The 72089-nt window shown below is 40.8% G+C and overlaps 2 long non-coding RNA genes across 4 annotated transcripts; both read right to left on the bottom strand.

Moving 5' to 3' along the window:
* Positions 1-44127: 44127 nt before the first annotated feature.
* Positions 44128-49789, bottom strand: LOC140624952 (uncharacterized). Of its 3 annotated transcripts, XR_012024374.1 has the most exons (7): positions 49553-49789; positions 49146-49316; positions 48853-49009; positions 48537-48673; positions 47421-47750; positions 44524-44734; positions 44128-44318 (listed from the first exon to the last, which is right to left on the bottom strand). It is a non-coding gene; the product is annotated as an uncharacterized lncRNA (long non-coding RNA). The 3 variants fall into 3 exon arrangements; XR_012024375.1 differs by lacking the exon at positions 44524-44734; XR_012024376.1 differs by lacking the exon at positions 49146-49316.
* Positions 49790-62721: 12932 nt separating this feature from the next.
* On the bottom strand, positions 62722-71187 carry LOC140624948 (uncharacterized). Its single transcript, XR_012024372.1, has 2 exons — positions 71085-71187; positions 62722-63237 (listed from the first exon to the last, which is right to left on the bottom strand). It is a non-coding gene; the product is annotated as an uncharacterized lncRNA (long non-coding RNA).
* Positions 71188-72089: the final 902 nt, after the last annotated feature.

Here is a 72089-nt window from a genome sequence, read left to right as displayed (position 1 = left end):
CATGTCAATGGCAAGAAAAGCATTTAACAAAATCCAGTACCCACTCATGATACAAATTCTTGGCAGACAAGAAATAGAGGAGAACTTTGACTTCATAAAGAATATCTACCAAAAAACCTAAACCCAAAGCTCACATTATATTTAACAGTGAGAAATTCATGCTGTTTTTGTGTCATGACTATCTTTTGGATGTGGTCTGCTATCATTTATCTTGATCATTATATTATAGTCTTTTTATTCTGAAGGATTTTGTATTTTTTTTCATCTCTGAGTGTCTTTCATTCTATATTTGATCATTTTCTCTCCATTCTCTGATCTCTTTTCTAGTAACTTTCCGTGATAAGATGTTGAGCTGCATGGAATGGACTCAATCTATTTTCTTCATTCTATCTACGCCTGTCATTCTGATCTATGTCAGAGGACTGAAAGGTGGGAGGATCAAATAGGTGAAGTACAGGGGATTCTTTTAGGGTGGTGAAACTATTTTGTATGATACTGTAATTGTGGATACAAGATGGCATACATTTGTCAAAATCATAGAATATAACAATACAGAGTGAATTTCACATATGCAAAATAAAAAACAGTCCAACCAGAGGAAAAGGTGCTGATCTAAGGAACTCTGGGAATGAGTAGAATCTGAAATTCTTTTTTTTTTTTTTTTTCAAAAAAAGATTTTATTCATTCATTCATGAGAGACACAGAGAAAGAAGCAGGGACACAGGCAGAGGGAGAAGCAGGCTCCACGCAAGGACCCCGATGTGGAACTCGATCCCAGGACCCCAGGATCACACCCTGAGCCAAAGGCAGATGCTCAACCACTGAGCCACCCGGGTGCCCCAGAATCTGAAATTCTAAAGACAAAAGGAACTGCACATATGTGCCATACTACAGGTGACTAAGTTGTTTCCCATGGGTGTATGAGTGAACAAATCTGATACTGTATACATGTATCATGGAGTTGACCAATTATATAGATGGGCAGAAAATGGTGGGAACCAGGATTTTCATTGTGGACATGGTGATATACAGATAAGCAATGGAGGAGGTTATAATAATCCATGTGATAGTGGAGTATGGTTAGAGACATCAGTATGAAATCATGTTTAGCTTAATATGGATCCAGATGCTTACATAGAGAAATACTTTTAGGGATGCCTGGGTGGTTGAGGTCTGCATTTGGCTCAGGCTGTGATCCTGGAGTCCTGGGATCAAGTCCCTCATCGGGTTCCCTGCAGGGAGCCTGCTTCTCCCTCTGCCTGTGTCTCTTCCTCTCTATGTCTCTCATGAATAAATAAATAAAATCTCTTAAAAAAGGAAATACTTATAGATATTTGTACATTTGCATGTTCTATACACACATATATTTCCTTGTATTGTTAGCTTTGAGAGCCTAGAAGTGATGAACACCTCAGAAGCTATGAGCACACCTGGCACTTAGATCTTGGTTCCTAATACCATTTCCATAAAAGAGGCGAGGTTCTTTGGAGAAATGGCTGATTCTAAGACTGGGGCAGCAAATATGCAAGATGAGCTTAGAACATTGTGTAGCCACAGAGAGCTAAGAAGTGCTCCAAACAAAACCAAAACCAAAACAAAACCCCCCAGTACAGCCAATATGTATTGATAGGATTACGACAAAGGAGACAACCGAAAGAGCTAATTTAGCCAACACTGGAACCATTTGGGCCCAAAAATAAAGCAGCATTGGAGTACAACCCAAAGTATAAAATAAATCTAGGTGCCTGGCTGGCTTAGTGGGTAGAGGATGCAACTCTTGATCTCAGGGCTGTGAATTCAAGCCCCACGTTGGGCATGAAGCCTATTTTAAAAATGTGGCAAAGTATAAAATAAATGTCCATGAGTCTGTAATGATATAAATACATGATTGACTAATGGAGAGGAAGAGATTAAGGCCCCATATGGAAATATTTCACATAACTTATGTAGATACTCTATTTTTATGGAGGTGGATCATAAGTCTCTACTCCTTAAGTGTGAGCTGTGCACCATACAATATGGAAAGGGGAACAAAAAAGTTACTTTATGGTGGAAAAATATGACCTCCATCTACCCAAGCTATATGGTCAAGGGCAGCAACAGCAGTGATAAGTCATATTGATGGTATTTATTCCTGATGGGACAAGAATGGCACTTGACTTCTGTGGCCTTCCTGTCCCAAACCCATAACCTCAGTCTAACCATGAATACAACAGCAGACAGGTTCCACTAGAGGGACATTCTACAAAATATCTGACCAGTACTCTTCAAAAACTGTTCTGTTAAGATCATCAGAAATAAGGAAAGCCTGAGAAAGTGTCACTGTGAAAAGGAGCCTAAGGAGACATGACAAGTCAATGTGATGTTATACCCTGGATGGGATTCTGGAATAGCAAAAGGGTATTAGGTAGAAACTAAGGAAATCTGAGTAAGTGTGTATCAACACTGGTTCATTAAATGTAGTGAATATACCATGTTGATATAAGATTGTAAATTATGGGGCCCAAGGGTGGCTCAGTTGATGAAGCATCTGATTCTTGATTTCAGCTTAGGTCACGATCTCAGGGTCATGAGATCGAGCTCTGCCTTAGACTCTGCACTGAGTGTGAAGCCTGCTTAAGATTCTCTCTGTCTCCCTTTCGCCCTCCTGCCTGCATGCTCTCTCTTTCTCTAGAATTGTAAGATTGTAAGATTTGCTAATAATGGAGGAGGCAGGGTCCTCAGTTTATAGGGACTCTCTATACTATTTTCCCAAATTGTCTGTCAAAGTACAAGTGTTCTAAAGTAAAGACCATTTTTAAAAAGTGTCCTCAGAACTTTGAAGGCAATCCCTTCCCCCTCCTCCTCCTCCTCCCCTTCCTCCTTCCCTTCCTCCTCCTCCTTCTCCTCCCCCTCCTTCTTCTTCTTCCTCTTCCTCTTCTTCTTTTTCCTCTTCTATAAGTAGGTTCCATGCCCAGCATGGAGCCCAATGCAAGGCTCAGCTCAAGACCTTGAGATCAAGACCTGAGATGAAATCAAGAGTTGGATGCTTAAATGTCTGAGCCACCCTTGTAGGCAATTTCTTCTAATAGCCAGTGGGTCTTCATGAGAAATCAGATTGTTATTCCTTTTTGGAAGATAGAATTTCTCTTCCTCCTCTGGAAGCTTTCAGACTTTTTATTTTGTTAAATCCATGCTGTTCTTGTTTCATGATAGTCTCTTAGATGTGGTCTGCTATCATTTATCTTGATCATTACAGCCTTTTTATTCTGAAGACTTTTGTACTTTTTATTTGGGTTGCTTATGTTTCATATTTGATAATTTTCTCTCCATTCTCCGAGCTCCTTTCTGGTAATTTTCATTAGTAAGATGTTGAACTTCATGGAGCTGAGACTCAATGTGTTTTCTTCATTGTCTCCCTCTGCCATTCTGAGCTATCTTGTAGAAATATCCTACTCTGTCCTCCCAGTCCTCCCAGTCCTCCCACTGGCATTATATTTTGGCAATCTTATGTTTAATTTCTTTTTTTAAAGATCGTATTTATTTATTCATGAAAGACACAGATTGAGGCAGACACAGGCAGAGGGAGAAGCAGCTCCCTGCAGGGAGCCTAATGCAGGACTCAATCCCAGGATCCCAGGATCCCAGGATCCTGACCTGAGCCAAAGGCAGATGCTCAACCACTGAGCCACCCATGCGTCCCAATTGCCTTTATTTTCTGATTCATAGGTGGGAACCTCTTACGGATTGCATTTGATATTTCTTAGTCTTCTATTTTATTTTATTTTTTAAAAAGATTTCATTTATTTATTCATTCATGAGAGAGAGAGAGAGAGAGAGAGAGAGAGAGAGAGAGAGGCGGAGACACAGGCAGAGGGAGAAGAGCAGCAGGCTCCATGCAGGGAGCCCGATGTGGGACTCGATCCCAGGACTCCAGGATCACGCCCCGGGCAGAAGGCGATGCTAAACCGCTGAGCCACGGGGGCTGCCTGTCTTCTCCTATTTTAGGGAGACCATTTTGTTGAATTCCTTTCCTTTACATCCAAGGAGACCAGGTTTCTGAGCAGAGAGCTCTTGGCTGACTTGTGGAGAAGCACTAGAGTTTTGCAGTAAGATGGGTCAGGTTGGATGCCAGCTCTCCCACTAGCTGGGAGATTGAGAGCAAGCACTGAATTTCTCAGCACCCCATTCTCTCATCTTTAAAATGATCAATAGAACATGCTTAGTCCAGTTGTCATGAGACTAGAAAGAGATTATCTGTGTAAAGTGTTTAGCACAGTGCTGTAAATGGTCATAACCTAATAAATGTTGCTGTTACCACTAATCACATCATCCAGATTGAATTACTTGCACACCCAAAGAGTGTTTGTTTTTGTAGCTACTAATCGTTGAATCTGGCACCCTTTCGCTTTGTGACATCATGAGTGATACACGTTGTACAAGAGAAGGGAGAAAGGAGTTTAACGTTCTTAGGGATAAATAGTAAGAATAACAAATATGAGGATGAGACATAAAAATGAAAATGTGAGAAGGAGAGGCTCTGTGTGCAGCCCTTAGGCCCCATAAGTGCTTTGTTTGTTCTGCCTAATATGTTTATATGTAAATGACCTTGGCAAGTGACAATTACTAAGAACAACATTCAAATGTTTGGTTAGAGCAGAATCTGCATTAGAGGGGACTTAGACCAAAGCAGATACATGGGTTTTTGAAGCAGTTGGATGGGACAGAGAGAAGTGTTAGAGGTATTTTACTTTTCATTAAGGATCTCAATCATAGTGTAATTAACCAACAGCCTTCCAAGGTGAAACCAACAGAACAAACCAAACTTCCACATGGGGAACGGAGAGAAGCTTTCAGGAAAACACAAATGGAAGAACCCAATGGTTCGGGAGAAGAAGCCATCGGAACTAGTTCGGAGATGGGGTCTTGAGACAGGACTCATTTAGCCCCCAGATCCAAACCCAAAGATGAATTCTGTAGCTGCAATTCAGGGGTTGCAAGAGAGGTGTGGGAAAGAGACACCAGATTCCTTCCTCTCAGTGTTTTATTAATATTGCAGGCTCTTTCTCTCGAGTGTGTGCTTTTCTCATTTGTTTGACCAACACAAGCGGGAATGAGTAAGCTCCTCCTGGCATATATTTTCCCATTTACCAGGGTCAGTGTTTACATTAATAACACACCACCCTAGATGAAGGTGCTCTTTCTGTTAACCCCACACAGCTGCTAATTAGCAGGTCACTTGCGGGTTAGAGGTGCGCTTGTGTTGTGCTTCTTGGCTGGCTGTTGTGTTATTATAACAACTGTAAATGCCATATGCAGCTGCCATACGGGTTGTGCTCAGAAGGCTGTTTGTATAATTACAGGCATTAGCCAGAGATGGAGCCTGCCAGCTGACATTCAAGAGGCAATAATAACTTAATTTCCCTCACAACAAATTGGCTCTCTAATAGGGGATTTAGTTGTACTCCGAACTTCGGGATGGCTTGAGAATTCCAGCAAGCACATTTCTGTCCAGCTATTCTCGTAAGGGGGAGAGTAATCACACCCATACCCAAGACAGTTTCTACAGTTGCTTGAGGATCAATCAATAGGTGACAGTACTTCCTACCTTTTTATTCCAAAGAGAAGCTATATAGTCAGAGGAGTCCTCTAGCTTCCAAAGGGGCTTTGGACATCTCAAAGATGTCATGGAAGATTTTTGCCCAACTGGTGTCTCTTACCAAGTGCAACTCAGGAAATGCTTTGCTCTGGTGTAGCGTTTGGAATGAGCTAGAGAGTGTATATGGGGAGCCTGCTCCCTGGGAATCTGATTTCACTGTTATCTCCTGTTTACCCTCAGCCAAAATAACCACCCCCCCATCTCCACCCAGCAAATGTTGATGCAAAGCCATTTCCTCTGTGATAGCTTTCTTGATCTTTCTCTCTTACCTTCAGAAGTTATGATCTCTTTCTTCTTTTTGTGTTTTTCTGCATTGGGTGTCATAATTGTAAGTTTTATCACTCGTGTAATTATTTGTGCCCACACCTGTCTCTCTGAGTTGACTGGGAGAATCTGACAGCATCTGTTTCTTATTCATCTTGGTAACACCTATCATGCTTTTCACCCAGCAGGTGCCAAAAGCAGTTGTTAAATGGATTTAAAATATATTTTCAAAAGGCTACAGTCATTCTGTACTTTAAAATATGTGTAGGACGTGAATCACAGTGGCGAACAGAAAAGCTAGAAAAGATGAATGGATTTGATTATTTAAAGATAAAGTCTGTGTTTTACATACTATATATAAACTCATTTCTCTCCATACGTATATATTAGATAAGATTATATATTTGTACCTATATATTTATACATATATTTCTTTATATAGAGATCCATAACTGTATCTGTATTTAGATCTGCATCTAATATTTTGGTATTCTGTGCCATTTAAAGGAGATGTGAAAACTTTGAATGACCTAGAAAGACTTGCAATCCTCTGACATGATAAAAGAAAGTTACAAAACATTATAATCACTGTGGGTACGATTTGTATTCATATATTCTAGTGATAAATATTTATACACTTAAGGTCCAGAAAGATATGCATGAACAATAAGATTGAGTGTTTATTCATGATGGGATTTGGATTACTTTTGCTTTATTTTGCTAATTTGTGTTTTCTAAATGTTGGCAATGTATATACAATGCTTTTGAATTGAGGAAATTATTAGTAATGTAATTTTATTAATATATTTTCCAAGCATTATAAAAGGAAGGACCTTAGTACCTCCAAATTCCCTTTAAAATAACATCCTGGCCATAAGAGATGTTGGAAAATGCTATTATGTTTTAATACTTAATGAGTAGGCTTCACTTATTTTATAATGAAGTGCTTCAGGGTTGGGGTAGATAATGTGTTTTGGGGTTCGCAGGTGCAAAGGGGATGAGGCAGGGGATAAGACATTTTGTAGTGAAAAACACCAACTCTGGGGCTGGAGCAATATTGTTAGGCATGAACTTTGTCTAGTTGTTTTGCTCTTTTGGTTAAAAGTTCAAACAATTGGATTAGACAGTAGCAAAGGAACACTTAGCTAACATTTGTGGGCTTGTTTCATATCCAGGCAATATGCTCCACATATTGATATATGGTCCCTTTTAATCCTTGCTGCTATCCTATAAGATGGGCATTAGAAAACTTCTATATGTTTCACAGAAGAGAAAATTTAGTCTGAACTTGGATACTTCTATGTCATAGTAACTGAGCTGCAGCTTTAAAATTGTCTGTAGTCTGGACTCTGCCTGCCTTCCAGACAGCAAACATTTGTGAACCAAGTGTCTAAATGTTTTGGATTTATACTTCTTTTTTTTTTTTAAGATTTTATTTATTTATTCCTGAGAGACATACAGAGAGAGGCAGAGACACAGGCAGAGGGAGAAGCAGGCTCCTTGCGGGGAGCCCGATGTGGGATTTGATCCCAGAATCCCGGGATCATGCCCTGGGCTGAAGGCAGACGCTCAGCCTCTGAGTCACCCAGACGCCCCCTGGATTTATAGTTCTTTAATTGTTACTTGAATGTTTCATTTTATATATCATATGATGAGCAAAGGCTGGACTTAGTGTAGTGGATGCAGCTGGTGCCCTGCCCAGATCCCCTTCTCTAGACCGGCGGTCCCTCATCATTAGCCAGTGTGGGTGGTGACTCCTAATGGCTCACACCAGCCCTTTCTCCAGGGACCATACTCAGTGGAGGGGGCATCTTGATCAGGGGAAGGTGTCCTCCTTCCTTACCCTGGGGGGCAGAGAGGAGAGGCAGCCAGAAGTAAATGACTGATTAACATGGAATGTGAAGGATCACCTTCTTGCCTTGAGATGGGACCACACCTTTGGTGGGACTTGTGTTCCAGGCAGAAGCCAGTCTGGAGCTGAGACCACATCCTCACTCCGTTTTCTTCCTATAACCCATCCTCTCCCCTGACTCCCTTTCTCCTGAGAGCACCTCTTCCCCTAAATCACCATCATGAGAATCTCCTCACCTCAGGCTATGCTTCTAGATGCCCTATCTGAAACATTTAGATGTGTAAATAGAATGGAAATATTCTGCGATGTTTTAAATTTCACTTCAATGAATAAGGTGAACAGTTTTTCACATTTTAAGAATCATTTGTATTTCCTATTCTCTGAAGTTTATTCACAGACTTTGCTCATTTAAAAATACTGTTTTGGGGACACCTGGGTGGCTCAGTGGTTGAGCATCTGCCTTTGGCTCAGGTCGTGATCCCGCTGTCCCAGGATTGAGTCCCACATCGGGCTCCTTTCATGGAGCCTGCTTCTCCTTCTGCCTGTGTCTTGGCCTCTCTCTCTCTGTGTCTTTCATGAAAAAAATAAATAAAATCTTAAGAAAAATACCGTTTCAAATACTGAAGCTTATGTTTTAATATTTAGTGATTTAGTGAGGCAACAGCTCCCTCCTGTACTGCCTCTTGCCTGCAGCCTTAGTCTTCCTTTCCAGAATTTTCCTCACTACCCTTGCTTGTTTTTTTTGCCTATATATTAACTGTTGAAGCAAAGTGCCCAATTCCCTCATAAGATCCTGTTGATGTTTAATATCAGGACTTCGAGATCATGACCTGAACTGAAGGCAGATGCTTACTGACTGAGCCACCCAGGCGCCCCAAGAGAAATTGCATTTTCCTAGGTATATTCCTATGTATTTTATTTACTTATGTTTGCTTTTGAAAATTCATGGACTATTTTATTTCATTATATATTCTAATTGGTTTTCCACCTGTATGTTACTAATTTCTGTGTATTAATTTTTACTCTGTATACTTACTCTGTTCTCATATTGCAGTGTTTTAGGTTGATTCTCTGGTATGTTTCAGGAACTCAGTCATATCACTTACAAGTGACAATTTTATGTCCTATTTCTCAAAATTTATACCTCTGATTTTTCACTCTTGTTTAATGATATTGACCAGAACCTCCAGAATGAAGATAAATAAATGTTCATTTTCACCATCAATGGACTTTTTTTTTTAAATCATCTCTGATTTCGATACAAACTCTTTTAGTATTTTTTCATTAAGGAATGATGCTGGCTTTTGGATTGAGATATCTATCTCACGGATATTTTAGTATCTGTGAATCTCTCTATTTTACTAACTTATTATAAGACAGTTACATTTTCTTTTTAATTAGAAAAGAAAATAGGCAATCAATTCACCTCTAAAGTTGGCAAAGAAAGGGAAAGACTCAACCATTTACCTTAGCTCTCCTATTTGATCTGTACCATTAGGTCACCAAATAGTAGGTGAGAGGAGGCATCCCTCTTTATAATATCCCAGCTGACTAATGAAAAAAGAAATGAGAGAAATAGAATACCACTATTTTGCAATCTCCATTAAGTTAATGGATCTAGGCATTGGGAATCAGTGGGTGAACATCGCAAGAGGAGGACCAACCAGTTGTTACATGTCTTCTGATAAACAAACCAAAAACACAAACAAAAACCAACCAAACAAACAAACAAAAAACCCACAAAAAAAAAAAAAAAAAAAAAAACCCATGGTAGCACCTACCTCTTGTCAAAGCTATCAAACCTTCGTCGGACAGACTTTTTGTCATCTGTTAGTGTACAAGATGTACAGAAAGCAAAGGAGTAAGCCCATCTGTGCCATGAGGATGCAATCTATACAATCAGGGCTTGGGGGGAAATCTACGTATCAAAGCCTTAGGTTCCTCAATAGAGCAGTTTTAGGGAAAATAGAGGAAGAAATATGGGGTAGATTAGAAAAAACAGGCATATCAGTTTTATAAAACTTAGCAAGTACAGTGCAATGTATACATGGGAGTGCAATGTATACATGGGAGATAATACAATAAAGAAATGCAGGGAGGAGTTCCTGTACAAGTCAGGATGGTGGTTACTTTTGAGGGGAGCACAGGCTTGAAATTGGGATGAGACACAATGGAACGGCTTCAGGGATCATTGGCAAAATTCTAGTTCTTGACTCAGATGATGGTCACCAAAGTTTGCTTCCTTTTATTAATTTTTGTTATGGTTTTCTGCATTTATGCTTTCCAACAAATGGGTCAAATTAAGACAAAATGAGGCGGTGACGATTGGAGTATTTGTGGAAGAGTAGGTCTGTGAGTCTTCAAAGCCCCAGCTTTCTGACTCTGAAGGTTGCCACACAAGAGTTATTAAGAGGTCAAGCAGATGATACTGGAAGGTTTGTGTGGTGATGTGATGGTAAACCAGCTTTCTGAATCAAGAAGTCCTGGTCTGTAGCATTTTGCTCATCTTCATAATGTAAGTATTTCTTCAAGCTCCAAGGTGATGTCCCTGAACACTGATGTTGGAAGATGTACAGAGCTGGCTTTCATGAGCCAGTGAGAGTAGGTCCTAAGATACTGCTGGGTAGATGAGCACCAAAATACATTCTACCATCTTCCACTTTGTTTGGGGTACACCAGCTTGTGGGGTCTATTGTAAGGTGCCTCTATGAACAGAAACATTGGTCTGTTTAGGTTAAGGTTTCAAATAAAATAGAGGGTGTTTGGGAGAACCAGGTATGAGGACCTGCTTCCTTTCCCCTTTGAAAAGATGCCAGATTTTATACTAAAGGAAGGATGAGAGTGTCTCTGACTCTGAGCCTAGGTTTCTTTCATTTCCTTTTTTTTAAAGGTTTTATTTATTTATTCATGAGAGACACACAGAGAGAGACAGAGACATAGGCAGAGGGAGAAGCAGGCTCTCTGTGGGGAGCCTGATGCAGAACTCGATCCCAGGACCCTGGGGTCATGCCCTGAGCTGAAGACAGACGTTCAACCACTGAGCCTCTCAGGTGCCCCTGAGCCTAGGTTTATAAGGTGTGAGATTGAGAAGAAAGTTTAGAAGATGAGGCTGAACTAGTAGATCATTTAGGGTGGCTGGATGATTTAAAAATATGACCAGGGAAGCCCAGGAAGCTGGATAGTCTGGGTGGTTAAATAATATCTTTGCTTTTCAGGTGGCAGGAAGATGACAGATGGAAGGAATGCAGCAAAACCCAGGCTCTAGTGCACCTAGGTGCCACCCTGTGCAGTAGGCCAATATATATATTTTATGTCTTTTGGAAACTGATTTAAGAGAGATAAAACATTAACAAGGACTCTCCACTGATGCTTCTGGGGCCCTGCGAGGGGACTGAAGCAGGTTCTCTAGCACTGCTCTTTGCAAGGTCACCCAAGGCTGCAAAGCTGGTACTGCCTCAGCATCATTCAGGAGAATTATTGACAACCCAGCTTCCAGGGCCCATCCAGAGCCACCGGATGGAAGGATTTGGGGGCAGGGTGCACAAATGTATATTTCTCCAAAAATCTCCCGCAAGGGGCCCTTCCATACCCAGTCTGCAAACTGGCACTTCAGAATACTAACTTACTTTTTAGGAGTATATTTGGGGGCCGAGAACTTGGCAGTAGGGAGGAGGTCTGGAACGAATGAGAATGGACAATTCTCTCCCTGGGACCAGAAACAGACCATGTGGCAGAGTGATTCAGCATCTTTGCAGGCATCCCTGGTACCTCAGTCGTGGCCTGGCATAGTCTCTGGTCTGCACCCAGACTTCATGATGGGTTCTTCTAGCGTCACACATTCTGATCTCAGAAAAATATTTCTAAGATTACTCTGCTGTCCTCCGGGGTGTTGATACTTTATCAGCAGATAGGAACTTTAAAGCAAAGACTCTATTCTGCAATTATGGATCTTCAGATGGAGCATACAGGTGAGGACAGAGGGTGTGGACTTAGTTCAGGGACCTCCTCTGAGATGTGAGACATTTTATAAATGAGCTTCTGTCAATAAAACATGCCTTTCTTATTTCTAAGGAAAATCAGGTGAAGAGTGTGAATAAGGCAGCGAAGAAGCTTTTTCTCTTTGTTCTTATCAGATCAGTATTTCCACTCATTCTTTTCTCATTGAAGGAGACACAGCATGTTACATATTCAGCTCTGTTCCTTGTACATAGTAAACTCTCAGTATGGGAGCATTCTTATTCCTCATTATTCCTTCCCATTCCCTATGACTCCAAGGAACACTCAGATGGTGTAAACAGTTTGTGGTGGCTTCGAGAACAGAATTCATCTGGGCATAAAACCATGAAGTGTAATTCACAATTAGATCATGCTCTAATTCAAAGGAGTTGGGCCACTGTATTTAAAAACTGTGGAGGAACCCATCAAATTACTTGGAGTGAGCTGGGGCTTGTCCACACGTGGCCTCACTTTTTAACATCGGAAAATGATGCAGAGAATTGTGGTTGGAGAGTGCAGGGTTTGGAGGTGGGGAGTGCTTGGATTGAGTCCGGACTTGATGCTTTGTGGTGTTAATCAAGTTATTTAACCTCTCTGAGGTTTACTTGCAAGATTGGTTTCTGTGCACATGTGCACATGCACACACACACAAACATGTGTAACCTTACCTGCTCTTCAAAGAGTTCTTGTAAGCAGTCACAGCATAATTCAAGAAGAGTCCTTAGTATTGTTTCTAGATAGAAACAATTGCTGTTTATATATTATTGCTTTCTGAGAGTATAATGTCTCCCATATGTAGACTAGAAAGAAGATGGAGAGATCCTTATGATCTTATTTTAAACTCCCAGTGATTGGAGGCTGTCAACCAAAAACTAATGGTATCTTTCTCTGCAGTATCATACACTATTACCCTATTATTTTTTTAAAAAAAATAGGTGCTTATAATATTTATGTATTTAATCAATTTGCATATGTGTGCATGCGCACGTGTGCCTACATGCACATGCAAACACTATTGCATGTAAAGCTCAGAGGCTTGAATTTCCCATGTCTGTGCCCCTTATCTGTAAGGGAAAGCACTGCAGAGACTAATTTTAGCGAGCCTCCTTGGTGATTTTTTACATGATGTTTCAAGATCATTCTGAATCCTCTTCCTTTATGCATTCATTCACTTGACAAGTATTTATTGAGTGCCAACTCTGTCCCCAAAGCCAAAAGACTTAAATATCACAGAGTGGGTCCAAGTTCATGGAGACTATTCTTTGACCCTCACGCACCTTTACTTTATTGCTCAGGAGATAAATCCTGGGTCCAGTGCACATTCTCTGCAACAGGCATGGGGGAAGTCATGGAGGCATGAAGGGATCTAATGTCTGCTGGGAACAATGACCGTTTCAATGCCGAGAGACAGTAAGGTGTGCTGGGCTGGGCCTTCGGGGAGGAACAGGGTCTTGAGAAATGAGCCTGGAAAAATTGGGTAGGGGGCAGGTTGTAAATAATGGTATGATTTAGAGAGTGCCCACTGTGTGTCTGGCACTTTGCTTTACAAATGTTATTTTATTTAATCAGCATAACAGATAGGTATTATTATAACCTGACATTAGCACATCAAGCGTCTCCTTTTAATTCCAGCTGGGCAAAGAAACTGGGAAAACAGAAGCGTTCCCAGCAGGCAGCCGCGCTGGGCAGCAGAAAACTGTACAAAGCAAAATGCAGGTCCCACGTCTGAAGTGTCAATTATATTTCTAACAATTGCATATGGACTTCATTAGCCAGCTAAATGGTACCTATTTTAGCATCCCACCAGCTGGAGGGATTTCCAGTAGGAAATATGAGAAGGCAAAAAGTCTAGGAATCTCAGGTTCCCCAGAGCCTTCTGGAATTCATACAGATTAAGCAAGATAAGGTCAGCTCTAAAGTCCCCTCTCTTCTTCCTGTACCCCTCTGCATAGTCACCTCACGAGTGAATAAAACCAGAGCACCTGTATCTGTCCAGAGGGGCTGGGGTGGTTTTCTTGTGTCCCTTTGGGCCTCTGAGGCCGAGTCCCCCTCAGGGATGGTAGGCAGAAGCAGAAAGAATTCATTCAGCACCAGCTCTCTGTGGGAAATTTGTATCTCTTTGACATGAGGGTTCTTTATTATATGCTTCCTATTACATCTTTAGCACAGCTTCGTGTCAGCCTTTCCCATAGGTTGAATATAATGATAGGTAACCTAATCCTGAAGGTAACAGAATAATCTTAGAGGACACAAGGCTCTATTTAATTCTTGCCAAATGACAGTATATACCCAGACTCTGAACAGACCTCTGCAGAACTCCAGTAAGGTTTTGTGTCTTGCTGAGCTTGGAGCCAGAGTCGTCCCATTCTATTCTTTTTCCTACTCCCAGGCAGGATCTGATTTCACACCAATCGATCCGTAAGAGGATAATGGTATCACAGTTCAAGACAGGCAACCATGGAGAATTGTTTTATATGCTTCTGATGCTCAAGAAGTTCCAGTGGCCTGGGCTACGTCTCAGTTTTCAAGGAGAGTTAATTCCAGGGCAGAAGACAGCATGGAAAAAAAAAAAAAAAAACAAAAAACCCCAAACCAAAAAAAGCCACAACAAAAAACCTCCCTCCAAAACCAAGAAAACCCCTCATAACGCCTCGCCACCCCAAAAAGAAAAAAACAAAACAAAACAAAACCAAAAACCAAAACAATAACAAGAACAAAACCAAAAATCCATGGACTTTAGAATCAGGTTGACATGGGTCAAAAGCACAGCTCTGTCTCTGATTAGCCATGATCTTAGTCAAAGATGCCTGGGCCTCAGCTTCTTGGTTAGTAAAATGATGGTAAGCCCATACCCATCTTGGACAAATTTGACAGGAACAGAATTAAGGGACTTTGTGGGATGATGGTCACAGTGAGTGGGGGCGGAGAGGCTTTACTCACTTGGTCTCATTTTGAAGATCATTTGAAAATACCATAGTTTTGTCCATTTAATTCCCTCCCTTCTCAGGAGTGTGTGTCCTGCTGTGCTCTGTACTGCCCATAACCAGAGTGGTTGACACTGGACAGTAGCTGGCCTTAATAATGATGTCTGCAGATCTAGAGTCTCTACTTGGACTCTTTCTCTCTCTCTCTCTGCAAAAAAACAAAACAAAACAACAACAACAACAAAAAACAACAAAAAACATTTACTAAAGGCCAGTGAAAATGCCCTGGGTGAATTATGAAATTGTTAAAAGTTCATGATGGCTAGAGTCCAGAGTGGGGACCACAGACAGAGGAGGTTGGAGAGACACATTGGGGCTGGGCTCTGAAGGATTATGTAGGGTGTGCTAAGGAGCTGACCTGATCCTGAGTACTGTTATGGGACCAATGAAAGTTTCTCCAGAAGGAGGTGCCATAATTAGGGTTGAGCTTTAGAAATTACCCTGGCTCTGATGAGGAGCATGTCTTAGAGGTGAGTTGTCCTACTTGTATCTCCTGCTTGGGGCTTGTATTCTTTCTTGGGTCTTCAGCTTGAAGTTTTCTGGAAAACTTCTGAAGTTTTTTGGAAAAACTCTGGAAAATTCTTAGCTGTTGTGTCTTCAAATATTGCTCCTGCTTCATTTTATCCCTGCTCTTTTTTTGTAACTATTTATCATGGATCATAGGTCCCCTGGAATCTTTTCTGACTTTTCCATCTTTGTTTCTTACTGTGATTATGTAGTCTGATTTTGTACGTAAAGCTCTGTTGGAACATGAGTATGACCACTCATTTGTATATTGCCTGTGACAGCGTTTGAACTGCAGTGGGTGAAGTTGGGGAGTTTTGACAGGCATATTAGTCTGCAAGGCTCAAATATTTACTGTCTGGACCTTTAGAGAAAAAGTTTGCCAATTCCTGGGCCAATCTGTTGTCAAGTATATTTGTTGAGTTCTTCATGTCAGCTATGATTTTTTTCAGTTACACAATTTCTAACTGATTTTTTTTTCATAGTTTTCAGTTATCTGCTTAAACTTTCTAGGTAGGAATTTTTGAACAAACTAATCACATTTATTTTAAAATCCATGTCTTGAGGCACCTAGGTGGCTCAGTCGGTGGAGCATGGGACTCTTGATCTTGGGGTCATGAGATCAAGCCTCACATTAGGTGTAGAGATTACTTAAAAATAAAATTTTAGGGGTACCTGGGTGGCTAACCAATTAACATCTGTCTTCAGCTCAGGTCATGATCGTGGGGTCCTGGGATGGAACCCTGCATCAGGTTCCCTGCTCAGTGGGGACCCTGCCTCTCCTCTGCCCCTCCCACCCCCCCGGCTCATGCTCTCTCAAGTAAATAAATAAATAAATAAATAAATAAATAAATAAATAAAATCTTTAAAAAAATAAGTGAACTCCCAGATCTTAAAAAAATAAATCCATGTCTTCATAACACCAATATCTGGATCTGTCATCTTTTTTTCACTCTCTTATTTTTTGGCCTTTTGTGTCTGGCCCCCTGGTAGAGTAATGGTTATTGAGTGGTGATTGGTTTCTGATGTATTGTAGAGACATTTTGAAGCTTTTGTGAGGATGGGATTTCTTTATTCCAGCTAGGACTAAGTTGTTTCTAGTAGGCAACTAGTTTAGGAAAAGATCAGTTTAATCTAATCAGAGGTTGAGCTGATAAGACTAGTCTCCAGTCTGTATGAACACTAGTGGCTAGTATAGTTCTTGTTTACCCATACTTTTTGAACACAATGAAATCTAGAGTTGTTCACCAGGACTTTGAAGGGAAAGCTACTGCTTCATGTTAGTCCTATAATCTTTGCATTTCCCTTCTCTCTGAGGTCACGGTCCTACAAGACATCCTGGTTGAGTAGCTCCCTTAAGACTTCTAATAGATTTCTTTGCTTTTGTTTTGTGTGTGTGAGGGGGTTGTGATTAATATCAGAAGAGGAACTGACCTGTGATTAGCTGCCCTACCATTACTGGGAGGGGAATAATGGATTTTAGGTGACTTGTAACAAGACACAGAAACATGAGCCAGTGCATGAGAAATGTATCTAGTTAAGCAATAATGGTGACTTGAACCATAGGCTGTAGTAATGAGTAGGATATACAGATGGCAAATGAATATGTGAAAGATGTTCAGCATCATTAGCCATCAGGGAAATGCACACTAAAATCATGATGCCATACTACTGGAAATCTAGCAGAATGGCTAAAATAAGAAAGTGACAACATGAAATGTGGGGAGATTATCACTCATACATTGCTGGTGAATCCATAAGATGGTATAGTCCCTCTAGAGTACAGTTTGGAAGTTTCTGATAAAAAGTTTCTGATATACCAAATATAGAATTGTCATCCAACTCAGCCATTATACTGTTGGGCATTTATTCCAGAGAAGTGAAAACTGATATTTATGTATAAGGCATGTACATGCATGTTCATAGCAGCTTCATTTATAATATTCCCAAGCTGGAAACAACCCAGATGTCCTTCAGCTGGTGCATAGTTAAACAAATTGTGGTACATCCATATCATGAAATAATACTCAGCAATAAAAAGCAACAGACAGTTGATCTGCTCCCAAATCTGGATGAGTGTCCAGGGGATTATGCTTAGTAAAAAATAAAAGTCAATGCCAAAGGTTACATGCTGTGTGATTGTCAATATCCTGATTGTGATTAGGGGAAACTGGGCAAAAAGTAGAAGAGTTCTTTCTGTATTATTTCTTACAGGTCTATGTGAATTGATAATTATATTAATAAAATTTTAATGAAACAAAACAGCAACAAAATAGTATCACTCAGAATTCCATAAGATTTTTAAAAATTTCATTGTTGACATATTTTGTCACACACAAAATTTTTTTTAAAAATGAAAGACATAGTCTAATGCAACTGTTGTACATTCTATTTTTTTGAGTGTGTTATTCAAGTATATAATTCAGAGTTTTTACTCGTACACAAATAATCCTGTATGTTTAATTTAAGTAGAAATATCTACTAAATGTTAAGTAGGGGTGCCTGGGTGGCTTAGTGGTTGAGCATCTGCCTTTGGTTCAGGAGGTGATCCTGGGGTCCTAGGATTGAGTCCCGCATCTTCTCCCTCTGCCTATGTTTCTCCCTCTGTCTCTGTATCTCCCATGAATAAATAACTTAAAAAAAAAAAAAAGGATGTTAAGTAGCTTGCAGAACCTCCAGGAGAGCCAAGATTCTGCTCTAGTAAAAATAAATTAGCTCCAGGGGCACCTTGGTGACTCAGTCAGTTAAGTGTCTGCCTTCAGCTCAGGTCATGATCTCAGGGTCCTGGGATTGAATCCTGTGTTGGGCTCCTGCTCAGCAGAGAGTCTCATTCTCCTCTCTCCCTGCCCCTCCCCCTCACTTGTGCAAACACCCTTTCTCTCAAAAAAATAAATAAATAAAATATTTTAAAAAATTAATTCTAGAGTAAGTGTCAAAGTCTCTGATACTGCTACCTTGAAGAACTGGATACCTCTGCTATCATGCCTGCTAGCAGATGGCTCTGTGGGTATGAATTTTGCCTTTTCTTGATACTTACATCTCAGTCCAAATGTGTTATGGATGGTTCTAATTGGTGAAACCTAGACCTTGTGTCTAAATCCTTGCGACAAAGGAATATGAACATGTGATTTCTGGGCTCAACCTTAGGAAGGTGTTATTACTTAATGTGGAAAAGGAGCAAAGATGTTGGATGGACATAAAAGTGCCCCATCTAGGGTACCCCTTGGCTTATATGTCCAAGGAAGAAGAACCACACTCCTTTCTAAAATAATCCAACTGTTTTTCATATCAGCAAAAGTTGAATATCTTTTCCAAAAGGGAGCATTGAAGGTTATAGGCATTCTGGGTGCTGGTCATTCCTCCCCTAGCTCAATCACTATATTTTTTAGTCATTTGTAACCAACATACTACATTGTGAAATTCACCACCAGCAGCATGTGCTATAGGAACTAGCAAAGAGTAGACGGTGATCACGAAGCTATAGTTTGTATGTGTTTGCTTTCCTCCACTACCTCTTTCAGGCCTCCTTTGCCTTAGTAAACATTCACTTTGTCAGAATTCTTTACCTGAGAGGGTGACCTAAACATTCATTTAAGAAAGGGGGGAAGGGATTTTAACCTTGGCAAACCTGGGTATTTGGAGTTTCTACAATTTTCTATTAACTTTTGCCAAAGGAAATTGCAATAATAAGAGAACTCCACAGGAGATCGTCTCTGCAAATGCTGTAGACACCGCATGAGGAGAATGATGAAGGTATGAGCTCCACCTTCCCTATAACTCATTCAGCAAACCCCAGAATCAGACTCTGGGCTTGTATTTTGGCCACACTCACCCTGCATGTCCATGGGTGCAATTCTTTTTGACTAGTTTGTGAAAATCTCTGCTAAGGCTCTCCTGACTAAATTTGATTGGAAAAACCCAGGTTGCATGCTTATACCTTATTCATTGGGTTGTCTGGGTGTGCAAGCCCTTGCTTCTACTTTGGGAAATGTTCAGAGTGAAGGAATGTGTGTCTGATTTATTTCAACTCTGCATAGCACTCAACTCCCAATTTTTTTTTAAAAACGATTGTATTTATTTATTCATGAGAGAGAGAGAGAGAGAGAGACAGGCAGAGGGAGAAGCAGGCTCCTTGCCGGGAGCCCAATGTGGGACTTGATCCCAGGACCCCAGGATCATACCTTGAGCTGAAGACAGATGCTTGACCACTGAGCCACCTAGGTGCCCCTTTCTTTACTTTTGTTGATTCTTCCAGTTGAAATTACTTTCTTCTGTTATATTGTGGCAACAAATACTGTGACTTTGAATGGGTCTAGTCCATTGGCCTGGATATCTATGTATACTGAAGTGATAGGCAATTTTTAAATGTTTTGAAAATGTACCTAAATCCTATTCCATGTTTATTATTTTCTAATTTCATTCAAAGATGTATTTTTGAAGTATGGTTGGATACCTAGTTTTCAGTGATACATATGCTAGGTTTGTTTCTCCCTTCAAGGACATTCTTTCTTTTCTCTTACCCCCCTCTCTCTTCTTCCCTCCTCCTCTCTTTTCTTTCCTTCCTTCTATTCTTTCTTTCTTTCTTTCTTTCTTTCTTTCTTTCTTTCTTTCTTTCTTTCTTTTTCTTTTCTTTCTTCTTTCTTTCTTTCTTTCTTTCTTTCTTTCTTTCTTTCTTTCTTTCTTTCTTTCTTTCTTTCTTTCTTCTTTCTTTTCTTTCTTTCTTTCTTTCTTTCTTTCTTTCTTTCTTTCTTTCTTCTTTCTTTCTTTCTTTCTTTCTTTCTTTCTTTCTTTCTTTCTTTTTCATAAACTAGGCTTAAAATTAACATCATGTATATTGTATCTATCAGGGTTCAATCAGAGAAACAAAACCGGTAAGAGATGTATATTAAGGGATTTCTTGTAAATGATTGGTCTACACAGTTGTAGGGCCTGCTGAGGCAGGTTGCCAGAAAGGGCAGACTAGAGATCTCAGCTACAGGCTGACCCTTCTTTCCTCAGGCAAAATTTCTTCTTTAGAGAAGAAATTATATCCACCCAGATTACCTGACATTGTCTCTTTCAGTGAAAATCTACAGATTATGGACTTTAATCATGGCTGCAAAGTATCTTCAGATTAGTAACACCGACATTAGATTTGGATTGAATAATTAGCTGAATTGACACTTAAAACTGACCATCACTTATGTCTTTATGTGGATACCTGAACGATTCTCCAGATTGTATATTCAAAAGTGAAATTACCAGGGTCATTGGTATAGCACTCTCAGGTCTATGAGATATTTCATGTGGCTTCCTAAAGTGGTGGAACTGATTTGTACTCCATAATCAGTTACAAGAACTGTCATTGTTTCTTTTTTTTTTTTTTTAAGATTTTTAATTTATTTATTCATGAGAGACACACAGAGAAAGAAGGGCAGAGACACAGACAGAGGGAGAAGCAGACTCCCTGTGGGGAACCTGTTGTGGGACTCAATCCCAGGACCCTGGGATCTCAACCTGAGCTGAAGGCAGACGCTCAACCACTGAGCCACCCAGGTGCCCCTGGAACTGTCATTGTTCATGTCAAATTTTGACATTGTTAGACTCTTAGGCTTTGCCAGTCTTTGGAGTGTGAGCCTGTATTTCATTATTGCTTGAACATGTATTTCCCTGGTTACTAAGGAGGCTGAGCATCATTCATACTTAACCTTTCATTTGGGTTTTTTCCCTTATAGGAATTCTCTGCTCATTTTATTGTTCTTATCTTTGAATAGTACTTTTTCCCTTTTCTACCACCAGCTCTCCTTTTTTTTTCTCCTTTTGTTTTTTAAGTCACAATCTGGCATGCATAATTGCTTTGTGATGTATTTATGCCAATGATAATTCTGTGATATTAATGAGGTAAGAGGCCACTTCAGTCCTGGGGGCTTGAAGAAACCAGAGGTGGCCACTGAATCCCACAGTGTATATGATAATGACACATCATAAAAGACCACAAAGAATACATGATTTAGTATTGTATTAATTTCCCCTTGTTGAGTAATGATTTACTACAAGTTTAGTGGGCATAGGACAACACACATTTAACATCTCACAGTTCTTGTGGGTCAGGATTCTGGGCACAGCTTAGCTGGGTGACTCTATTCAGAGAACTGATAATGAAGTGTAAATTTTAGATTTGACCACTTTAGGAAGCCACGTGAAAGATCTTGTGAAGGTGTATTTGGTTATATGAAGAATTGCACTCAAATGTTTACAGCAGTTTTATTCATGCTCCTCTAACAGGCAATGGATAAATAAAGATGTTATACTATCCAGCTATAAAAATGGATGAACTATTGACACAAAAAAACCAACCTGGATTTTTATTAGGCTGTTTATTTTCTCAATACCGAGTTTTGAGAGTTCCTTATATAATCTGTATATAAATCTTTTATCAGATCTGTGATTTGCAAATCATTCCTCCCAGTGTCTTTTCTTTCTTTCAGTAGTATCTTTCAAGGAGCAGATATTTTAAATACTAGAAGTCTAGTTGCTCACTTTGTTCTTTTGTGGATTGTAGTTCTGATGTTTTACCTAAGAATTTTGTGCCTACTGAGGGGCACTTGATGGGATGAGCACTGGGTGATGCTATATGTTGACAAATTGAATTCCAATAAAATAAATAAATAAATAAAAATAAAAATAAATTTAAAAAAAAGAATTTTGTTCCTAACCCCAAGTCTCAAATATTTCCTTCTAAAAATTTTATAATTTGGGGGCTTATAATCCATTTGGAGTTAATTTTTTATAATAGCGTGACACATTTTCATAGAAGTGTATATATATGTATATATTACATTATATTAAATTATTAAATATTTATTTAAATAAATTTTCAACATGTGCATTTTACAAATTTCTATTTTTTCAAAAGATCTATTTTTGTAGCTCCCATTTAATTATTCTACTGTCAGCTGTGATGCTAAATATTTTATCAGATTTACTAGAAGGGTACCTAGTATAAGTTCCACCCAACAAAGAATGCCTCAGCTCCTCCAGGGATCCCATAGAACTGTGTAGTTTCTTCTACAACAGAAATCATTCCCTTTATCTTCATGGCTCCTGAAGGCTATCATGGATTTTTTTTTTAAGCTGGAAAGTAAGCTGGCATAATGTTACAACACAGTATTCAATCAATTTTGTCTTAGTTTTTTATATGCTTTTCCCAACTTTTTTTGGTCAGAGACAGGTTCTAGGACCCCAACATGGCCCTTGTAGGTAGTTGCACAAACTCCATTTTTCATGGCCACAGTATCCAAATGCAAGATTCAAAGCATTTGGTGACAACACCACATTTTTGAGGTGTCCTTCATTTTTACAAAGGTACATTTGTAAATTGCATTTCCGGGATAGCCATAGGGAATTTCTCGTTGGTCTCTGATGTGAAAGTAAAAATGTACCTCTCCAAACAGCCATTGGTTTTGATTTGTGGCATGTGTTTGGATAATAAGGCATTTAGGCACTGGCCCAAATATAAAGTAGAAAGAAGCCCTGCAAGGCAGATGTTTACCATCCCTAAACAAAGGGACCCTAGGACTCCATGGATACTCCAGCTGTTGATTTGCTCTAGTTTCAGAGAGAAGAGAGTCATTTAAAACAAAATCCCCTTGCCTTTGCAAAAACTGTTTATGGATGAAAAAGAAATTGTATTTAAGAAATATAATCTAATCCTGATTTATTTAGAAATACATGGAGTCCAAGCTCCTACTCTATTTACAAAGGAACACAAGAGCATTTCACAAGTGAACAAGTAGTTAAAAGAATATATTATATATTTAGATAAATTCATTTGACACAATGTGTTCATACTGTATGTCAGGCACTTTCCTAAATGCTCCTTGGCCACTGAGAGCTTCAATGTATAGGGGGAAGAGAGATGTTATTCTGATGACATGTAGACATGTATATAATTGCTACAGAGATGAATGTTTCAATGGGAAAGTGGAAGTGCTATTTGAGGGTGTTTATCAGTTTACCTGTACTGTCTGGGGGTCAAGGAAGTTTTTGCTGAGAAATGACATTTGATTAGAAACCTAAATGATATTTAATGAAGTGAAGGGATGAGGGAAGTGCATGCTAGACAGAGGAAACAGCATATGCAAAGGCCCAGTGGCAGGAAGGACCAGGGCCCTAATTGTTCATGAGAGAAGGCCAGTGTAAATGCAGGGAGATAGTGAGAAGGAAGATGGTAAGGAAGCAGGGCAGCAGGCAGAGCAATGAGGGTTTGTAGGCCATGTTAAAGTATTGTGACTTTGTCCCAAAAGGATTAGGAAGTCACTGGTGGGTTTTAAGCGACTCTAATTTATCAGACTTGTTTTTCCAAAGATTGCACTGGCTGAAGCCTGGAGACCCATTTAGAGTAGGATCTGACTGAAAGTAAGAAGACTCAAACACAGACTGGGCAGGAGACCCCGCGAGAGGCGATGACCTACATGGTGGCAGTGGGCATATTTAGGAAAGTCTCACCAAGTCCAGCAAGAAGCATCAAGGATGATTTGGGGTTTCGAGCTTGAGCTGTTGGGTGGGCTGGTGATGGCATGCCCGGAAAGAGGAAGACTTGGAAGAACAGTGGGTGTGGGAGTGAAGTTCAGTTTCAAACACTGAGTTTGAGGGGACTTCAAGACATTCTAAAACAGGATAAGTGGGCACAGGTGTGTGAGGGTCTGGAACTCACGAGAAAGATCTGCTTTGGAATGACACTGTTATAGAGATGGTAGCTGGAGCTTGGGTGTGTAGGCCTTTGACTTCACATCATTTGTAGTGTTGAGAGTAGGTTTAAGCCCAAACCATGTGGACTCCAGCATTTACTGTCTGTATGTTAGAGCTTCAGCCTGCAAGAAGAAGACATATCTGAAAAAGAATTACCAGGAGAAGGTGACATCGTGAAAGTCAAGGGGCGGGGGAAGTGTCTTAAGAGGAAAAAGATTAAGTAATGTCAAGTATTCAAACTAAACAGAAATAGCCGAAGTTTTCAACTTCAGATGCCTGGATAAAGAAGATGTGGTGTATATGCAATGGAATATTACTCAGCCATAAAACGAATGAGGTCTTGCCATTTGCAACTGCACCAATGGACCTAGAGGGTATAATGCTAAGTGAAGTAAGTCAGTCAAAGAAAGACAAATAACCACATGATCTCGTTCATATGTGGAATTTAAGAAACAAAACAAACGATCAAAGAAAAAAAAGAGAGAAACAAAAAACCAGACTCTTAACTATAGAGAACAAACAGATGGTTGCCAGAGGGGAGGTGTGTGGGAGGATGGGGAGCATAAGTGATGGGGCTGAAGAGTCCACACATTGTGATGAGCACTGGGTGATGAATGGAAGTGTTGGATCACTATACTGTATGCTTGTATGTTAATGACACTGGAATAATAATAATAAAAAAAAGTAATGTCATGTATTTCCAAGAGGCCAAGACTAGTGAGGCTGAAAACTTTTAAGTTTAAAATATTTGTTGATGAGGGGCGCCTGGGCGGCTCAGTGGTTGAGCCTCTTGGCTCAGGGCGTGATCCCAGGGTCCTGGGATTGAGTTCCACTTTGGGCTCCCCGTAGGAGCCTGCTTCTCCCTCTGCCTGTGTCTCTGCCTCTCTCTGTGTGTCTCTCATGACAAAATAAATAAAATCTTTAAAATAAATAAAATAAAATAAAATAAAATAAAATAAAATAAAATAAAATAAAATATTTGTTGATGATTAAAATGGGTTGGTCCTGCTTCTGCAGCCTTGCTATATACTATATTATTTCCTTTAATTGATGTCTTTGTCTATACGGATCTGTTGTTGTTGCCTAAATCTTCGTCACTGTTTGGAAAGGATATATATTATATCTGACACTGAAATCCTAAAGACAAATCACTGCCTACCTTTTATTTTTCTTATTATCAGAGTCAAGCAATGATAGAGATTTTCAAGTGCCCTTAGAAAAGATGAGAAATGAAACAATTTATGTGTTTTCTTCCTGCTTTCCCTGTCTAATACATTTTTTTTAAAGAAAGTTCAGATCATCCGGGATTATTTACTACATCATACATTTTCTCTTTGAAGAATAACTTTTTACATTTATGCTTACTTTTGCACTTTTATGACAAACTGGCCCTCCCCTGTGTTTATTTATTTTCCTATATTCTTTAGAAAGCCTTTTCTTACTTGTGAATTTTTTTAAGATTTTATTTTTAAGTAATCGCTACACCGAGCATGGGGCTTGAACTCAGGACCCTGAAACCAAGAATTGTATGTTCCACCAGCTAAGCCACCCCGGCATCCCCTTCTGTAAGCCTTTTATACCATATCTGCCTCATTCCTGACTCCAAATTTCCTTTGTCTCTTAGAGTGAGTCTTTTGTCATATTTAAATCGAAATATTTTAAGTTTGGGGGTAATAACATCACTGTCAGAATAAATCCGAATACTATAGAAATATAGATAATGGCAAATGCAAAGACTGTCACAATTCCAACTCCAGCCAAGAACGACAGTGGCAAAATTTCCTGCTCTCTCTTCCTCTCAAAAATACATGGAGGGGTCTGTATTGCAGCCTATGTGACAAACTGAGGTCTTTTTAAGTCTGAGACATTTATGTCTCTTGTGACTTTTCAGCCCTGAAAAATTCTGCTTGGATCATTTCTTCTCCATCTTCTCGGTTTTGTCTCTTTGGAACCCCTGTTGCCGGTGGTAGGATCACCTCAGTCCTGGGTTGAGGTAACACAGTGTAACAACACTTCCCACTTCTAGATGTTGTGAATTGCCATCCCAGAATGGATGCAGGCAGCCAACCAGGATGAACGTAGGGGTCAGGGGTGGGAATGCCTCCAAAATGAACCCCCGCTCTATAGAAAGTGGCTACCTGTTTCTTCTCATTATAGCACCGGATCCCCAGCCTGTTTGCAGAAGGTGTGTGTTTCCTGTGGAAAAAAACAGAATACATCTTTCTCAGTCCAGTTCTATTACCCCAGAGTTAGAGGATAATCCTTCCAAGTTTCAGACCTTACGTTGCCTATGGGTTTCTGGCATTATGATGCCTATCATTTTTAGTATAGTTGCAAATTTTTATATTTCTGAAGTTTCAGTGGGTTCTGGTGGGCTGCCTTAGTGATATATTTTTTTAAAGATTTTATTTATTTATTTGTGAGAGACACAGAGAGAGAGAGGCAAAGACACAGGCAGAGGGAGAAGCAGGCTTCCTGTGAGAGCGTGATGTGGGACTCGATCTCAGGACCCTGGGATCATGACTTGAGCCAAAGGCACTCTACTGCTGAGCCGCCCAGGTGCTCCCCCCAGTGATATTATTTTAAATTGGAAACCTCTATAAGTGTTTATTTTTATTTTTTATTTTTTTTTTAATTTTTATTTATGATAGTCACAGAGAGAGAGAGAGAGAGAGAGAGAGAGGCAGAGACACAGGCAGAGGGAGAAGCAGGCTCCATGCACCGGGAGCCCGATGTGGGATTCGATCCCTGGTCTCCAGGATCGCGCCCTGGGCCAAAGGCAGGCGCCAAACCGCTGCGCCACCCAGGGATCCCTCTATAAGTGTTTATTGAGTACTAATTCTAAAAGTGACACATCATTACCCTCTTTTATCTAAACTAGTAAATCTGGGGAGAAAGGAGAGGTCCAAACTGGTTTTATATCAGAATATCATTTTGAGTCCTGTGTTTACTTGTTTTTCTTGTCTTGGAGTTACTACCAAAGGGAACAAACAAACAAAACAACAACTCCACAATTTCCTCTCAAATATCTATTACTTTGATTTTTTAAAGTAGTGGCCAGTAAACTGGTCAACAAATCAGGCCCCCCAGCATCCAGAGCCTTTTGTTCTCAAAACTGTCCTGCTGGAATCAGTAAACTGTTGATTAAAATCCTTGTTGCCTCATACATGTAGTAAGCATAATCTGTTTTTTAGAGACCTAATCACTTTCATGTCACTGGCTGAAGGGATAGAGACAAAAGCTGTGGCTAATTATTAACAACTTTACAAAGCTAATATTGAATTTCTAATGCATCCCAAATGCCCCTCTACTCTGATTAGTTCCCAGGGTCTCCCTGGCTGGTACCTTGCTAGCTTGGAGAATGGATTTAAGATCCTTGGGTTTCAGAAACTCTTGGAAGAGTAATTCTTTGGTCACTTTGCAGCAGTAACGGATTCTCTGGTCATCTGGAAACGGTGCAGAATTGCTACATCTGGATACAGAGGGAAGTCATTGTTGGCGACCAATAGCATCCTTCCTTTCCACCTGCTCCAAGACTCCCAGCTGCTGAGTAAAGAAGAGGAAGAGGTTCAGAGTTGGCTTGTAAAACAGGCCGACCTTGTTTAGACGTAGTTGAACTCCCAGATCTCTTTCCCCACAACCCCTCCTGGACCCAAGGACTCTGTTTCCAACTGCCAAACCCATACTAAGCTTCAGGAGACAATAGCTTTCTGTTAGGAAAGCCTGACTTGGAAGTTGGGGACCAGAGACTGATGTTTTGAAGTGAAAATCAGTCCTCAAACTGTCCCTGGGGGTAGGTCCTGAGAGTGGAGGTGACATAATGAAGGCATCCAATTAAAGTGGCGTTTACTGGAGAAAGCTCCGACTTCTGAGTAGCTCACGCCGTATGTCATATAATCTCAAATGCAGAAAGAACATGCTGGAATCATTACCTTCAGACACGAGTTTCCCTGGTAGGACAAGGTCTAAGGCCAGGACGAAAAGATCATTTTCTCCTGAAATCTGCCTATCTCATTAGCCTTTTCATGGGTGATATAACTTCTCCTTCCCTCCAAATATGCAGGGGTCCCATGGCTATCACTACTGAGCATGCCATTTCCATTATTGTTATAAATTATGAGCCAAGCCCCTGGAGGCCTTTGTCCCAAGTTACAGATACTTATCGAAGATGAACTATTATATGACAGCACAAGGAAAAATGAGCTTTAGGAAGTAAAACTAACAGATTTTTTAACAACCATTAATCCATCCAGCATCTGTAATACAGGTAATTCCCATAAAGTGGAGTACATAGTTCACATGGATTATTCCTGAATTTATCACACACACACACACACACACACACACATCTTTTCAAATAAGACCATCAGTTTAATATTCTAATTTTGATTAATGATTTCAGTTTGTTTTTCTTAGCTTTTTTCCTGATTTTTTTTTCAATAGAATTTCAGAGTTATATTTACTCTGATTGTTACTAGTTTTTGTTCTTTTCTGGTTTAGAATCTGAAACGCAGGGACATCTGGGTGGCTCAGTGCTTGAGCATCTGCCTTTGGCTCAGGGCATGATCCTGGAGTCCTGGGATTGAGTCCCCCATCGGGCTCCTCGCAGGGAGCCTGCTTCTCCTTTTGCCTGTGTCTCTACCTCTCTGTATCTCTCATGAATAAATAAAATCTTTTAAAAAATGATCTGAAATGCACACAGAGCTAAAGGTTGGCTCTGTTGATTATATAATAAAGACATTGTGAAATTATACTATCATATCACTTGTAGGTCTTCCTATATGGAATATTTCTGAGGCACTTGGTTGAAATTTGGTTAAGCTGCTATGAGGAAGGATTTGTTCTGAAGATTCTGAAAATCATATGCTTTGGTCAAATAACTAAACCAGCACTGCAATTTGACACAAAATATCTTTTTTTAAAAAAAGAATTTTATTATTTATTTATTTGTTTGTTTGTTTATTTATAGTACGTGCAAGAGTTGGGGAAAGGTAGAGAGAGAATGAGAGAGAGAATCTCAAGCAGACTCTGTGCTGAACATGGAGCCTGAGGTAGGGCTCAATCTCAAGACCCTGAGATCATGACCTGAGCCGAAATGAAGAGTGTGGGCTCTTCAAACTGGTATGATCACTCAACCAGGTGCCCCACAAAATATCCCTTTTTGAAATATTTCTTTAAACCACTAATCTTGTATCCTTACACCCTATAACCAATTACTGTATTGAAAGTGTTTCGTATGAATATAGCTCTAAATTAAACTAATACATAGATAAAGTTATTTTTCTTCCTAACTAAATATTAACCCTTAGGGAGACTGGTTGTCTTCCCTCCTGTGTCATTTTTATTTTTTTAAGATTTTATTTATTCATGAAAGACACACACACACACAGAGAGAGAGAGAGAGAGAGAGAGAGAGAGAGACAGGCAGAGGGAGAAGCAGGCTCCATGCAGGGAGCCCGATGCGGGACTCCATCCCAGGACCCTGGGATGACTCCCTGGGCTGAAGGCCAAAGCTCAACTGCTGAGCCACTCAGGCATCCCTCCTGTGTCATCTTTAGAAAGAGAAGCACTATTCCTTGACAAAAATATGAATAAAAGAATTTGTTGCTAGCAGGCCTGCCTTAGATATAATACTGAAGGGAATCTTTCCAGCTGAATGAAAGAGTCACAGATGATAATTCAAATCCATGTTAAGAAATGAAAAGGACCCAAGAACGAGGTTAACATAAAAGATTGTATAAATACACATTGTACTTTTTTTCTCCTCCTGTTTTTTTTTTTTTTTTTTTTTTAAGATTTTGTTTATTTATTCATGAGAAACACAGAGAGAGAGAGGCAGAGACACGGGCAGAGGGAGAAGCAGGCTCCATGCAGGGAGCCCGACATGGGACTCGATTCCGGGTCTCCAGGATCAGGCCCTGGGCCAAAGGCGGCGCTAAACCGCTGAGCCACCAGGGCTGCCCTCTTTTTCTCCTTTTAACTTGTTTAAAGATTTATGTAAAATTGCATAAAACAATAATTATGACATTGTAGCTTTGAGTTTATAACATATATAGATGCAGTCATTTGATAGTGACAGCACATTATCAATTACCATTTGATAATGAGAGCACAAAGGAGGGCAAGGAAATGGAGCTGTGAACACGGATTTCTATATTTAACTTGAATTGTATTAATCTAAAGTTGACTGTGACAAACTAAGATGCATATATAATTCCTGAAGAGAATACTAAGAAAATAACTAACATTTTATTTAGTTATAAAAGAACAAAATAATAAAATGATATACTAAAAAAAAAAACTATTTAACACACAGAGACAAAACAAAGGACATAGAAAAACCTAAAGAGACAGTGATCAAAAGAGCAAAATACTTGTAAATTCAATGTAAGTACATTACAATAAATGTAAAACTAACCATATCAATAATTTTATTAAAATGTGAGTTAAGGGGCATCTGGGTGGCTCAGCAGTTGAGCGTCTACCTTCAGCTCAGGGCGTGATCCTGGGATCCTGGGATGGAGTCCCGCATCAGGCTCCCTGCAGGAGCCTACTTCTCCCTCTGCCTATGTCTCTGCCTTTCTCTGTGTGTCTCTCATGAATAAATAATTAAAATCTTAAAAAAATATCCAGAAAGAAGAAAGCAAACTAAACCCAAAGCACACGGGCAGAAGGAAATACTAGATTAGAACAGGAATCAATGACCTAGCTCATTATACAATCCCTTCTACTTCTGTGTATGCTTGAAAATGTCAAAATACAAGTTAAAAATAAATACAAATGAGGTAATCCCCACATTGTTGATCGTATGATTATTCCCTCCCACCCCCACCCCCCGCCCATTGGTAGAGCTGAATTGCAGAATGTGGCTTGGACCTCAGGCCGAAATGGGAATTCCCAATTCCTTCTCCCCAGTACAGCCCCAACCCAGATCTCAAGATAAATCAATGAGTAATTTAATTCATAAAGTTAATTCTATAGACACTTTCCTTGGGGAAACAACACACTGGCAAAATGTCCACTCTCCAGGAAAATCCCTAGTTGACGTTCAAAGCTTGCCTTGTGCCTTGTTGCAAGCAGAAGACAAGCAAAGGGGACAAAAGGGAGAAATGGAAAGATGAAGACAAGGAGAAAGAGAGAGATTCAGAGCAGCATTCCTGTGCTGTGCCACAGATGTGCTCTGCAAGCCAGAGCCAGCTTCATCCATGCCATTCATTCAATAAATGTCCTCTTTCACTGGTCAGATAAAGTGATTTCTCTCCTGTAGGAAGAGCTGTGGAAGCATGGGAAACAGAGTGGCACCTTATTCTCCAATATTCCCATCACAGGGAACATTCCAGAGCTTTCTGAGGCAAGGCAAGAGATGAGTAGAGAAGGGTTGCCCTGCAAAGGAGATGAGAGTCAGCTGGCCAAGTATACCTGAGATGCCTATTTCTTCCAAGGTATCCCCCAGAAATATCTTGTCTCAGCCAAAACCCTTCCTTGGCTTGACCTTATAAAGACGGAATCTCACCAAATCTCAACTTCAATTTGGTACTTCTTATTTTGGGGGGTATAACAGCACATCATGCACATTAACAATGATTACACATTAACACATAGTGCACAATCTTGTATGTGAGACCTGCGTCTGTGCTTTTTCTCCCAGATCTTGTAACAGGCAGGAATTTATATACAAATACAGCATCTGTTTATGAAAATGGATGAAGGACTCATTATCCCACAAATAACAGTTTTTGAACCAGGTTTAATGAAGGCCAATATACAAAATAGCACAGAAAACTAAATGATGGTTTACTCAACCTCTGTGTTATTATCAGTGATAGTGGGAACCTCCATAAAAGTGCATGTTCTCATATACTGCCCCTTGAGACTGACCCAGCAAGCCTTGGGCTTTGGCACAGGATTTTGTGTTTTTCAAAAGAACTCTGGTTGGCTCTGATGGGAACTGCTTTTTCAAATGTATGCCTAATTTAAAAAAAAATATTCTATTTATTTGTTCATGAGAGATACAGAAAGAGGCAGAGACACAGGCAGAGGAATAAGCAGGCTCCCTGCAAGGAGCCGGATGCAGGACTTGATCCCAGGACCTTGGGATCACGCCCTGAGCTGAAGGGAGACACTCAACCACTGAGCCACCCAGGTGCCCCTCTCTTGGAATTTCAACTAGAAAGTGTATCCTGAGTTCCTGGGGGCAGTCATCATTCCTCCACAACTGGAAGCCTGTTTGCTTGAAGGCAAAAGTGATAGGTAGATATGCAGAGACATGCTGCTATGGATGCTGATCAACCCAGGTCTGAGGCCAACCCTCTCTCTGGATACCTCCTTCCCAGGAGAACCCATAGAAATCCTTTGTCATTTCAGAGCATTCATGTTTACTTGCAATCATGAGAATTCATGGGCTTGGTAAAAAGGCAATGCCTTAGAATCTAAGCCCTGGGGTCACTAGAATCTTAGACAGAAAAACTGAGGAGGGCACCTTGTTCTTCCAAACATTATGACGGTTTTGGCTTCCCAAAGTGTGATTGTAAAGTGGGACAGGGTGAGTGAATTTACTCAAAGCTGAAAACAAATTATTTTGGACATATTTTTAGATGACAGACTCCAGAAAACGTAGAGACTTCACACATATTACCTAAGAGATGATGAATAATTTTTAGGTCCTGTCCATTTGGCACCCAACTGGCTGGTACCTGACTCACTCGAGTACCAACAAATATTTGTTGAATCAGTGAATAAATGGGTGAAAGGAGCAAGAGAGTGGGGGAGAGGAGGAGAGCATATTTCTGTATTGTAGCCTGATTAATGTAGCAAGTTTGTAATATAAAAGTGGGACAGACCCATCTGGAAATTCTCCAGAAATCCTTTGCCACCCCCAGCGTTTGTAAAGCTAAGACTTACATCCAAGAACAAGCTATAAACATTATGAAGTGCCAGTCAATGGAACAACGTGTTAACAAAATTCCGGAGAGTTAAAATTCGGACCAGGGAAAGTCTTCCGTGACGTGTAACTCAGGTTCATTCTTGGCTCACGTTGTGCTGCTTCTTAATTACAGCATATGACTGAGCTCCTTAATTCAATCTCCCACTCTGTTTTCCACTGTAACACTTAGCGTGATTCACTCATGAGCTGGAGATCTGTTTATTGACTCTGACCCTCTACTCCTATAAACAAAATTCAGAAATTTCCTATTTGGTTCTCTACCAATGTGTACGAAGTGAGCTCTTGAAACAAAAGAACTTTTAAAATACACTTTTAAAGGAAGACCACACAGGTGCCCAGTTGGATATAGAGATGAAGTTGCATTTTTAAAAGTTCATGGCAGCAATCTTCCAGGAGACCAGGCCCTAAATTTACAATCTCACGAGGAAGGGAGGGAGAAAAATGAAGGACGCCTATGAACCGAAACTTGAATATCCGTGAAATAAAACGGAACCACATTTTATAGCATTTGATTCTACTTTTGCTTTACAAAAGCCATGTCCTGAGACATCCCGGGCTTAGTTTTCATTGGGTCATTCAGAAAAAGAAACATGATGCTTCTGTATCCATTCCTGCCAAGCATTCAAGATGGATTGTTTTCTGAAATTCTTAAATAAAAAAAAAAGGAGCCCAATATAAACTTGGTATTAACACAAATAATTTCTTTCCTTAGAATGACCCTCTAACCTACGTGATCTCATCCCTCTTTACAGCATTGCACCGGACAGGATATCATGTAATGAGGCTGTAAAGCTCAGAAGAGTCACATTTCGGCTAAAAATGGAAGGTTGGTAATAAACAAAGCTGACTGGTTTCACTGGGAATGGAGCAAATATACTAGATGTAAACATGCTGTAAACTGAGCTTGGGTAGAAGGGTTAGAAATTTTCTTAACACAAAGACAATGACTCTCCCACCCTTCCAACAGAGGGGAGTGGAGACCCTGCTTTCCTGATGATACTTAATATCCCTGGAATTAGCGCTGCCACCACCACGATTGCCCCTCACCTAAGAATGACAAGGTTTGGCCAACTGGCTCTCTCATGAGCCAGACACCATTTTAGAGTTTTATTTGCTGTTGCTAAAAACTTAGGGGAAGATGCCAGTCCCACCTGAAACCTAAGAAGGAGGAAGAGAAGAAATGAGATCTCAGCTATGAACGATTCATCAACCATTCCAGAGGGGAGATGCTGGCAGAGGTCACTCGGGTCAGCTGAGAGCAAATCCCTCACTTCCAAGAGATCTGCTGGCTGGCATTTCGTTAGCTCGCTGCAAATGCAAAGCCTGGAGCCTTCCATTAGTAGCACCTGGCCTGGTCCTGATGACGAGCAGAAATAATTAAAGGTGTCAGAAGTTTCTGGAAGAAATCCAGGTGACAGAGTCTCTGCGGTGAGTACAAAGTGAACAGAGCTTAGGAACACATTTCCTTGCTTTGGCTTTGTGCCTTTCTCTGTGCCTCCTTGGGAATAGGTAGCCATCAAGTCACTGGTCATGGCAGGAATTGGGTCTGGGCTGAGAGCCTTGGGAACCAAAGTGTGGATATGGCCTCCTACTCACAGGTTGTGCTTTTTCCACGCTTGCACAGCACGCATCTCCAAAGAATACACAGTATGTATACAAGTCGGGAAAATGACGGAAACAGGGAGGTAGGGGCTTGAAAACTATCAGGGGTGAGGAGGGACCTGTCTGAGAGCATGCTCTAGCTGCCTTTCAAAAGGGCATGCCCCGCTACCTATAGGACTCTTCTTCCTTCCTGCCTGCCCAGAGTGTGCAAATTGCAGGTCAAGACTGACTATACCAAGTAACAGGAGGAGACAGTGCTTAGCAGACAGATCCTTCCAGCTTTTCTCCCACACCAGCCTCTTCTCTAAGTGTTGAACAAACAGATGATAGTGGCTTGAAGGGGGGCCAAGTGTTTCCCCTAGCACGGCAAGAAGGCAAACCAACACACAACAGCAACAAAATGCTTGGGGCTTTCAAAGATGAGGACATGAGAACATTCTAGCCCTGGAGAGTCTCTCTGATCAGGAAGGAACCGAAAGCCAGAGAGACTACTTCAGGAAAATCTGGACTCATCCATTGGCACCAGACAAAGAGACTAGAGGGTCTTTAATTTGGTGTTCTGCAAATAATTTCGGAATATAATAAGAATTTCTTGTTTTATTTTCATTTTGGGTTTTTTTTTTAAGATTTTATTTATTTATTTATTTATTTGAGAGAGAGAGAGCATGAGCAAGGATGACGGGCGAGGGAGAGGGAGAAGCACTCCCCACTGAGTAGGGAGCCTGATGCGGGGCTCATCCCAGGACCCTGGAATCATGACCTCCTAAGCCAAAGGCAAACTCTTAATACACTGAGCTCCCAGGTGACCCCCTATTTTGTTTTACAGACAGAATGTTAAAGGAAACCTACCAGTGGAGCAGAGGAATGTGGGGTCCTATTTTCGAGAATCAAGGAGGGGGCTGGAGCTTTGTCTCCTGGGCCCTCCCCAAAGATGCTCAGTAAGTTCTTTTATAACACATTTTCAGGAATTTCAAAGTGTAGATTATTTTCAACTATTATTCCTACAGTTATATAAAGTACTTAGGTTGTTGTTGTTGTTTTTTAAACAAGAAACTATTTAGTGAAAATTTTTGAAGAAAATGTTTTCAGGGGCACCTGGGTGGTGCAGTTAGTTGAGTGTCAGATTCTTGCTTTCAGCTCAGGTCGTGATGTCAGGGTCGTGAGATTGATCCCCAGTTGGGACTCTATGCTCCATACGGAGTCTGCTTGAGATTCTTTCTCTCTCCTTCTGCCCCTCCCGCTCATGCTCTCTCTTTCTCTAAAATAAATAAATAAATCTTAAAAAAAAAGTGTTTTAAAATTTCATAAAAATGTTTAGTACAAATAAAACCCAAACCAAATCCAATTTAATGTGTTGGGATTCTTCAAGAGATACTGGATGTGGGTCTGGGCCTCAAGGAGCTTTCATCTGGTGGGGAGGGAAAGATATGTATGGAGACATCACATGACCTATGCATTGGTGTCAACCACAAGAGCAGAAAAAGTGCACTGGAAGCTCACACTTGAGAGAGTTTTCACTCAACCATGGAGATACTCAAGGTGAGTCTTAGTGAGGTCTGATATCATGGACAGTGTTGCTGTAGAGCAGAGTGTGAAAGCTGCGTGCAGAAAAATCTAGCAGAAGAATCACGAAACAGGAACTCAAAGTATGTACAGCCTGTAGCAAACAGTTGGAACTTATATTGAGTGTAAGTTCCTTTATATTGAATATAAAGGAATTTGGGGGATTTATAAACTGTGGGTCCAGATACTACCAAATCTTAAATGTCAGTTTAAAAAAATTTGACTTTTGGGGCACCCAGGTGGCTCAGTCCATAAAGCATCTGCCTTGGGCTCAGGTTATGATCCGGGGGTTCTTGGACCCAGCCCCACATTGGGCTTCCTGCTCAGTGGGGAGCCTGCTTCCCTCTCTCCCTCTGCTCCTTGTCTCAAATAAATAAATAAAATCTTTAAAAAAATTTTTTTTGACTTTTATTCTGTGGGTGAATTACTGTTTTGAGATGGGAAATGACAAAACTCAGAGGTGAGCATTAGGGAAATTAGCCTCGTAGATGTTTTCAGAATGGTCGATTGTAGGAATAGGCTTGAAAACAGTGCATAGTGACAACATAGAAAGGACAGGGCACATGGGAGATGGGTTATCACTGAGTTCCATTTCCACTGCGGTCGGTGTGAAGCTACCGTGCTCCAATGAGATGCAGCAGGTGAAAGCTCTTCCAGCTTTGAGTAGGTTGTCATTAAGAGAAAGGGCATTTGAGCTTAGGAATCTGGAGTTCTTATATCAACTTGGAGTCCATGAATAAGTGAGTATGAGCTACATTTCCTCATCTCAGTAAGAGTTCAGAGCATCTATCCCTTGGGGTGCGTGGAAAGAATTAAGACCATAAGGTGAGTATAACCTAAATTTCCCAGAGGTCACAGGACTGGGTGCAAATGAAGTCTGAGTGGTATTAAAACCCAAAACCCTTCAAGGCTTCAAGGCTGAGCCCCCAGCTGCCAGGCTATTGGGATTCCAAGCCCTCTGAAGCCCAACCTCAATGATTTCTGGCACTTTCCAGGTAGTGTTGGCTGATTTGGCAAAGAAAAAAAATTACAAGATGTCCAGGTAAATATGAACTTCTGATAACAATGAACTTCTTTTTTTTTTTTTTTTTTTTTAGTGTAGGTACATTCCAAATGGGATATCCGTTTGGATTACCTCCTCTTCATCCCACTGGGGATGGTGGAATTCGCATACCAGGATTATCCTAAGGTTATCTCAGGGTCAGGGAATCCATCAGATTCCTACCAAGGGGCAGATGTAGGACACCTGACACTAGACAGTTGAGATTGGCAGCAGTTTATGGGTCATGTATACTCCTAGCCCAGGGTGGGACACTGCACATCACATAGGGCCACATGGGGCCACAGAGTGAACAGAACAGGGGCTGTGGAGGCAGCCTTTATAGTATTAAGATAGAGGAGTGACCCCTGGCTCCCATGGGGGGATGTGATTGGCTTGTTTGAATAATTCCATGAGTTAGAGGGGAATTGAAGCCATGCTGAAGAGGGTTGTCTGGCTAGGGAATGTTATCTTCAGGAGCATAACAAGGAGGGGAATTTGCAGGTGGGCCATTGAAGATTCTTATAGTTTTTAATGTCAAGGCAGCACATAATATTTATTTTGGGTCTTACACCACAATATTATTCATGATTTATCAAGAACTGAAATTTTAATGAGTGTCCTATATTTTTCTTGGCAATCTTATTTTTTGGGGTTGCCTCAGATGAGCGTCCATCAGCCTTGGTCACCCTGGGGACAGTTGGCCACTTTGAAGGCTCTGCTCCTAGTACCATCTGGAAGAATCTGCCATGGCCCAGCTCTTTCCCACCACCAACCCCAGCTTCTCTGCAGGTGTGAGGCTACTCTCCTGGCTCTCAGGGGCCCCAGGGCTCTGGGATTTGTGGCAGGATTTGTTATGACCCTTCCTCCATGGGACATCTGGGTGTCTCAGTGCTTGAGCATCTGCCTTTGGCTCAGGGTGTGATCCTGGGGTCCTGGGATCTAGTCCTGCACTGGGATCCCCGCAGGGAGCCTGCTTCTCCCTATGCCTGTGTCTCTGCCTCTCTCTGTGTGTGTCTCTCATGAATAAATAAATAAAATCTTAAAAAAAAAAAAGACCCTCTTCCATGAGGTCTCATTCTTGTAATGGGTCTAAAGAGTCATGAAGCATATGACCGAAACTCAAACTTGGTTTAGAAACACAGTTGCTTTGTCTTCAGTCCCTGATCTCTATATTCAGAGCTTAAAACTGGCTCTTGAGGATGAGATACAATGGGTGCTTTCCAAATATCTTTGTCCTTCCCCCAACTTTTCTTATGAAAAGATATAAACATATATCCTCTTTTGATACCAAAAGTGAAAATGTGTACAAGGCATTCAGCACCTCCCCTGCACATTGCAAGGTTCCCTATGACGTGTGAAAATCAGATGTGATGTTACGAGCTACCCCTGGGCAACCAGAGGACCTGTGAGATGTTAATGTGTGTTTCCTTCCTGGCTCTGTGGGAGACTGTAGAGAGTCAAGGGGACTCTGTGTTCTGAATTTCTGGTCTCATCTCAGTGAGTCATTAGTGGTTTTGATATAATAGGACGAAGTGTCCCAAATCTTGAAACATAAGATACTTGGTGTGGGAAGGGGGAGTTGCTCTGATAACACTGAAGGGGTTAATGGTTTTAAGTTTGTTCATTTCTTTTGCAAGGGGCAGAAGCTTTTACTCCGGAGAAGGAAATAAGAGCTTTTATGGGGTGAGTCAGGGATGCTGGCTGAGACAGGACAATGCAACCTATGATTTTGGGAGCGCCAGGGAAGGACCCACTGGCTCTGTATGGAAACAGCTGAGCTGACTTCCAGCAACCATGTGTGCTTGGAAAGGGGTCCACTGGGGATGATCCCAGTTATTATTCATTATTTATACAACAGATGCATATTGAAGGCCGACCCTGTGGCAGCTCTATGGTGAGCATTGTGGACCTGATTGGCTTTTTGGAGCTTATATTTCAGTGAGTTGCAATCAGTCTAAACAGTAATTAGTGTCAGGCTTCTGGTTGATCATAGAACTCGGTGCTTCTACCAATAATTTATGCAGAAACATGGAAGGCAGAGTGAGATTTTTAAAAAGATTTTATTTATTTATTCATGAGAGACGCAGAGAGAGGCAGAGACATAGAGAGAAGGAGAAGCAGGCTCCCTCTGGGGAGCCTGATGTGAGACTTGATCCCAGGAGCCCAGGATCACGACCTGAGCCAAAGGTAGATGCTTAACCAATTGAGCCACCCAGGAGCTCCTAAGTCAGATTTACTTTAATGGAGAAGAAAAGTAGCATGACTTTCCCAATTTTGTGCACCAACCCTCCTACTCTCTCTATATGTAGAGGAATATGCTAAATATCTGCATTAGCCATGTCTTTAATTTTCTATATTTTGATGCTTTGACAGCATCAGCCTTGTTGATCCTGGGGCAACTGCTCCTCCCAGGATTCATCATTTCTAGAGCCAGTCAACAACTTGCCTTTCAAATGCAAACCGGCCAATCAGAGCCCATACCTCCTTTACCACATCCTCATCCTCTGTTCTAGGCCTCTGTGCACCTGCAGTAATCATCTCAGGGCCAGGTACCAGACAACTGGGGATATCTCCAAGGGTCGAAAACTATATATATAAATATATATATGTGTATATAATATATATATATATAACCTTAAATATATTTTTATAGTACTTGAAGCTTTTATTTGAATGTCACATTCTTCAATAGAATGTCAGTATCATTTTGATATTCTAACATCATCAGTGATTTTTTAAATTTAATTTAACTAATTAACATATAGTGTATAATTAGTTTCAGAGGTAGAGTTTAGTGAGTCATTAGTTGCATATAATGCTCAGTACTCATTACATCGTGTGCTTTCCATATGCCCATCACCCAGTTACCCTGTCCGCCCAACCCACCTCCCCTCCAGCGACCCTCAGTTTGTTTCCTATAGTTAAGAGTCTCTTATGGTTTGTCTCCCTCTCTGATTTCATCTGATTTTATTTTTCCCTCTCTTCCCCTATGATTCTCTGTCTTGTTTTTTAAATTCCACACGAGTGAAATTATATAACTGTCTTTCTCTAATTTATTTTGCTCAGCATCATACCCTCTAGTTCTATCCACATTGTTGTAAATGTAAGATTTCATTTTTTTGATGGTTGAGTCATATTCCATTTTGTCTATATACCATATCTTCTTTACCCATTCATCTTCATGTGGCTAGTAGAATATCTAAAATTATGTCTGTGGCTCACATTGTATCTCTCCAGGACATCATGGACCTAGTTCTGTACCCAGACTTCACTTCTCTGGGAAGACTTCCCTGACCTCCCTGCCTAGATGAATTCCTCCAATCGTATGTTCTCATGGCCTCTGCTCACAAGGGACCCCACTAGCCTGTGTGATACTTGGTTTAGTCTGTACCCTCCATAGGCTAGTGCCTCTGCTGTCTTTGCTCGTTGCTGACTCCCAGTGCAGTTCTGGCTCCTATGAGCAATTCAATATATTGTTGGATGAATAAATATGTGGCAGTTATATGAAAAGACATTTATAATGGGCTGTTGACACAGAGCTAGGGATGAATCCAATAGAAATAAAATCAGGATTGAAAAGTCCTCATCTGGCTAGAGAGGGTGGTCAAATCATGAAACATAAAGCTTACTAGAAATAGAAGCCTAGCCCAGCACACGGAGTTAAAAAAAAAAAAATCAGTTGTTTCAGTAAAAAAATGAAGTTGTTTCAGTAAAAAAAAAATGAGGGTGCATTTGAATTTATGTGGGTCCCGGGCTTGTAATTAACTACAAGTTTTATGTTGGCCATTACTGTAAGGTTGTTATTACATGTGACAATGTGAATTCTATGGTAGAAATCTTCCTATTGAACCAGATATTTGTCAGAATGGTACCTGGCATGCTGTACATCACTCGAGGTGACCTTCTCAAGAGTGGTTCCAAAGGAATTGAACCAGGGTGGAAAGGGGCCTTGACACCAAGATATATTTAAGCAAACTGATGGAAGTAAGAATGTTCCACTTGAAAAATAGGAAGAAAGTGATGTGAGTTCTTCAATTATTGGAAGCTGTTCTGTTGATGAGGTGTACAGAGTCCTTTTGCCTTGTCCTAGATAGCAGAACTAGCGGTTGTGAGTGGCAATCACACCCTTTTTTTTTTTTTTTTTTTAGGATTTTCTTCATTTATTCATGAGAGACACAGAGAGAGAGGCAGAGATGTAGGCAGAGGGAGAAGCAGGCTCCCCACGGGGAGCTCAATGTGGGACTCGATCCCAGGACCCCAGGATCACGACCTGAGTCGAAGGCAGATGCTCAACCACTGAGCCACCCAGACGTCCCCAGTTTTCATCTTAATATAAAGCACTTTTCAGTTTCAACTCCCCAGGGCTTCAGTGTGCTACATCACAAAGTAATCCATTCCTTGTTATTTGCAGACATCTCATCAGAGACCGAGTGACCATTTGGTAAAGATGTGGTAGAGGGGATTCCTCAGGTTTGGCTAGATCATTTTGTGGCTTCCACCAGGAGCAGAGATGTCCTTCTCTTACGGCCCGGATCCACTGTGTTTGCATGACTCCTGAAGGATGGCAGCCTGCAGCTTAGGACATGCTCCATACCTGGTTTGGGGGTAAACGAGAAGCTCCTAGGAGTTGCCTGGACTGGGGATGGCTGTCACCTTACCCCTTCCCCAGGAACAGGAGGGCACAAGTGGGGCTGAAGGTGATGGTAAAAGGCAGCCCACCCTCTGTAGACTTGGTAGCATTGCCACTTGGGTGGCATAATCCATGGGTGGAGGGCTGAGAGAGAAGACAGGGCAGGAACTCATGCTGGGGAGTCTGGGAGGCTGGGGGGTGGTGAGACCGAGTATGAATGGATGCTCCCAACTCCCTGGAACACATTCCCTGGCCCCATCAGACTTCACTTAAAAAAATAGCAATTCAAAGACAAACTTATGGAGAATATTAGCAGAACTACTGCAGAACCTTACACCTGGGGTGGCCCCTTTTGAGCACGGGGTGGGGGGGGGGGCTGTGTGACTGCCTAACGAGCTGAATGGCTTTTGGCATAAAGTCTTTCCAGGAAAAACAAAGGAGATGGCCATTCTTTGGTCACCGGCCAGCCTGGTTTGGAATAGAACACCCAGTGGAGGGCATACACTTGACAAGGAGAAGACAAAGCCAGCCCCCAGCAGGGGACAGATTTCCTGCTCCAACAGGTGATCAGATACTCCAGGAACGGGGGTGGAGGCCCTGCTGCGTGAACGATGAGTATTGCACAGCCCTGACAGGCAGAGGCTTGAAGAGGGAAGGATCATCTTCTGAACTGAGGGGAGCAGATGAATTGTCACCTGATCCGGGACTGAGACCTCATATCCAGTTTCAGGGACTTGGGCCCCTGCTCATGTTTGGGAGATCTGTTTCATCCCTTTCATCCCGAAGCACATAAAAACATTGTTCTTTCTGCCCAAATCGGGTGCTTTGTGCTCTGCTATCTCTTCCTCTAACTTTCTCTGTGGTCTCTCAGGTATCCCCCCACCACTATGGAAGAGTTCCCATTCTCCTGGGAACTCACATGCAAATCCCACTTGAGATCCTATTGTCTGAACTTATTGAAGGGACAAGAATTGAAAACATAAATGTCTTAAAAGACAGCCAGCATCCCCTCTACCTGGCCATTGTAATATAGGAGACAGCTCTCTCCAGACTGCTGCACTGATAGCCCTACACACCGTTATTTGTTTCTATTTATTATACTAAAATATTTTCCTGCTATCTCATATGGAACAGCTTTTGAAGATTCCCATGAGTCACAGCTGGGAAATTCTTGCTTTGAAGTGCCCCATTTATTCATCTTTTGTCAGTGGCAGGCTCTTTATGCTCAGACATTTTATACTTTTCACAGTTATTTCAAAATCTATTTCATTTGACGTGGAGTCAATTCATCATTCTGCACACATTCCTATTTCTCTTTCTCCTCATTTCTCTCTCTTTGGCATTCTGCTAAGTTCATCAGAGTCTCCCTTTTCCCCTTCTTTTCTTTCAAGTTGTGTCATGGAGTCTCGAAAAATACGGAAAGTCCATTGCTTTCAAATGTTCACGGATCCCAATTCGGCCCCAGAGTTTGGAAAAATTGGAGACCGAGACTTATAAATCTGCCTTATAATAAGACCAACTGCTCTCAGCTGTAAATCTGAAAGTGGGTGGTTCATTGGAAAATATCAGCTTGATGCCTTTTAAAATCAAAGGGAGCTTCTATGATTGGTCCATAGAGTTGCGAAATAGATTTTCTCAGGCCTGGTCAAAGGACCAATTCTGTACATGGTGGAGATTTGTATCAAGTTGCCTAGATGTGGAGAAAACAAGAGGATGAGCCATGGTTCTGAGATCATTTCCACATTAGCAGCTACGCAAGAGGGTTTGGTTCGTTCTTTCTTTCTTTCTTTCTTTCTTTCTTTCTTTCTTTCTTTTTCTTTCTCTCTTCTTTTTAAAGATTTTATTTGTGTATTCATGAGAGACACAGAGAGAGAGGCAGAGATGCAGGCAGAGGGAGAAGCAGGCTCCCTGCAGGGTGCTCGACGCGGAGGACTTGATCCAGGGACCCAGGCATCAAGACCTGAGCCAAAGGCAGATAGATGTTCGACCACTGAGCCTCCCAGGCATCCAAAGAGGGCTTGGTTTCTAACCACATTTTAGCTGAGTATTACCAATTGTATTTGATGCAATCAGGCCAAAGGTAATTTGGCACAACGGAACTCCAGACAGTTAACATCTTGGGATCCCACTCTTACTTGGTAGGATGGCAGACATAATAGGACTTAGCGTAAATCACTTATTTGTTCACTGACTTATCACTACTAACAAGGCAAATGAATTTGTATGAATTTTAGGAGATAATATTATTGTGCCTTCTTCACATCAGGACTCCTTTGGGGCATTTCTTTTGATTTTGGAAAACTTTTTAAAAGACTCATTAACCACCACAACAAAATTACCAAAAAAAGTGCACTCAAAAGAGAACCAGAGTGGTTCAGGATCTTTATGATGAGGTAAAATAAGGGGCCTGTGTAGTGAGTGATTTAGTGGGAAAAGTTGGGAAGCTAGCTCAAAGCTGGAAAGACCAAGGGAGCTGTGAATGCTGTCTTACACATTCATGGATGATGTCTTTCTGATGCAAAATTCATGCTTCAAAGCACTCTTCTGATGGTAGAAGTTATAATCCTATCTATGAGATAATTCAAAAAAGAATATAAGGGGAAAACAAAAGTTAATCTTAATACCTTTACTGTATTTTTATAAAATGGAACTACAGTGCTTATCCTGGTCTTTTGATTAATCCTAGCTATTTTTATCTTGTACAAATAAAATACATGCCTACTATCCAATGTAAATATTACAGACAGACATTATATAGGGAAGTGAAATCTCACCATATTCTGGCATCTCTAATATAAGCAATCCTCGCCAATTTGAGGGTCACTTTCTGACATTTTATTATACATTGATTTGTTCATTTCTTTGATGTTCATGTTGCTACACTGGAATGTGAGCTTCGTGAAGAGGGGCTTTTGTTTGATTTTATTCTTTTATCCTCAGCATCTAGAGCAGTGTTTGGGCACACAGTGTGCATCCGGTCAGTAACTGTCAAACAATGAATGGGCACATAAATGAATTGCTGCTAACTCCCCAGAATTAGGACTATGTGTATAAATACTATGTCACATCTGTAATCATATTGCTTTTCAACACCTGGCAAAGCAGGATGCTTGTTTAAATAAAAGGGAGGAGAGAAAGAAAAGACAGGAAAGAAGAAAGAAAGAAGAAAATAAGAAGACAATCTTTAGAAATTAGGTAAGAAAATAATATAGTTTTTTTAGATTAATTAATTAATTAACTTATTTATTTATTTGAGATAGTGTGCATGCACAAACTGTGGAGAGGGAGACAGGGGAGAGAGAGAACCCAAGTAAGCAGACTCCATGCTGAGCACAGAGCCTGATGTGGGGCTCGATCTCACAACCCATGAGATCATGACCTGAGCTAAAACCAGGAGCAGGACGCTTCACTGACTGTGCCACCCAATGCTCCCCATACACATTTTATTTATTTCTAAAGAGGTCCTGGGGCAACTGGGTGGCTCAGTGGTTGAGCATCTGCCTTTGGCTCAGGGTGTCATCCTGGGATCCTGGGATCAAGTCCACATCGGGCTCCCCACAGGGAGCTGCTTCTCCCTCTGCCTATGTCTCTGCCTCTCTCCCTGTGTTTCTCATGAATAAATAAATAAGAGGTTTTATTTTTCTCCATTAGATTTTTCTGGAGGACCTTCCAAGCTAATCAACTATAGGCACCAAGGGCAAGCCCCCGATAGTGTATTGATTATTTTGCACTAAAGCTGCTTGGGAAACAGCCAGTGCCAGGGCAATGAGATCCTTCTCTTCCTAAAGGAGGAAATAAATCTCCCATGTGGAAGTCACCCTCACTGTACTAAGCAGCAAAAAAGACATCCTTATCACTAGAGACAAGGACTTTTAAGGCCAAAAAAATTGTAGAAATAAACCTTGTTACTTTTTCTACCTTAGCCCAAATTTGGCTGAGAATTCCTTATTAATTCAGGCTCCCAAATAGGTTTTCTTTAACCTGTCAAAGGCAGATGCTCGACCACTGAACCACCCAGGGACCCTTTTTCCTACAGTTGTATTTTCTTTTAACTTTCTTTTACTCAAGAATCATTTAGAACTTAAAGTTTTCATTGGTTAGAGCCTCTGTAATTAAACCTTTCGTTGTCATGAACCAATATTTCTCTGGTACTTTTTGTTAATCTGTATACTTTTCACTTTTGGGAATTCATTAAGCCTTTATTAATGTCCTCAGATATGATCAGTTTTTATAAATGTTCTACAGATGTTTGAGAAATGAATTATGCTCTTTATTTCTAGAACAGATAATACAGTATATTAAAAACATAATCATCCTTAATTAGCAATGTGCTTTGCTATGTTATTTTTTCTGTGTCCAATTCATCTGGCAAGTCTAAAAATACATAAAAAGTCTCATAGAATATGTTTCTGTTAATTTCTTGGTGTTTGCTTTCTACTTGTACTGGTTGTCTGTGATTGAGCATCCAAATACTCATAACACTTTTCTTCATTGTGGGTTATATTTTGATTGATTTTGTAAAGTCAGCCTCTTTCCACTATGTAGGAAGTATTTTCTACCTTGTCGGGCCCTGTCAAAAACTATCTCCTATGCTCGAGGTAGAAGATTAGTTACATTGATTCCTGGTTGCCGTAAATGTTGGGACAAAAAATGGTGGAAGGATCACTATGAGCCACTCTCTTTCATGTCACCTCTGATTTTTTAAGAGATACTTGGTGCCCCTCAAAATAAATCAGTATCTTTTGCTCAATCCAACCATTGATCTTACATCCAGTAGAAACTCCTCTAGAAATGCCTGCCTGCCAGTTTCCAGTATTGTGATTTTTTTCTTGGTTTGTTATTAAAGAGAATATATATATATTTGGTAAGCGATGCCTGTAGAATCCAGGAATGAAAATAATCCTACAAAGTGGCAGGACGATATGGTAGGAATGGCAACCAGACTGAAAGCAGAGATTAAAACCCTCTTAGAACTCACTAGAAAAGTACCTTTTAAGCTTAGGAGTGGGAAAAGTAGTCCATTTAGTCTATACTTGGAACGGGTTGGAATTTCAAACCTAGGTATTCAGGTGAAGCTTCCCCTTGCAGTACTCTGTAATTATGAAATTCCAAATTTCTAATTTGTATGAAGATGAAACCCTGATTTTCCTACTGTCACTAAAAAGGGTTTTTCCACTGTTAAGATCTGGGTCACAGTACTTGGGAAGAAAATGAAGGAAGGGGTCAGACCGTGTATCAGGGGGGTAGATGGGACTTAAATTATATGAGTGGCAGCGTTTTAATCATCTTCAATAGCACATAAATAATTCTGACCCCCATTAACTGTTTGTACTTAGAAACTCCTTAAAAATGTCCTCACTGCTATCAATACCAGAAGCTTATTGGTATAACTCCCTAGAAATACCCTGATTTCTCTTTTCAAACCCAGAATGTTTCCAAAGTGACACATCTATCAAAAGGACGTCTGAGAATAGAAAACCAATCAGCTCTCAAAGAAGATGCAACCCAAACTGGGAAGATGGTGAAACGTGAGTAAGTCTCGTTTCAGATGCAGTCAGATCTGGAGACCATCTTACCGTTGGTATTTAAAATATGTGGGCAATCCCCCATCCTTATCTTCATCATTTGTGCACTCAGATTGGAGGTCTGCTTGATGCCTGGCAACACCTACCTCTCACACCAAAGGAAATCCCAGTTCTTTGCGATTCTTTGAGAAGAAAGTCATCATCTTGACACACTATTTGTTACAATGAAAAGTCTCCGTACTACCATCTGTTTCTTATAAACGTGTTTATTTGCTCACTCTCCAGGAGCAGGGTCTTGGCTAAGCAGTCCCCAGTTGCATAAGGAGAGTCATGATTATCAGAATCTTCAAGAGCTGATAATGAAAGGCATGCTGTTTAGTTTCTTCACTGTGTAAATCAAGACACCTAGATCTCACTAAATATTTGTTCAATGACTCATGCCCATGTATTCAATGCCTTTGATTCTTTTTTCAGTCCTGTAGAGGTCCAAAGGTGAAACCATGAATACATTTTTTTTTTAGCATACTGTGTATTGATGCGTTATCAAGATGACTGGCATAAAAGTGAAAATTATAAACATCTACCAATGGCCAGGACACAAGGGAACAGTATTCTGAAACCCTGCCTTGGGGACAGTGAATCGGTTTGGCATTTTAGGAAAGTAATCTAGTAATAACGGCAATAAAAATACACATCCTTTGGCCCAGCAGCATATCTCTGCAAATTTAGTCTACAGAAATAAGAGACTTAGGGCTTAGGATATTTCCCAGGATAGTATGGGGGCTGAGTAACTATTTCTTTTCTTTTCTTTCTTTTTTTTCTCCCAAGGTTAAAACCTAGTTGAGATCAAAAGGGCTAAGTTACTCCTCTTTCTCAGCTCAGCATTCACTGGAAACATTATTCACTTGCAGTTGGCCGGCGACACAAATGTGGCCTGTACTGGGACATGGGGAGGACAAGACGGGAAGCACAGCTTGGATTCAAAGGTGCGATTCAAATTTTAGAAGAGATCGACTCTTCTGAGCTCAAATGAGGCTGTCGAATCAAACAAAAGCTACTAAACTGTGATGGGGGTTTTGTGGAAAGGGGAATCTGACAGAGCACAGCTGGGAGTAGTTACTACAAAAATAAAATTCTTTCCTTTTTATCTCTCAACAGGTTGTTATAACCACATTTACAATGATTACACCTAAAAGTACATGTATATGTTTTGGAAACTGTAATGGCCAAAGCAAACAACATTAATGATAAAAGAGGGGCACCTGGGTGGCTTGGTTGGTGAAGCGTCTGCCTTTGGCTCAGATCATGACCTCGGGGTCCTAGGATTGAGCCCATCAGGCTCTCCATTTAGGGGGAGTCTGCTTCTCCCTCTCCCTTTACTGTATCCTGCTCATATGCTCTGTCCATCAAACAAATAAATAAAATATTTAAAATAAAATAAAATAAAATAAAATAAAATAGAGTGATTAGATCATATGTATTAACCTAGATGAATATTTTAAGGGAGAAAAACAAGTTACATTTAATTATATAGTATGACCCAATTTGGTAAAGAAAATAAAACAAGCTCCTCCTTACCTGGCATCTGGTTGTTAACATTGGATACCGAGGCAAGTGTCAGAAAGCAAAGAGGTTAGGAAGAAAGTCTTTTTTTTTTCTTTATATATTTTTATCATTTCCGTGGTTGCATTACATTGGCAAAGCTTTCCCTTCTGGAATAAAATGTTGGCAAAAGCTATACAAAATTAAACATAAATACAGAGAACATTAATATAAAAACCTAGCAGAGAGCCAGAAAGAGGCACAAAGTATTGCTTTGTTAACATGGGATGTTTGTTTGTCAGTGGGTGAAGTACTAGTTTGTGGAGCACCTGCTCTGTGCCATGTCTGAGTTGGATGCTTTCACATTTATCTCATCTCTGCCTCGCTTGATTTCATGCTTCTCTGTAGACGCAGTTCTCAGTAAAGGTAAAGAAGATAATTTAGAACACATGATATCCTGAAGATTTAAAATTGGTTTCTGTGAATTTTGCAGAACAGAGCTAAAAAAAAAAAAAAAAAAAAAAAGAAGGCCAGGAAGGAGGAAAAAATAAGTTAAAAAAATTGTGACTGGAGAACCCAGGGTCAGTTTTGCCTAAAGACTCATTAAAAAAATAATAATAAATTGAATATGGTTTTAATAAAAACCTTCTCTGAACAGGGCTGTTTGTGACTTGCCAATAGTTACTTCACTTGAAGTTCATTCATATTCTTTATGTCTCTACCCCTGCTTGCTCACCTCAAAGCAAAGTTCTTTCCCTTAAGAAAACAAACAAGAAACGTGGCTAATCGGTAATGATCGTACAGTCTGAGTTCACGTGGGATCATTAATAAATAATCTACTTTAGAACATAAACATCCCCAGGGGTAAGTCTTCGAAGGCCAAGTCTGGTTTATGCCAAGTCGTTTTGTTTTTCCAGAGCTCCAGTTTTAATCAACATCATGGCAGTGACGGAGCGTGAGCATCAGGTCATGGGGTTCTAGAATCCAGTGAGAAGAATTTAGGCTTGAGGCTCACAATGCCTAATCTCTCGTCTCACCTCCGCTAGGGGCTCCCAGGAGTGTGAATCCTTTCTGTTTGATATTTTCTTTTTTAAAAAATTAAAAAAATATAGTTTGTTTATTTATCCATGAGAGACACAGAGGCAGAGACCCAGGCAGAGAGAGAAGCAGGCTCCCTGCAGGGAGCCCAATGCAGGACTTGATCCCAGGACCCCGGAGTCATGACCTGAACCAAAGGCAGACACTCAACACTGAGCCACCCAGAAACCCTCTGTTTTTGTATTTTCTGCACCATGATCACCAAAGTCACTTTCCCCTTGTAGCCTGGACAACCCAACTGTTTGTTGCCTGGACATTCTCAAGCTCTTGCTCACTCCTGGCTTCCTTTAAATGTTAAAACATTTGAATATAAATGGCTTGGTCAGTGCCTCCCCTCAAATCTCTACAGAGTTAGGCACATGGGGTGAGATCATCGGCATGTTTAAGGTTTCCAGTTGATTCTAGCATTCAGCAAAAGTTCGAGTACCACTGCTCTAAATATTTCTTATACTTCCCTCTTACCTTTCATCAGATCCTTGAAGTCTTCCCTCTGACTTCCCAAGAAAACTAAAAATCCCTCTCCCATATTTAGGAGCAATTCAGATATTTCATATACGTATGCACATCCATACTTTTGACCTCTTGCTAACTCATCCATGCTGTGTCGATGGGTCTTCATTTTTTAAGATGCCCCAAAACAGGCTGAAGCGAGAGAACTATTTACCCAGACGACAAATGATGTCACCGGCCAAGAAAGCAGACACAGCTGCAGTCAGTTTTTGTTTCACGAGAATTTTCTTTTCCTTAAGAGTATACACAGAGACAGTGGTTTGAGCCCCTTGAAAGTAAGGGGTTTGCACATCTAAAAACTCTTGCAGTTTGTACAGTACCAACTTTACCCCCTTGGGAGATGAAGACTTCCTAATGCCCCAGCAGTATGATCCCAGGGAAGGCTGTTCTCACCCCAGACTCACACCACCAGACCCTCCAAAGTGGAACAGGAGGGCAGCCCTGGCATTGGTGCCTGGGACTGGGTGAAATGAGCTGGGGAGCGTTTTTTTGATCTTTCACTCCTGAGGGTCTGGTTTCTCTGCACACGGGGGCTGGTGGGGGGAGCTGACCCACAGGTGTGAGCTGGACCTGACTAACCTCTGCCCTCCACATCTGTGCTGTCAGCCTCGGTGTTATTTGGCCCTTTAATGGTCACTTTTATTGAGGACTGGCCAAGAGCAGATGCCCATGGGGAAGTAGGCTTTCCTTACAGCTTCGTCTACGCAAGCCTGTTTCATCATCCAAGGTTTGGCCTTTCCAGAACAAACAGTATCTTCAGCCTCTCCATGCAGGTGCTTCGGGGGTCTCGTAAAGATGCCAGCAAGGGCCCACCGTGTGTTTTTGGAAGGCTAATTGCTAAAGCAGTGAGGATCTATCCAGACCCAGGATGCTTTCAGTTAACGGGACACCTTGTGCCGGCTGAGTTGGCAATCTAGGTGGTCTTCTAAAATCTTAACAGGGTTAGTTTTCTGTTTTATAAGCCACCAGTTCTCAGCACCCCTTCCCCCGGGGGTTGCCAACTAGTGTTGTCTCCTGTAACGGGCTGTTAGATGTGGTGCCGATAATAGTGTTTTCATGTTAATGTATGTCAATCATTTACTTTTTAAAAACATGTTTGAGTAGATTCAACATTATATTTATATTTAAAAATTTATATATAAAAATTTATATTTGAAAGATTTTTATATATTAAAAATATATTATGTCTAAAAATTTTATATATTTAAAGATACATATATTAAAATATACATACATATGTGTATGTATATATGTATGTATATGTGTGTGTGTGGGTCTCTATCTCTCTGTCTATCTATCTATCTCTCTCTCTCACTGGGATGCCAATACACTTCCATGAGCCTGACAGAAAGGTACGGAGCTCCAGCGAGTGCCTGGAAACCCTGCATGACACGGAGCCTGCCTGTGGTAATGGGTCCCACATGCCATCCATCATGTGTGCAGGGGAGGAAGGTGGAGAACTGTTGGGATAATTAATGAGGTAATGGGCAGTTTTGTTCAAGAAGACTTCAGTCAAAATTGCATGAATGATCACCTTCTTCCCACCACACACTGTTCCCTTGCTTGGGTTAGGATTTCCACACCGAAGAAATTCTATTGTCTTCTCTGTTTAATGGTCATTTATCCTTTGGCCTTTGAGATGTGAGTGTCCTGCACTGTGGGGCCTGGCGTTGGCTCTGAAGTCAGCTACTGATGAGGTTTAATCTATTATGGCCAGGTAAGAACTGGAGAACCGAAGAAAAGGGGCTTTGGCACAATCTGGACTCCAATATTTATTGATGGGCTCGATGAATGGAATAGCTCATGACATGGAACATGCACAGTGTGACATGAGGAGGTTACCATCTCCTGAAAGCACAGTGAATCTTGTTCCTTTTCTTCCCAAACCCTTTCCCATAGCAGTTTACCTTGTATTTCCTGCTTTCAGAGAGGGAAGCAAGACTGCTTGAGCAACCGCTGAATTGTAAGGGAAGATTAAGTCTGAAATAGTCAAGACAAGAAATCTGCCTTCCCATGGCAGGTTCTGTCTGGGTGACCCCCCAGCCTCAGCCCCTGTGTGGTCCCCAAAATGACTAAACTAGGATCAAGAGATCTTATGCCCTTGAATCTCAGCCCTCTGTGTCCAAATGGACACCTCCACCTGGAAAGCCCCCCAGGATCTTAGAATCCGTTAGCTACGAACAGAGGTTACCACCTGCCACCGTGGCTGGGGGCGCTACCCAGGCTTCTGGTACAGAAGCAGGAACTCCAGGTGAGGGATAGAGGGGTTTATTCATTCTGGGGATCTGACTTGCCCATGTGGTGAGAGCTGGTTAAGCAGTGCATGCACATGTGTTGCTTCTGGCTCTGATGTTGGAGCCTGATCTCAGCAGAGCAAGCAGTTGGGAAAGAATGACAAGTGTGAAGTGTGACGCACAGGGACCCACATTTTTCTCCTCTGCCATGCAAGTAACCAAGCTTGCTGACTTGGGTGGTCTACTAGAGGCCTGTGTCATGGACCTGAACATGCAGCTGTCCCAGGGCTCTGAGAAGCTGTAGGAAGCAGAGTCACCCCACCAAGTGCAATCACTGTCCCTCCATGGCATTTGTCACCTTCTCACCAAGTTGATGTTTTGGGGAATGCTGATTTTTTAATTTAACCACCATGCTATTTAATAAATTCCGATGGTTTGGCACCGCACAGACTGGTGGTTTTTTTTTTAAACCATGTTTTCTGTAGAGGGAGTTTTAGGAGTTCTGGGTGTCTTCTATTACCCACCACAGGGGGAACCATCTGCTTTAGTTTGATTGGGTCTCTTATCCATCTCCAAGAGACTGTGCTCATTACCAATTTCATGACTCAACTCATAATTTTTTTTTTTTTTTTGGTCTAGAATGATCCATCTCCCTTTGAGTTTCCTAAGGCAACTTGAGACCAAAGTTGCTCCTGGGTTAAGATAAAGAGATGTAGGCTTGTATCCTAGAAAAGAGAGGAGGATGACAGTAAGTTTCCATTTCTTTTAAACACACACACACACACAGTCATATGCACACGGGCACATGTGCATCATCACATATTTTTATGTTAGGACTTTTATGTAAATGGCTCTATATCTATACACTTATATGTAAATAACTATCTCCTTGAATTAGATAAAGGTAAAAATACATCAGAAGCCATCTAGGGGGGGACAGAGGAATGTTAGTAGCATTTATTATTAAGTGTCTCCTGAGCACTGGTCTCATAATTATTAGCTCATTTAAATTTCAAAGCAACCATAAGATGTAGGAGTCATGAGCCTCATATAACCAGTTTATTGAGGAATCTAAATGATTCCTGGGACCAGCATGAAAACTGTTTTATTTTTTCTAATAACCTCCACAACCACATTCTCTATTCTGGGCAGTAGGGATGTTTAATGACATCTCAGCTAGAGTCTATGACTTTTCAGTCTCTTCTGGTTTTTTGAAGTGTCTCATTTGAGTTCTGAAGAGTCGGTCCTGTTTATATAAAGCCTTCAATCTGATGCCTAATAATTTCTGTCTTTTCCCTCCTGCCTGGGTGGGCTAAACCTGTGGCTGGGGTGGCTTAGGAAGAAGAAGGACTGGGTTGGGTGGTCTGCTCTCCCACAGCTCCCCTTCCCTCTTTTTTGCCTGCCCTCCTCCTTCCTCGCCAGTTGTGGTTGGAAAGTAAGAGAGAGAAGAGAGAAGTCTTTTTTACTGGATGATCCTCATGAGGTCGCCGTCCTTGTCTTGAAGAATTATCTATGCCGTCTTAGCCCATTTCTTTGGACTCTGTGTTCATGAGTGAGGGTTCCAAAATGCCTTCTTGACAAGGAACTCATCCCTGGGTGATTCTCTTCTGTCTGTAGGGTCCCTTGTAAGATCTGCTTCCACCGTTCTGATGTGTGCGCCTTTTCCTTCTGGAGTGGAGACAGTCCCTGGTAAGATGGTGGCTGGAAGTCTCATCTGCCCTCCATAGTTGAGTCTTGAGCTTATCAGTTTCCATCTTGCATGCTTCTTTGGAACTGAGAACTTGAAAGAAGAATTTGGAGATAATAAAGATAAAGTATATGTGCATTTCCTGTGGAAATGTGCTAATATCATGTCCAGACCTCCAATCACATACTCTTGGTTCTGATGAGAAAAGAGAAGGTGTTGGCACTTATTGCCCTCGGTAACACTGAATACTGACAGGGCTTCCTAAGACATTTCACAAATATTTATTAAGCATGTGTATACAGTGTATACTGTTCTGATGTTGGGCATGAATAATGCCATAAATGAAACCTTACATGTATGTAGAGAGGTAGAAACATTCAAAACTCTACTGCTCAATGAACAAAAAGAAGGTAGCTTTTTTTTTTTTTTTGATTTTCTATAACTGATAGAATCTTTCTGACAAGCCCTCATCCTTCTGTATGTTGCCTGAAGGCAGAAGGTGGCATCTAAGCTTACCAATGAATAGTTCAGTTCTCGGGAGTGTAAATAGTCCCTTTTTTTTTCTTTTTAAGGTTTTATTTAGCTATTCATGAGAGACACACAGAGAGAGGCAGAGACACAGGCAGAGGGGGAAGCAGGCTCCCTGTGGGGAGCCTGATGGAGGGGTTGATCCCAGGACCCCGGGATCACGCCCTGAGCCAAAGGCAGATACTCAACCACCAAGCCACCCAGGCATCCCTTAAACAGTCCTTTTACGGTTATTAGCTCTTTTAGGGATAGATGCTCTATTAGAGTTCCATCTCCCCCACCCACTTTTTTCCATACATATAAGGACTCTGTGTGACTTCATGGCTGTGAGAGGGGAGGCCTCAGAGCCATCTGTTGACCCTTGCACTGGTTAGTCTCATGTGTAGGTGAATCTTGAGCATTTCGGTTACCTCCTGGGGACCCAGAGCTATAGTCTATGATCTTGGCTTTTTATCTCCAGTAACTAATTCCCAACATTCTGTGTCTTCATTTTAAATCCAAGTTGACAGCAGTGCCCTGACCCTTTTAGCACCTTGGCATTATCAGTGGGGATGCAGAAACTTCTGGATTCCCTGCAACAGTATTTAGGACATGGGCCACATTCAGTAGTGTTGGTTCAAGTTCATTTGTCTAGTTGTCTCCATCCATTAATGCCGCACCATTGGTGACCTTTCGTCTAGAAGTGTGTGGTCTTCTCCAGGGCACAACTGAGAAAGAGGCCACTAGCCTTGACCTCCTAGGGTTCCCCACACCCACATGGACATTTCTACAACCTCTTCTCCTTAGAAATCAGCCCCCAAGGGTGTGGAGGAGAGGCTTTAAGTCTCCTCACCCTACCTCAGTTGCTTTCTTGCTATATTCTTCTAGACCGGAAGCAGCCAGACTTCTACTACCTGTCAAACAAGACTCCTTCTACCTCCTATACTTCTTCCCAGGACTGTAGACTTCTTGGCTCAATGGGATGATGTGGTACAAGAAGAGAAATCAGCTTACTGATAAAAGGAGGTGTACTAGGTGAGAATTTCAATGTTATTCTTATTTTTCATTGTAAAAAAAAATTTATATGTTCTTTCATTTGAAGCTTTGTAAGACTTTAAGGAAATATCAATCAGTTTCCTAAAAAGAATTTTGGAAGGGAAGACCTCTCTAAGCTCCTGTAAAACCTATTATTCTTACACTTCAGCCAACTGTAGAGAAGACCTGATATCCCAAATCAGCGAAGCATTAAGTCGGATGCGTTGCCTCTTCCTGACATACAAACACAAACACTATACCCTTAGAATAGAAATCTATCCTGAGATGCATTCAAAGTTGCATTTTTCAAAATTAATATTTACAGGTGGCTCAATGAGGAGAAATGAACAAATCCCTGTGGTTGTAGAAGCAAAAATTCAAGGTATATTCTTAGGTAATAAAGGGAAAATTAAACCAAGGCATTAATTTCTTTGTTATGTGAGAAAGAGATAGAAATCCATTGTTAGCAGAGTACATCATTCCAGTTATACAGCAGCTAAGATTATGAATTGAAACCAAGAGACAGGGATACCTGGGTGGCTCACGTCATGATCCTAGGGTCCTGGGATCGAGTCCCACATTGGGCTCCCCACAGGGAGCCTGCTCCTCCCTCTGCCTATGACTCTGCTTCTCTTTCTGTGTCTCTCATGAATAAATACAATCTTTAAAAAAGATAACACTGAGACACAGAAAATTCATTATTAAAGTTATGTGCTACTTCTCTGAAGCAGCAACTGGGTTAGGAGAGCAGTAAGGAGCCAAGTTGAGCAGATTATGGAAAAACTGTGATCCTCTTAAATTTTACGTGCTCAAAGGGGTACGTGAGAGTTACTTTGTAAGGACGTTATTTTGTAAGAATCCATTTCTTACAAAGATGTGTTTTGCTCATGGCTGGTAGGAATTTAGATATATTCTGAGATCAGCTTCCTCACCAACACTGGATTCAAGTTCTCATAAATACAAATGCTTCTTGTTAGCTTGATTCAGTGTGCAATAGTATTTACCATGTATGACCATAGTCCCTGTCCTCAAAGAATTTCCAGCCTTATAGAGGAGACAAGTTGTTCAACCAAGAAATTGTTAAATCACAATTGTTAAACTACTCCATGTTTAATGCTGGTTTCTGAGGGTTCTGTGGGGTTGGATCATATGGGACTTGCAGGGATATAGCATCTTAGATTCATTAAGAGCAAAGCTTGTTTGGCAGAAATTATTGTAGATTGCTCTTTTAACAATGGAGGTAAAATTACATGCTAAAAAGGATGAGAATTAAGCTGAGCGCTAATATTTTGTGTCAATGAATAAAAAGAGTGGAAGATGTGAAGACCCCACCCCTACTGCCACTGCCTGCCTGTGAGTAACACACGGGATAGAAATGGAGGAGCAAGTTTCAGACTTGTCACAATGGACAATGGGGACACGTCAGTGTCAAGAAGCTCTAAAGTGGATAAAAGTTATCTACCATAGTGTGCACTTGCCATATCAAAGGCGTTTTAGAAGAAAAACAAGATTGTGGAGCCAGTGAGGGAGCAGTTGAAATGATGCCAACGTTTTTCACTTACCCTTTATCACAAATCCCACCAATTTTTGGGCAAAGCTTTTTTTGACCTAAATTTCGTTCTATCTTGGGTCTTATCAACTTAAATCAAAAGCACACTGGTCCAAAGTTATAAGAATCTCACTTAAAATGTTATGCAGTCCTTATCAGGACTCTTGACTGCTACAGAGGGAACTGTAGCAGCTGAGATGAGTGAAGAGATAATATTGGGAGGACATTTGAAAGGCCAAGTGTTGGCTCCTAAGAGGCAAAGAGCATAGAGGGGATAAAGGAAATATGCTGATTTTTGGACTGGCACAAGGATTTCAAAGCCATGAGAAAAGTGGAATGACAGTGTTGTTCCAAAGGAAGGGAAATGTAGTCATGGGGCAGATTTTAGAGGAGAGAAAACGAGCTGCCCTGGGACTTGTTCACAAGAAGCAATGTCACAGTGAAGTCAAGCTGTATGACTAATGCCATGAACCCTGCAGTGAGAGGTCAGGGCTGGAGAAGGGTTTGGATCCCAGAGGATTTGCAGTAGGGTGAATAATGACCCCCCCCGCCCCCCCCACACACAAGATGTTTCCATCCTAACCCCCAGATCTATGAATGTACAGCAAGTGGACAAAGGGACTTTGCAGATATGACTGCCTTAAGATCTTGAGATATGTTCTCCTAGTGGGCCTGATGCAATCTGAGGGGTCCTCATGAGGGCAATACAGGAGATCAGAGGGAGTAAGAGATGAAACGATGGAAGCAAGAGGTTGAATGATATGAAGAAAGGATTGGAAGACAGTGTACGCAGGCCACCTCCAGAAGCTGGAGGTGAGGGCCAGGTATTCCAGAGCCTCCAGAAGGGTCCAGCCCTGCTGATGTATTGCCATTAGCCCAGTGAAACTGATTGCAGCCTTCTGGCTCCCATAGCTGTAAAATAACAGCAGCCACAAGAAAACTCATATGAGGCCCCAGTTAACACTGGAGGGAATAGACCCTATAACTACAGCTTGTCCTCCCCAGTATCTGAGAACTTCATTTCTGTTTTCAATAGCCTACAAGGCAGTGGGGAGCCTTGCAGCCCCCCACTTAGGGGACCCCGAGGCTCAGAGCCATAAACAGGCTTTGTAGGAACACCAATGATCTGCTAGAGTCTTCTTTCTATCCTTTGGAAGACCAGGGCAATCCTTATAATGAGTTTTGTAGGCCCAGGGTGTGTTATGGTATCTGAGACACAGTAAGTATTTCATAAAACAGGAGTTGCCCAAACTAAAGAGAACATTAGGGAAGTCTTGTGTGTTTCATGAACTAAAAATATTAGAAAATATATATTTTTTGCCCATCTTAGAAATGAAATTTATTTCCATTTTGCTTTAATTATTCTTCATAATAACACATGTGCATAGAGTATGAGTGTAAGTTCTTTTTTTTTTTTTTTTTTAAATTTTTATTTATTTATGATAGTCACACACACAGAGAGAGAGAGAGAGAGGCAGAGACACAGGCAGAGGGAGAAGCAGGCTCCATGCACCGGGAGCCCGACGTGGGATTCGATCCCGGGTCTCCAGGATCGCGCCCTGGGCCAAAGGCAGGCGCTAAACCGCTGCGCCACCCAGGGATCCCTGAGTGTAAGTTCTGAAGGCAGCGTTTGTTAAGCCAATGCCCACGTATCCCCGGGTTTGTCTAGGAACAGGTTCTTGGAAGTTGTAGAGAGGGTCCCTCATTATTCGGGTTTGAGGGATGTTGAAAGACACACACATTGAGGAACGCCTGGGTGGTTCAGTGGTTGAGTATCTGCCTTTGGCTCAGGCATGATCCCAGGGTCCTGGGATCGAGTCCCGAATTGGGTTCCCTGCAGGGAGCCTGCTTCGCCCTCTACCTGTGTCTCTACCTCTGTGTGTGTGTGTCTCTCTCATAAATAAATAAAACCTTTTTTTTTTTTTTTTAAAGACACACGCATTGAATGAACAAAGGGATAAAGAATAAGTGTTTCCAAAACAGTCAGTTGATTCAGTGGGAGAAAAAAAGTAAAGCGAGTTGTTTTGGTGATGTGAAAAATCAAAGACCTAGTGGGCATATTTAAGTTTTCCCATTTCAAACAGGGCAATTATGTAGGTATGGCCTTGTGACACCTTACCCACCTCCCCTGCCCCCACCCCCCCATTGGATTCTCTGCTATACTGAGAGCAAGGCAGCAGTGAGAGCTAATATCTCCACACCAGACTACATCTTGCACCTATTAACTGCCCTGGTTGACAGTAGAAAGAGAACAGCGGCATCCCCCCTCAGGCCCCTAATAGGTGGCACATCGTTGTTCCAGAACACCTGAAGGAATGCCTGGATGCGCCTCTCTGAGCACCTGACAGGGGAGGGGTTGAGAGCCCAAGAATAATTGCCATGTCACTGGCATGTGATTTATTGCAATGCTTAATTATGTCTACAGGGCACCATCTGGAGACCCAATTTGGGTTCTTTAGGAACAAAAATTAAAGTCAAAATGTACCTTCTTCTGAACTCCACTGAGTCCCACTTTTGGACTTCTCACACCTGGAGAATATTACCCTATGCTCAGTCCCCAAACCACATCTTAATTGTTTCAATTTAGAGGGTCCCAGGCACACACAGCAACTCTCATTGTGGAGACAGTTGGGTCTCCCTCTTGTAGACCGTGTTTATTCAAAGTGTGATAGATGTAGAATGTTCTATATTACACCAAAAACTTAATGTTAGAACAGAATCACCTTCGGTATGTTTCTGAATTTTGAGTGGTCATCAGCCAAAAGCAGTGTTGTGTCTATTAGCATCCTCTTATTTTTTAAATCATCAATCAACTAATAACTGTCCTCAAAATACTTGTTTAATCAGTATTAATGGCAAATCAGTATACATGATAAAGATTTTTTTTTAATATTACTTGGTTGTCAAATAAATGTTTAACCCATCCTAGGAATCTTTTTTTTTTTTTAAGGCTACATTACTGTGAAGCGTTGATTTAAGAAATGCTTATTCCTTTCAATTAAAACCCAGAGCATTAATCAAATGTTTGACACTATAAATGTTTCCAATTAACATCTAGCTTAAAACCACATGTGTTCCAAGTGAAATTCAAAAGATCTATCTGTACAGGTGACCTCAGAGAAACCATTAACACATGGCTGGAGATAGCAAGAAACATTCTCCATTTGTGAGACTGAGATAAAGAATCAGTCTATGACTGATCATTGCTTCAAACATCCCTTTCAGATATGGGCTTGCTAAGCTAGATGTTGGGTATTTCTCAGTGAGTCGAAAAGAAAGACATAAAAATAAGTATGTGTGTGTTTCTCTCTCTCCCTCTCTCTCCCCCCACCAACCTACTTACTTATCGAGAGAGAGAGAAAGAGAGAGAGAGAGAGAGAGAGAGATGGTGGAGGAAGAAATTAGAAACAATTCCACAATCTCATCTAGATGAACAGTTAGTAGTTCCAACCCTACCAAAGGCAGCGACTGGTCATAATATGGACCTAGGGCAGGTCCAAGAGAAATTGGACCAGTTCTCTTAGGGCTAAGAGAAATTTGAGCACACTCAAATAACTCCAGTGCCCAAGCAAATAGCATAAGTGCAAGAATTGGATGTCAGGTGGCAGTGGTGACCATGTACCATGCAAGGCATACTTCGTGTCTAAATATGAGAGTCACTACCCACCTCCAGCCAACAATTGTGAGAAAAGAGAAGCCCCGTTGGACCGAACCTTCTGATCTTTCCAGAGAAGCCAGAATTGAAGCTTTCTAGTGTGAACACCTGAATTTTATGTGATGGCAGTAAATTCCCCATCGAAAACCAAAACAATAACACAGACCTCGTTGCAGCTGGTCTGTGAACTTTGTGCCCACTGCCTAAAGGATCAGGGGCTGGGCTACCACGGTCAGAGACAGGAAGGCACCCTTTGGATGATAGTGACCCCCTCGCAGCAACATGCCTGCACATGTTGGAGTGCATGCTCTGGCTGCCTGCTGTTGAATCCACCAACCCCAGGCAAAAAAAGAGACAGTGCATACTTTCTGAATAATTTCTCAACTGATCGGTCAAGCTCAGTTAAATTATTCCAAGTGTGCTCTGCAGGGGGTTATTATGACCATAAGGAAAATGGTAACATTAAGACATGCCCATTTGCCCCGCATCCTGACGAATTGCATTTTCTCTCTCCTGTCTTGCTGCAGCCTGTCAACAGCTGGGGTTGTCAATCCCACAGCAAGGGCCGCAGACAAACACCCAGGGCTAGTCTGCTGTGGCTGGAAAGGTACATATTTCTCCCCTCCTTCTCTCTCTCTCTCTATTTTTCCCTCCTTCAAATATTTTTCCAAAAGAAAAAAAAAAAGCAGAAAGCAAAAGGTGACCATAATAAGATAAATGCCTGGAACTTTTCACACACCAAAATATCTGACATTCGGGAGCAGCTTAAAGACCCAGAGAGCTGTTACATTCATGCTTGGGCCGTGATTTTTCTTTTTCTTTACAAAGCGAAACCAAGGGCTGAATGAATGTCTTTGGGGGGAATTGCTCAACGGCTTTAAGGCTAAGAAGAGATGATTTTAGCTTATCGAGGAGACTATTCGGTTCATAACTGGAGCCAGAGGATGTGGATTCTCATTCTTTTCTTTGGCTTCTTAACTAGCTATGTGACTGTCGAATAATTTGCATTGAAGGGATCCGGAATAAGCCACTGTGACATAAACATGATCTTGAGCTGAAGGCATTTGTGTTCCTAATATCCCTTATCTGCCTCAAAGCAGAGACCGCCCCCCAAAAGAACTCAATTGTCATAAATCCCCTTTTCGGGAGCAACTCTGATTTTCTCTTCTCTGAGACAAGCAGTCAGTATCACACCCAAACAGACACTGTCACAGAACTATCCTACCTCCCCTGCATTCTCCTTAGAGCCCATTTGTCTTTCAGAAGAAGTTATTTGTTTTTCCCCTAATGCCACACCTGTTAATTTGGTATATAAGCCCCCAATTCTAACCACCCCCTGAGCCACTTTTTAGTAAACTCCTGCATACATATGTACGTGAGTAAAAATCTGTTCTCTTGCCAACCTGTCTAGTGCCAATTTAATTTGCAGGACTCCAAGCACCAACCTAAAAGGGTAGAGGAAAAGTTTTTCCTCCCCAGTAGCATCCTTTTTTTTTTTTTTTTTCATTCTGAGTTTAAGAAAAATGGTGGTCACAGATATCAAACTCTATGCTTCAAAGGTGGCTAATAACACAGGAGCAAAATAATGCACATGGTTGCTAGGATCAGATCAAATAAAGCCATTAAGCAATTTATAAACACTAGCTCATTTATTTCCTTATGATCATATAGGGGATTAGATTATTTGAATTTTTTTTTTCCTGAAAGCATTTTCGGGGTTTCCTCTTGGACTTACTTGATGAGAAGTGGCAGGAAACACAATTAAAACTCACTTAAAACAAGTAATTAAAAAGTTATCTTTCACAACTGAAATATCTGCAGATAACCTTCAGGCATGGCTTAATCCAGGTTTATAAGCTGTGTCACAAGGATTTAATATGTCTCCATGTCTTGTTGTCTCTGTGTTGACCTTATTCTCTAAGTTCTTATTCCACCAGGCTCAATTCCACTAACAAGAGATGCAACTCTTTTCTTCATGCAGGCACCTCAGAATTGGGTGTGAGTGGCTTCATTTAACTGAAAATTTGGTCTGAGTGGCTCAATCAATCTTTATGTCTCTGGTAATATGATGTCTCTATTGGTCAGGTGTAGGTCACATGTTCCCTTTGAAACTGGAGATATGGTTAACCTCTCAGTACCTGGAGTTCTGTAACAAAAATACGGGGAATGAATATCTATTACACTGCACACGAAAGCCATATTTTATTTAAAGTCCAACCTAAAACCATGGTTGTTGTTTTTTTTTTTAAAGATTTTATTTATTTTTTCATGAAAGACACAGAGAGAGAGAGAGGCAGAGACACAGGCAGAGAGAGAAGCAGGCTCCATGCAGGGTGCCCGATGTGGGACTCAATCCTGGGACTCCAGGATCATGCCCTGCACTGAAGGCAGACCCTCAACTGCTGAGCCACCCAGGCATCCCAAACCTGTGGTTTTAAACCACCTATGCCTTAAATGAAAGTTAAAAAAAAAATGGCTTTCCTAAAGGAGCTGACTTTAGGGGCACTTATATAAATTTACAGCATGGCTTTTCTTGCCATTGTAACTTTTTTTTTATTGTGATGTATTTCATGTAGCACAAGGTTCACCATTGTGAAGTGAACATGGACGTACACCATGGGAAGTGTACATTTTGGTGTTTTTTAGTATGTTCACAGAGTTGCATAATCACCACTACTATCTAATACCAGAATATTCTCGTCACCCCCAAAAGAAACTGTGAATAGTCACTTTTCAATCCTCTCTACTCCCAGGTTTTGGATAACCACAAATCTTTCTGTCTTTTTGGACTTCCCTGTTCTGGACATTTTGTATAGATTAGTCATGCCTTTTATTTTCTGTATTCTTTTTTTTTTTTTTCCAAAGGAGCCACCCAGGGACTGCCTCTTCCAGGGGTAAACTAATTCCTAGAAATAGTAAACAACTCACCTGGGAGTATGCTTTTCAAATGCAAACCAACAGATCCAGAACACCACACCTCCAGTCACCCCCTGTAATGAGCCCTCACACAGTGGACCACTATCTACCTGCATTTATTACCCCAGGGCCAGGTACCAAACAACTAGTGACAGGTCCTACCCCCGGGGTCTGCTGGAATTATTCACACTACCAAGTCCTAAGCTTGTTTTCCATTCCTTCCCATGGAAACCTCAACCACCACTCTGGTTCATGGTTGCCCACCCTCCCTCTGCCTCCTGACACATCTGAGTTTTCTCATGTGGCTCCTGAGGTATGGTGTCTCCCCCCTTCCTGGAAAGTGTGAGGAACAAACTCTTTTTCTCAATGCCAGCTGACTTGCTATCTTAACTCTACTGTACCTGAATAATAATAAAACCCATATTAAAGCACTATATAATGAAGGCCTACAATATGTGGCTTTTTGTGTTTTTTTCTTTCACTTAGTACAATGTGTTAAAGGTTCATCCATGTTGGAACATATGTAGGTACTTTATTCTTTAGTATGACTGTACGGACATGCCATTTTATGGGCATACCATATTCTGTTTATCCATTCATCCCTTAATGGATATCTGGATTATTTCCAGTTTGGGACTATTATGAATGATGTCGCTGTGATGAACAAGTTTGTAAGTGCATATGTGTTTGTATAAAAATATATTTTCAGTTCTCTAGGGTATATACCTAGGAGTAGAACGGCTGTGTCATATGGTAACTCTTTATTTCACATTTTAAGAAGCTTCCAACCTATTTCCCCTAGCAGCTTTGCTACTTTACATTCCTACCAGCAGTGGGCAAGGATTGCAATTTCTCAACATTCCCAACTATACTTGTCTGTCTTTTCGATTCCAGCCTTTGTGGGTGTGAAGTGGTATCTCACTGTGGTTTTGAAATGCATTTCCCTGATGACTAGTGATGGATAATCATCTTTTCAGGTGTTTATCAGCCATTGGTGTGTTTTCTTTGGAGAAATATCTATTCAAATATTTTGCCAATTTTAATTGGGCTAGTTGTCTTTTTATTGTATGAGTTCTTTACATACTCCGGACAGTAGACGCTTATTAGGTATATGATTTGTAAATATTTTGTCCTCTTATTTGGGTTGGCTTTTCACTTTCTTAGTAGTGTCTTTTGAAATGGAGACATTTTTATTTTGAATGAGGTTGTATAGGAGGGAAATGTTTCGGTTTGGGCATGCAAATTAATGAGCAGCAGACAGATTAAGAGGAGAAAAGGCAAGGTTTATGCACTCGTGGAGAGTATCTTCCTCTTTAACAAGAGAAAAGGGTTATATGCAAAACTTAAAGGTGTTTTTGTTTAGTTTTATTTTGTTTTTACAGCTTTAGTAGGAAGTATGGAAGGTTCTTTTGGACTTTTTGATACTAATGGATTGGGGCAGTTTATCTTGGTACAGTTGAATTCACAGGAAACCCCCATGGGGTTATTGGCAGTCATGTTTTCTGGAGGTTCTGCTGTAGTCAGATAAGGGAAGTTCAGAACAATTTCTGGGTCTTCTCTCTTTTTTAAAGATTTTATCTATTTATTCATGAGACACATACATAGAGAGGCAGAGACATAGAGTGAGAAGCAGGGTCTCTGCAGGGAACCCGATGCGGGACTCGATTCTAGGGCCCTGGGATCACGACCTGAGCCAAAGGCAGATGCTCAATCACTGAGCCACCCAGGTGTCCCAAATTTCTGTGTGTTCTTTAGTTCAAATATTTTCATTTAAAAGCAACCTTTATACTATGAGTGAGTACTCACAAAGCCCAAGTCATCAGCCTTTTAATTTTTTTCATTATCTGTGCATTTGATGTGATCCCAGAACACACTGCCTAACCTAAGGTCACAAAGATTTTTCATCCATGTTTTCTTAGAAGAGTTTTATCATCCTAGTTCTTATATTTAGGTCTTTGATCCATTTTTGGTTATTTATTGCATATGGTGTGAGGTAGGGGTCCAGCTTCAATCTTTTGCATGTGGTTCTTCTATTCACCATTAATTGTAAGTATTACTCTTTCCTCATTGAATTATCTTAGCACGGTTGCTGCAAATTGATGGGCTCCACATGCATAAGTTTATATCTGGACTCTCAGTTCTATCCCATTGATTCCTGGGTCTGGCTTTATGCCCATACCTCTCAGTCTTGATTACCGTAGTTTTGTAGTAAGCCTTGAAGTCTATCAGCTTTGAGAGAAGGTACTGCTGTCAAGGTATATTTAAAAAATCTTTTCTGCTTTTAATAGATAATTTCCAGTTGATGGATATGTATAGGCACTGCATAAGGCAGTTTCTCTTCCATACCTTGTTTTCATTTTGCACTGATAATAGGCTTTATGATTCTCTTACCAGCCCCTCTAAGACATATTTCTACAATTTTGTGACTTGATTCCACCAACCTTCAAACTTAGGTTCATGTATTTCACTGATGACCTATATAACAATTTTATACATAGAGATGGATCCACTCATTTATTTTAGTATTTTTACTTTTCAAAATGTTAAACCTTTTCATGGCCAAATTTAATTGCCTAGGCTCATATCAAGTCATGCTAACTCCTGGTCAAAATTTTAAGTTTACTTACTCTCCAGTGATATAGACAATTAACTAAATTGTACTTTGGGAGTGAATCTGGGTTTGTAATTATTCCATCTGATTTAAAAAAAAAAACAACTTTTTTGACTTGTTATTTACATATTATAGGATTTGTCCATTTAAAATATACAATTCGTAGGAAATATCAGAAAGGGAGACAGAACATAAAGACTCCTAACTCTGGGAAACGAACTAGGGGTGGTGGAAGGGGAGGAAGGCGGGGGTGGGGGGTGGGGGTGAATGGGTGACGGGCACTGAGGGGGGCACTTGATGGGATGAGCACTGGGTGTTATTCTGTATGTTGGCAAATTGAACACCAATAAAAAAGAAATTTATTATTTAAAAAAATAAAGTATACAATTCAGTGGCTTTTAGTATATTTGCAGAGTTGTATAACTATTCCCGTAATTTAACTTCTAAACATTTAGAACATTCTCATCACCCCAAGAAGGAACCTTCTACTTATTTTCTGCTGTCTTACTCTTTCCACACGCCCAGCCCTGAGCAACCACTAATTTACTTTCTGTGTCTCTACATTTGCCTGGTTTCCTGGGACTGGCTGCCAGGTCAACATGGCTTAACTATCAGTTGGCTGATCAGTCAGCCACTGATTGGTCAGAGGCTATATTTAAACCCTCTGTTTTAGACTCAACATTTGTGTGTGCTCCCCTACCCCCAAATGTGTATATTAAAGCCCTAACCTCCAATATGATGGTGTTTGGAGATGGAGCCTGTCAGAGATAATTGAAATGAGGTCATGAGGGTGGGGTGAAATGAGGTCATGAGAGTGGGGTCCCTCACAAAGGGATCGGTGCCCTAATAAGAAACAATGCCAGTGAGCTTGCTTGCTCTCTCTCTTTCTCTCCCTTTCCCTGTCACTCTCAACATGTGCACACAACATGCAAAAGCTGTGTAAGAACACAATAAGAAGGCACTCTGCAAGCCAGGAAGAAGGCTCTTACCAGAATCTGAACCTATTGGTAACCTGACCTTGGACTTCCAGCTTTCAGAACTATGGAAAGATAAATTTCTATCATTTAAAACTCTTAAAAAAAAAAAAAAAGTTTTTATTTATTTATTTATTTATTTATTTATTTATTTATTTATTTGAGAGTGCGTGCACGTGAGCATGATTAGGGGAGGGGCAGAGGGAGACGGAGAAGCAGGCTCCCCGGTGAGCCAGGAGCCCAATGTGAGACTCGATCCCAGGATCCTGAGATCATGGCCTGAGCAAACAGCAGATGCTGAACTGACTGAGCCACAAAGGCACCCCAAATTTCTATTGCTTAGTACATCCAGTGTATTCCATTTAGCTATTGCCCAAGTTAAATGCCTTGAGTAAGTTTGGTGTTTATCTTTTACCATTGCATCTATATGTGGCTTGAGGACTGCTTGCATAGTTCTGGAGCACAATCATCCCATGTGACCATTGACTACTGACTACCAGCTGAGAAAGTCCCACTCCTGTTGTTGCAGAGAGGGCATACAAAGTCTTGGCATGCACATAATCTCCCTAAACCACCAGGAATTACTATGATTTTAGCAGGCTCTTCCTCCATGATTTCTTAGCTTGATACCCCAAATAAGCTTCTGGTTTTTAAAGTTTCTGTTGGAATTACCTTGGGCTATTAGGGACAACTGATTGTTCTCTGAAGAGTCTATCCAAATAAAGTCAGGCTCCTTGGATTGGCTCACACCTTCTTCACAGTTTGGAATGAAGCCTGGAAGAAGGGATAATGACTCTTCATTGGCTGTCCCTTACAGGGCCTCCCCACCCTTCGCTGTGCATAAGTCTGAGTATATTGTCTATTCTTACTATAATGTGAGTCTCAAAGAGCTTGCTCTGAGATGGATATCAGCCATTATGTTCCTGTTGGCTTGTGTTTGCATTATACATGCTGTCCTCATTCAATTTGGTCTCTTTACAGGATCTTTTCATGGTGTTTGTGTATGCTGTGATAGGTAGCTCAGTCAAAATTGCATACCACTCTCCATAAATGTATCTGATGAGGCACATGTCAGCTGCAGAACGTTATGGCAGGCTGAAAGTCAACAAATAAATGGGGTGCTGCACTCAGCCTCTCTGTGCTATGTTCCTTTGTCATCCCTCATGGCATTTCAGACTGGATGCCAGGTGTGACTGGAGGGACCTTCAGACTACATGAGGGGAATAGTGCCAATCTACACAAGTATCATTAAAAACTAATATGATTTTTTGGAACGAAAATGAATATGAATTGAGATTTTAATATTTTTTCTTTCATTCTAAAGTATTATCTGTGCAACTTCCTGGGTTGCCTGCACCCCAATTTAGAGATCACTCATCTAAAAACTTGCACACTAATGTTTCTCAATTTTGGCACTATTAGCATTTTGGGCCAAATAATTGTGGGTTATGGAAGGCATGGCTGTGCATTATAGGATATTTAGCATTGTCCCTGGACTCTAGCCACTTCAGGCCAGTGGAATCCCCAGCTGTGACAACTGAAAGTGTCTCCAGGCGTCACTAAGTGTCCCTGAAAGAGGGGGCACAAAATCACTCCTAAGAGCCACAGCTCTATATAGATAAAAGTCATAGGCATAAGCATTGCTCAAACCTGACCCCCTCTGCTGTAAAGAGATAGTCCCATTACTCACAGACCTATTTCATAAACACCTCATGCTGATTCTGCGGTCTACCTTGCTCATTTACTTTGCTGATTTTTGTTTCTATCACAATGTAAGTACATATTTACCTAAAGAAAATTTGGAAAACACAAGGGACAAAATTTTAAACATATATAATTGGACCACTTAAGACCTGAATTTGTGGTATTTCCTCACAATTTGTGTAGAATTCATTGCCTGCCCAGGTCTTTGTTCAAAGTGATCTTGTTTGTATTCTATATTATAGACATTTTTTATATTTCTATCATATATTTTGAAAATTCTAACATATGGAATTCATACTTCTCTAGTCTCCAGTACACTAAAAATACACACACACACACACAAACACACACACACACAAACCCATTTATCTAATTCTTTTATGAGGTTTCTGGAGAGAAAGAATTAAAGATGAGAGCCAAACATTACATAAAATGCAAACATAAAAAGCACATATATTTTACTATAATGAAAATAAATAATAGCTATCCTCCAAAACATTGTAAATAAAATTAATATTCAAGTGACAGAAATCTGATAACATACTTACAATGTATATACAATGAAAAAATTAATATTTTTAATATAGAAGAATAAAAACAAAATAGTGTATAATACATTTAAAGACGTTTTAAAAGACAGATACCCTAGTAGAATAAAATAATTAACAATCCACAAAAGAAATATGAGCTATCGTGTTTTATCAGATAGAAAAAATTTTTAATAATTTTTTTTGAAGTACACCCAACATGGGGCTTGAACTCACAACTCTGAGATCAAGAGTCACATGGTCTACTGACTAAGCCAGCCAGGTGCCCTGATCAAAAAAAATTTTTTTTAAAGATTTTATTTATCTACTCAGGAAAGACACACAGAGAGAGAGAAGCAGAGACACAGGCAGAGGGAGAAGCAGGCTCCATGCCGGGAGCCTGATGTGGGACTCGATCCAAGGACTCCAGGATCACGCCCTGGGCCAAAGGTAGGTGCCAAACCACTGAGCCACCCAGGGATCCCCCAAAATATTTTTATAGCAATAAAGGACAAACTTCCTAGGGAGTAATTTGGGAAAAGGCACCAAAATCCTTAAAAATGTGCATACACAGCTTTAGAAATTTACTTATAAATTCTGCCACTGGGAATTTATCAAAGAAAATATTTACCGATTTATGTTATGATATCACTGTAAGAAAGTTCATCAGATCAATATTCATAATAGAAAAATTTGAGAACTGCTTCGGTGTTTAATATTAAGGCATTCTAAAATAAATTGTGGTGTAGCAGAACCCTTCCTCATTATTGTTGTATTTTAGAAAACTATGTACTTCACAGGAAATAGTCATGTATTGGAGGAGGAAAAACATAGTAGGGTATTATGGTCTCCTACCAAACAGTATGAAGTGACAATCATAATATGTATTCATAATTTTAGAAGTCTTGATGTGGAAGGATCTACACCAATATATTGGTATCTCTGGCAGTGGCTATCCCGAGTTTATTTTAACTTTCTCTTGTTTTTCCATTTATATTTTCAAATATTGCTACAGAGAGCATTTGTAGTACAATGATAAAAGTCGTCCTAGTAATACAGTGAGCCCCTTGAAATAATTTGTAGTTCAGAAAGAAATAGCATGGCAGGGTTTCCTTTCCAAACAGCTACCAGCTGGGAAAATCATCATGTAAATTGTTTTACACAACCTGCCTTCGTTGAGAAGGAAGCACGTCTTGAGAAGGGTCTTATGTTTATGGACAGGGATGTTCACTCAGGGATCCCTTTCTCAGTTTTACCTCACCTGAGCTCAGCTCATCTACCTTCTGCTGATGTAGGACTATTTCTCAGTCAGGAGCACACAGGAATGTTTGAAAGTTGCCAGCAGAATTTAGAATGCACTTTGGGTGGATTTTCAGAGAATGTGCAATTATGATTCAATAGCTGGTGGCAATTTAATGGGGTGATAGCTGAGGGGTGACTCTTCAGATCCAAAGTTCTGGTGATATCCATTATGATAATCCTGAAGAGGAACACAGAGGGTGTCTAAAGAAATCAAAGGACTGCCCAAAGCATCTAATTCTTCAGTTTTATGAGGACAGGGACGAGATTTGTCTTGACTGTTGCTGTATTTCTATGGCCAGCCAACTCCTTGGCATTGAATTAAGTAGGGCGCAATAAGGAATTATGAAATAGATGAACCTATATTTTAACATGATGCAGTGTATATAATCTCATGGGAAGATGCAAGTATAAAGAAAGAAGTGGAAAGAGAGGAGAGGCATTGAATAATTAGAAGAAAATAGCCCAGAACAGGATACTAGAAAATATTAAATGAATATTAAATAAATGTATATCGGAAATAGAAGAATATCACAAAAGAAAGTGGTTCCACGTTGGGAGGCTGATGGTATGATATCAACGGAGGACACACTTCATGTGTTCTTCCATTTGTTCTTTCCTTTTTCCTTCCTTCCTTTGTCCCCCTCTTTTTTTTTTTTTAATTATTTTAAGTAGGTTCAGACCCAATGTGGGGCTTGAACTCATGACACCAAGATCAAGAAATTACTTGGTCTATCAACTGAGGCAGCCAGGCACTCCATTTTTTTTAAAAGAGCTTGAGGATCATTCCATGCCAGACACAAGATAACTACTATACTTTCTTTTACAGTACCAATTTTACTCAGAGGTTTTTGGGAAAATTATGCCACAGTAGGCTTTAGTATGTCTTAAGTTGAATGTTAAAAAGTCATAAGCATTATATTTTTTTAAATTTATTTTTTAAAGATTTTATTTATTTATTTATTTG

Source organism: Canis lupus, chromosome 3 (assembly GCF_048164855.1).
Source record: "Canis lupus baileyi chromosome 3, mCanLup2.hap1, whole genome shotgun sequence".
Classification (NCBI taxonomy): domain Eukaryota; kingdom Metazoa; phylum Chordata; class Mammalia; order Carnivora; family Canidae; genus Canis; species Canis lupus.
Note: the sequence above shows the minus strand (reverse complement) of the source record. Positions and strands in the feature narration are given on the sequence as shown.